We start from the raw sequence: 71,936 nt of genomic DNA on the forward strand, positions 1-71,936 counted from the left end.
ATTCAGTTCTTTTACGTGGTTAATTTCTAAATTAATAATTTATACATTATTAATAAATTCATCTTACTATCAATATAGCTTTTGATTAGAATTATTAAATTCGATTAATCCATAAACTATACTCTAGCTCCGCGTACTAATATGGAGATGACGTGTCATAACTAGACATGTGAAAATTTTACCTCCCAACTAATTGACAATTCACACGTAGTTTAGTTTTTTTAATATGACAAGAGATTAGTCTTGTTAGTAAAGTTCAGCGATCATATGGAACATTAACCCTAACATATTCAATATCTTAAAGATGGGGTCAGAAAAAAATAAAATAGGTACGTAAACTTTATTTGTACTACATGAAAATAGAGAAATTATTTTTGAAACACGTTGGATTAAAAATATGACACACTAAAAGTAGCTGCCTCTTGAAACAAGTAGTTAAGGCTTAAGACAAAATAATACATATAGTTTGGACAATAATATACTCCAACAACCTTTATTGTTTTAATGAATATGAGAGGACAAATTAACAATAAAGTTTGTAGCAAAATTTATAGCAGTGTGTATTTTGTTCTCTTCCTTTTGATTAGATTCTTTTTATTCAATTAATAATTTAGCATATAGTTAATATATCTCTAATAAAACAACAGGAATCAATTTTGATCAAATTTCACTGCAGTCTTTTCTTGAATCAACTTGTCAAGTTGGGCAGTAATAGTTTAATTAGACTATAGCTTATAATGAGCATTCATCAATCCGTGCTATTTACTTAAAGACAATATGATGGTCAAACTTGTGCAAAATTCAATGTCTTGTTACATCTATTTTTTTCAAGTTTAAAAGTCACGTAGAGTGGGTTTAAATTAGCTGATAAACGTCAAGTGTTAAAGTTATATTTAAAAGGAACGTATTTGGATGAGAATATGGAAATTGATAATAAATGTAATAGTTAGTATGTTTGGTTAACACGTATTTTTTTTAATAACTGAAATATCTTTAAAGCTATTTTTTAAAAAAAAACATAAACTTAAAAAGTAATTTTACAAATATGGATGAACGATGGATTAAAATAAAAAGGCAATTAAAAATTTTGTTTTAGAAAAGTATTTTGGAGATTATAAAAGATATTAAGGATAAATAATATAGTAGATTTGGGTAAAATTAAAAATACTCATATAAACTGTAAAGTTATAAGTTGATCATTCTCAATTTATAATTTTTAATTTATGAATACTTTTAATGTTTATCAAACACGTAAATAGGTGACAAATACTTATAAGCTTAATCAAATAAACATTTTCGTACAATTTTTAACTCCTATATGTTAATCACGTTCCTGAACTAGAAAAAAAAACGTAGTAAAATTTAATAAGAATATTTTGCCCCTCATTGAGATATAAAAACAAATACTCAAAACTAAGCACTAAGTGATGATAAAAGGTCCAAATTTAAGTAAAGGACAAAACGGCAAATATTAATTATGAATCTAATTTTTAAACACCAAATTAATGTGGTATTGCCAGGCAAACTCAAAGGTTCCTTTTGTTTGATAGCATTAAAACACTTGATTCATAATAAAATCCCGTATAATATAATATAATATAATATAATATAATATAATATAATATAATATAATATAATATGATATGATATGATATGATTATAAAAAATACCAAAATTTAGCTATATTAAATTACAAAAAAATAATATGTTATGTGAAATAAAAAGTGAAAACGTACAAAAGTATATATACGTGCATGAATTAAACTATTTAAAGACAAAATTACTTGAAAGGGAATAACTTAATAAAGTCCAAATTGTTACATAAATTAAGTGCTAAAGAAGAAAAAGACTTAAATCAACTTTTTCATACATGTTAGGACAATTTTGTTTGCATCCAACTATTCTCTTATTTACTAATTTTGGATTTGATTATGACTTTTTGTATGAATATATGACTCAAATCAAGTGGAATTTGGAACCATATTATAATTCTAACAAACAATGACTTGACAATAATATTCTCTATACAATCAATCATTTTAAATAGAATTTAATTTGAACATCTAACACGGTTTATTTCTAATGGCCGCTCAAAAAACATTCTTAAATACCTTGTAAAGTTTTAAATATCATAGTACTCGTATTAGAGTATAGTTAAATCACGATTTGAGCCGATTTTTTTTTTAATTTAATCCATATTGAGAGTAAAATGCTCTTTGGTAAAAGCGATTTCAAACCTAACGCTTTAACCCAAAATCTATATTAAGAATAAAGTTCTAACAATTATACGATCGATGATTAATTAATCCATTGTTTTCAATTAGTCCAATAGATGCACTTCTAAAGAAGACTAGTCATTTCTAGAAAATTAAAAGTATTTTACTATTTTACTCTTAATTAAATGTCTTCGACAAAATAAGTTACTCTTTAACGGTATAAAACTCCATATATTAAAATAAGGGTAATTTAGAAGAAAAGAATTAATTCTTAATTATGAAAAAAAAACTACTTAAAACAAAAATAAAACACCACTATTTTTGAAATTTATGTACTTATTTGGCTCTTGTTAAAATTGATGAAGCACTTAGCAAGTTATAAACATCATGCATTTATTATTTGTTGTTGTGCATATTAATATGAAAGGTGGACTTAGAATTTTAATTCGATTTTAACTTTTAAATTTTTAACATTGAGTTTCCTGAAGTTGAAAATATTGAGTTCGAATAAATTCATTATCCACCCCTCGTACAAGCTTGATCAATCTTATTAATATCGAATTACTTTAAACTATTCCATAACTTAAAATTAACTTATACATTCTGATAATTGACTGATAAATTAATTACTTATAGTTATTTGACAGTTAAAATTCGAAGTAGATATAATGTTAAAGACAACTCCAACAGTACAACAAGTTCAATTTTTACTACGAAAGTGGAAAAAAATCACTTAATTTTAATCTGTCCTTATGTGAATAATTATGAATGATTAGCCGCTCTTAATTAAGGAAAAAAATATCAATTCTATAATTTGATTTTTAAAAACAAAAATGATCAAATGAAACAAAGAGGAGACGGCTTTGTTTGTTTGATACGGTGTTAAGGAATGTTTGGAGTTTGTAGGTAATTAAGCAATAATCCAATAAGCTTAATCCGGCTAATTAAGTACACTAATTACTCTAATTCCTAGTAATCTCAGACAATTTTACTTCCCAAATTACTGCTACTTCACCCTCGTACTTACTTGATCATTTGTTCTTGTTCATGTTCCTGTTTCCTAGATTGTAACACTCATTTATGTAATATAATATGTGACACAGTTCGAATCGATACAAATAAATTAAAAAGAAATTAAAGATGTTGAATGTATTCTTATTTTGGTGTGCAAAACAAGTGTCATATGCATATATCATAACTCATGATCATATCATCTAAATTCTGACTAATATATATATTTCATCTTTATCTTTATGGGTTGAAATATTATTTTTAAATATACCTTCAACTTAAAAGGAATGTAATCGAACCAGAATTATAAGAAAAATATAACAATCAAATAACACAATATAAAGCACATGATAACGCAACAAGTAATACAACACATAAAATAATAGGAGAACCTTACTCTTTTATGTAACGTGAGACAACACTCGCTATCTACTACTAACCTTTTATATCATCGATTTGATTATCACTTGTCTACTCACTTTTTCTTTTTTGAAAAATTAGCCTATTTTACCTCTCCTAACTAACTACTATTAATTACAACCAACTTTTCACACTTCTGAACTGCGTTTATAAAGTTTAAAGGATACCAAGTTACTTATTTTTTTTATAATAACATATATGAATTAAATTAAACTTTTCTCCATTTGAAAAATAAAAAAAAGTACCACTAGTAAGTTTATTACACGTTGCACCATTGGCTGAAGCTAGATACTCTTAGGCCGTTTTGTTTGAATCTGTTTATTTGGATGATCAAGAATCCAATTGTACGAAATAGATAAGTTTCACAGTCCTTTTCTTTTATTCCTTTTGATCAAACTTATCATTTCATTTTATCTTTTACAAAAATAAAAAATAAAAAAATCTTGGAATGTTAAGAACGTTCATTGAAATATCTGACTGTCAAGAAAAAATATCTATATGTGAAAATATGATATTTTGTAATCTTGAAAATGAGATAGGATATCTGCTATAATATATACATGTCACAAAATTTTATGAATGATATATTATCATACTCAAACTAAATCGTTAATTATATTTCTTCTTGGTTATGAAAAAATATATTTTAAGCTAGACTTTTCACAATAAAAGATCAAAGATCTATAAATATCAACATATTCTACGTTATAAATATAATGTATTATAGATGTTTATTTAAGTACTCTTATGATTTCTCGAAAAAAAAAAAACTTGCAATCAGATAAGTAACTTAGGCAAATATCTTGTAACTAAGATTCTCAAAATGCTTGGAAGCAACATCCTTGGACTTATAATCTAACAAATAATTTACAAGTAACTCAATCATTGAGAGTCGCTCTTAAAAATCTTTGCATCAACTTTCTGAAATTATCGCATAACAAGTTAAATCAATTTATTTGTACATCGATTTAAAATAAAATCTTTACATATTCCAAAGTTAACTTTTTTACTGTAAGTTTTAAAATATTTTCATATTAAAAATTTAATTTTAGAAAGAAAAAGAAAAGCCACATGTACTGAAAAGATTGATTATAAGAGAAAGTTGGTGACGATTGGGGAAACAGAAACTACTAAAAATTTGTACAGATAAGTGGAAGGGAACAGAGTCACAGTAAATAAATAAATAAATAACATTAAAAAAACCAGAACTTTTATTTAAAATTTGTCCAAAAAACGAGGTTGCCTTCCCACGTTGTTCTGTTCCTAAGCTGTAATTAATGTGGTTAAAACTTTTAAAATTTATTGATTAAAATAAGTTTAAAACAAGTCAAGTGGGGTAAAAGATTAAACTTTTTTCTGTTTATAAAAGGCCTCGAGTCATTAAGCGCCAAATACAGAATAAAGGAAATTATTAACAAAGGAACTATATAGTTAAATTGTTTAAATCCTGTAATCGAAGTAAATATTTCAGAATACATATACATTTACATTTCAGTGTAATTAAATTGATATAATAAATTATTTGAAGTTTGCATTCAAATCGTCTTTATTAAAGCGTATTTTATTCCAACAGGAGACTTTCTTACCTATATCACCACCAAAAGGAAAATTTTAAAAAAATATAATGAGTTACTTGCCATTTTTCCTAGAGTAATAGTTCATATTTTATATATTCAATTATCTTTGTTTTGTTTTTATTAATAAGGTGGCAGTAAAAAATATCTTGTGTGATAAAAAGACATTTAGATAAAGCTTTTGTTTTTGAAAAGTCAAATAGAACTTTTCACAGTAATTTAAGAAAAATCATAACCTGAAAATGCTATAAATAATAATTCCTCTATTACTAATTATTTGTCCCCTTTTGAATTGACACATTTATTAAAAAATAATGATTGACATAGTGATTTATTATTTTAGCCCTATTAATGATGAAATGTATACACTAAAAAATTAAAATTTTCAGAAGTTATATCTTTTTCAAAGGAATTAATTGACGTTACAATAGGTAAAAAGTTTTAGTCTTTTTTTATTTGTCAAAATGGACAAAGAAAAAGAGATAACTAAAAATGAAAAAATAGACAAATAATTAAGAACAAAGGGAGTAGTACATAATATTAATTTTACGTAGAGTATTTACATATTTTTTACTTTTTATTCGATATTTGATATGTCCAATTTAGATTCACTCAGTATAAAACTTATCAAGCGCTCTCTAACAAGTATTTTTTCATATTCAAATCTCGTAAATAAGATTTCTAAAAATAAAAGAAAAACAACTTCATCAACAGCACCATCACGTCAATTGACGGTGAGCACCTAATACAAATAAATTAATGTTAATATGGGTGGTTAAATTTACTTTTTAGTCAAAGATAGATTGACGTGGTAGTACTTAAACCATTTGACTGACTAAATTAACGGAACCATCCGGTCCGGTATCACGTGACCTGAATCACGATTTTCAAGGCTCACAAGTTTCCGCCCATTGCTGACTCACCCTAACTTATCTACACCGTTAATTCACGCCGTTACTGGGTCATAATCCACGTGTCGCCATCATCTTCCACCAAAAATGCGGCGGCTCGTAAAATATCTAAACCTCACTCGCCGGTACCTTAAACCTCCGGTAGAAGAACCCCATCATTAATCACATTTTTACTGTTTAATTAATCTTGATTAATTATTTTTAATTATTTGGGTCTTTTTTTTTTTTTTTACTGTTTCGACTAGAAGATCCTATATAATACGATTTCCAGTTGTTTCGGTCTCCACTCTCCACTCTAACTCTTCATCCTATACACTCAGTTCAATATTGTACTCTGTTTTCATTTTTTTCTCTGAAAATTTCACAGAATACTAATTTCTTCAGAAATTTTACTTCTTATAGCAAAGTGAGTAATTCTCCAAAACTGATTCTTTTTTTTTTTTTGCTCCTTTTATACAGTTCTGTCTGTCTCTGTTTTCTTCTGAAACTTTTTTTCTGTGTATTTTCTGCTTCTGGTGTTGCAGAACTGACGTAACCCATATTTTTTTTTGATATTCTTATCTTTGAAAAAAGATTTTGAAGCTCTTAATCTTCTTTTTTTCTGCTACTTTTTTGGGTTTAAAAGGGGTGGTTTCCAACACAATCAGTTCTTGAAGATTTTTGTTTTTTCACTTTTTCATACTAAAAACTGTTACAAAAGCTTGTGCCTTAAAGACCCTCTTCTCTCTTTAGTCGTCTTTGTTCGAAGAATCTTTTTCCCCTTTCTTACTTCACACCCTCTCTCACACTTTCGCTTTCAATGCGAATCTGAGAAAATCACATAAAAATGGACCAACAAACCATGTTGTCTAGTGGTGTTAAGTATACTGAACACAGAAAGCAAATCACTATGGTTAGAGCATCAGCTCCGGCGAGTTTTACTGGTCGGAGGAGAGGCTCTGAGATGAATGCTGCCGGTCCTAGAGTTGTACGGATTACTGTCACTGATGCTGATGCTACTGACTCTTCAAGTGATGAAGGGGAACAGAGGTTTTATGGCCGTCAAAGAGTGAGAAAATTTGTGAATGAAGTTCGAATAGAGCAGAGCAGCAACTGTAATGGAAGTGTAAATGGGGTTTTGAGAAATGGGTCGTCGTCGGAAACTGCTCCCGTTGTCGCTGCACCACCAAAAAGGCGGAAGAAGAACGCCGGAGCAACGACGGCGGCGAGTAAGCTAAAAGTGAACAATGTTAAAAAGTTTCGCGGCGTACGGCAACGGCCTTGGGGCAAATGGGCGGCAGAAATCAGAGATCCACTGAGACGTGTACGGTTATGGTTAGGCACTTACGATACTGCTGAAGAAGCTGCCATGGTTTATGACCACGCGGCTATTCAGCTACGTGGACCTGACGCGCTCACAAACTTCGCCACTCCTCCGGCGACGAAAACCAGCTGCTCCGGCTACAACTCCGGTGAAGAATCCCACAACGATCAACGCTCGCCGAAGTCCGTTCTCCGGTGTGCTTCAACTTCATTTGATGAATCTCAGAATAACGAAGAAGCTGAAGCTGAGTCATTACCGATTTTACCCTCCGATATCAGGGACAAAAATGACATTTCCATGTCGGAAAACTTCTGCGATTTTCCACCGTTTGAGAGTTTCTTCCCCGACGATTTGTTTCAGTTCGAGAACCCGGTTACCATATCCGACTTGTTTGAACCGATTACTTTACCCGACTGCAATAACATGTTATTCGGGTCAAGTACTACTGATTTCGGTTTCGGATCTTCATCTTGGCCCGAAGAAGATTTCTTTCAGGATTTCGGAGATGTATTCGGGTCTGATCCGCTTGTAGCTCTTTGATTTCATCGGCAGTTTAATCGGCGATCAGTATAAATGGTTTAAGATTCGTATTTTAAAATTTAATCTTGTGTTTAGTTTATCAGTTTTGTTTAAATTTGTTGATTAATGTGAGTGATTAGCGAGTAATTAGTAGTATTAATATGTAACAGCTCCGTCACATTAACGGTGATGATGATGGATGAGATTTTGCGGTACAGTGTTGTTTTTGTGTTTTGTGCTTCTACTACTATTTCGTTAATAACAATAAACAACTTTAGCAATTGTTAATTATTCACCAATTACTCTTTTAATTGCAAATTAATTATTTTTGTTTTTATTTTTATTTTTATTTTTATTTTGGAGGGGGTGGGGGTTGGGGTCTGATAAAGGCACGTGTACGGACACGTGACTTTAGTAGCAATAAGAATTAGGTGAAAGAATGAAATGGCATGAATGCTTTTAGCCTCTGCATTCACTCATGCTTAACCTGAACACATTCTCAATGCTTCAAATTTTAGTATTGGTTTCATTCGGCATTTGATATTTGTATTGAACATTCGAAGTTTTGACTAATTTGAACATGTATTGAACTCGAAATTTCTAATGAAGAGTCACAAAGACTATATAATTAATCTTCACAACTCTAATGTATTTGATGATTACATATACTTATCTTAGAGTTTGACATAATAGTACAAACCTTTTTTTATATGTATATAATAAGTTCAACTCATCACTATGTATTTTACTCTAATTCAAATTCAAAATGCCTTTATGTAAAAATGCTCACACAAAGAATTAAATGTATGAACTTTTTACCTAACTAGTTGTGCTCCAAGATTAGTTGAAGGGGAAAAAGGTATATTTTTTTACCAATAAATGTAGGATGAAACTTTTGGTACCACAAACCATAGAATAGACGACAGTATAAGAGTTTTGGTTTTGGTTTTTCCACGTTGCATTTCAAGATTCACAAAGCATTTGTACTTATGACTTTCTATTCATTATTAACCAACTAATACACCTTTTTGTCCGTGATTAAGTTTGGGATAAATTTAAAAGATTGAGTTTATCGAGTTTAAGTATTCAGTTGGCAAAGCCGTGAGTAGAAGGGTCCAGTTGATATTCCGAGCCAAACGCAAGAACCTTCTAAGTCATTCTATCTAAAATTTACTCTTGTAATCAGTTTTAAGATATTTCGGAGTAAATTTATACCTTCAATCAAACATAATATAAATTTTTCTTCTAAATTTAATTTTTAAATATCTCAACTTATCTCACGTACCGAAATATTCTCGGGGAATTGTTAGCGGGATTATAACTCTACACTTGAGAATGCAAGATGGATTTGCAACTATACTACTATTGTAGTTTCTTAGTCTACATTCTTTATATTTGTTTATATTTTTATGGTTTTATTATATGATCTTTTTAGTTCAATTATACAATAATTTAGTATAGCGTTTAATCATGTAAAGCAAATATCAAGAAAGCGGGACAAATAGGTCACATGTGTACATTAGAATTATTAATTGTAATATAGCCTTTTAACATAATGTTTGTAGATATATAAATACTAGTCCACACAAATTAAAACGGCATGTATGAGTTGTAAAAGGACTTAACTAACTAAATGCCACACAACAGTACAATTATTTTATTATTGAGCCTTTAGTTGATCGCACGGATTAACTGATTAAAAACAATTGATAAACATTTGAAATTAAACACAATAAAATGTCAAAATTAATGCTTAGAAGTATTTTTTTACATAAAAAGGGACGATTAACAAATATTGAAAACAAAGACAATTAAATTGCAAAATGTTACGTTGTTAAACAAAAAAATCTTATAATAACTTGTAAATTACAAGTTGGGATTGACCAACTTATGACTTTTGTCTGAGTTTAGCTTATGATTTTTTTTAGTTTATCTAGTATGTTACTCGTTTGACTAGTTTGCCTTGTTGTTTTAGTTTAGTAAATACTCTTGCTAGTTTTGACCAACTTATAAATTAAAATCTTTATTTTTATTTAGTAAAGTATTCTTGCTAGTTTTGACCAACTTATAAGCTTACCTCGTTGTCCTAAGTTTAGTAGTTGATTTTCTTATATTGTCACTACATTAATTTCTCTTCTAATTTTACACCTATAAGTAACATCTTCTAATGAATGAAGGAATAATTTGTTGAAAAATGAATTGTGATTTTTGATATGAAATGTGGTCAGTAAGACAGAAATTCAGTTAGAGAAACACAAAATAATATTGTTGGAATTATAGGAAAATGAGGTAATAATTGTATAGGTTGACAACATGTTTGTTTGGGACAGAAGAGATTTCCATTTTATCCTCCAAAAATATGAATTTTGGTTTCATTTTTTTCTTCAGGTGATGATTCATTGGGACCCTTTTTCTCATGATTATGTCCTTTTCCTCAAATTAGCAAATTTTATACACACAAAAAAAAAAAAGTAAACCACTATAAAAAGTTTAATTTATTTTTGTATACAAATATAAGGAGTTTAACAAATTTTCTCCAAGTAATTATAAGGAGTTTCAATTTTCATATATGTTGTTTTAAGTATAATTGTAAACTTATTTTGATCTTGGATGCGATATATGATGTATCTGATATATATATGAATGTTATTAATGTGTTTAATGTAGAGTGATATAAGATATTAGGATTCAAACATAGAGGAGAGATGTAATATAATTATTTCGTCTTCTCCTTATTTCTCGTCCCCTTTTTATTCACAATAATAGAATCACACATGATAATTCATATGACTTTTATATAATTCTCATAAAGTAAGTTTAACAATTTTTTGTAGAAGTGAAAAAGGAGTTTTATATAAATGGTTTAAGTACTCTAGCAAGTTCATTTTGATCTTAAACACAATGTATTAATAGAAATCTGAAATACCACCACGAACGCTATCATATGCAATATACTAAGATATATTCTTTTTAGTGCCAACATGCCATTCATACATAGGAAAAAAGATATAAGATGATTATTCCATTTCTTCTCCTTTTTTGTCCTCTTCCCTTTCTATTCACAATAATAGAATCGCACACAAAAATCACTATTACACTTCAATAATATATAGACTATAGTCATACTCATACATTAAATAACAAATTTCCAAGAAGTCATGATCATAAAAAAGTTTCATATATATAAATGGTTTAAGATTACTAATTAAGTTCGTTTTGATCCTAAACACAATATATTAGACATATAAATGACCACGAATATATGTTATTATTATGTCTTCATGCAATATGGTAAGACATCTTTATTTTTTCGTGCCAACATGCAATTCGTACATAGAAAACGAAAATAAGATGATTATTCTATCCTCTCCTTTTTCTTCGATCTCCTTTGTATTCCTTTTCCCAAAAAATCAATGAAGAAAGGAGATATATATAAGATGATTATTCCTTCCTCTCCTTTTTCGCGATTCGCTTGTTATCTTTCTCGATAAAAAAAAGGAGTCTACAAGAATTTCAAAAAACAGTTAACTTGTTTTGTAAAATCAATATCAAACTCAACATGGTAATAAGTGGTCCTATGATGAGCTGTTATTGATTCAAAAAATGACAAATTTTTGGACAATCAACTAGGCCTCTCTGTGTTGTTACACTGCAACACCCAAACAGACCCTTCTGCATCACAAAAAAAAAATAAAAAAAATATATTTTTTTTACAGAATTAAAATGTATATATTGCCCACATATTATCAGACAAAATACAAGAATAACATTAATTACAATTTTTTTGGAATATTTGTTTTATTTTTCTCTTACTTGACCAACAAATTGACAGCAAATCCAACTTTCTATAAAGAACCTAACACAACAAAATGTCCCTCTCATTTTCTCCTGATTTCTGCCTGAAGAAAATCAGCCTTTTCTGATTATTATCTTTCTTAAATATTTTGTGAAATCTTACAAGATTTATTTTCAAAAAAATGGAACATGTGAATGAGGGGTCCAATTCAAGTTCTTAGTAAATAGAACAATTTCAGATTTTTTAAATAAATAAATAAAAATATATAAACCAAATGTTGTGTGACCAGCACGTAGGTGTTCAAAATTCTATGATCGAGTCTTTCTAGCACCTCTGAACATCTTTTTTCTTAATAAACTAAATAGAGCCTCTCTAATCGTTGAAAAGTGATGAATGTCTTCTAACAGCCATCCCTAGGTACGGGTCGTAGCTCATATCATTCTTAAGAAATATTAATCTACATGTATAGAAAGACGATCTCCTAGATATACAGATAAAATAGATGTTCAGATTGGGCTGATTGCAAACAGTACTCATCTGTATGCTTAAAGGCTTAATCCTATTCCGATTCTCCTTTCAACATTAATACGTTTCTCGTTTATTTATACAGATAGAATAGATGTTCCTATCTCTTCCTGCATTAGTACGCTTCTCATTTAATGTCATCACGTCAAATTAAAATAAAGTATAGACTCAAGCGATCAACACGATGAAGAATATCGTCCAAGAAAAAGAAAAAGAGAAAAGGGGAATTGTGATATTTTTATTGGAATAAAGGGGGATATATATTTTGGTTGGTCTAGAATGTTTATAATTTATATTTTGAAAAGAAGCAAAAAAAGGATAGGAAGGGACCTACAGTTAGTAGTATCTTCTGAGGTTTCTAGCCTTAGCACCCAATTTGCCTCTTAAAGACATCAATTTGCTGGCAAAAGTCATTTTCTTTAGAAATTCTATAGTATCTTTGTTTTGGGTCCCAGAAAATCTTGTAGAATAACAAAGTGAATTTTCCATCTTACTACTACTAGCATTGCTTCTATAATTATTATTATTACACAAATTTCCATGACCTTCATGACTACTTTATGTCTTTTGTGTCTTTCTCTTTTGATGATATTTCAATTTTGAATACTATTGTTAAAGTATTGTTTCCTTGCTAGGTCACTAAGATATATAGGCTCTCTTACCCTACATTGCTTAAAATGATTTGCTAATCATAAACTACTACAATAATATATACAGTGTAATCCCACAATAAGTGAAGTCTGTATGGAGAGAATAGTTGGATAGGCAGAGGCGGAACTAAGTGGGTTCATGAATTTGGATGAATCAGTAGTTTTTCCGTAGACCCTATATTTGTATTAGAAAATTAAATAAATATATATGTACCCTTAACAAGTTTGATTGATGGCTTAGTGGTAAAAAAAGGGTCGTGGAAATGCTCTCAACGCTAGTGTTGTGGTTTTGAACCTTCACTATGTCAACAAAAGTCTCCCTTTTTTTTTTTTATAAAAAAAAGCATGTTTTCCAATATTTTTTTTTGTTATCCTAAAATTTAGAACCTCTAAACTCCTAATCATGACTCTGCCTATGGATAGGTTGTATGCTGACCTTATCTCTAACTATCTTTATGAGATGGAGAGATTGTTTTTAATGATAGATTCTCGGCTCAAAAGTAGTCCTACATAAGTGTAGCGGGAGCTCCTAAATAGTAGTCAAATTGTTTTCTAATTTATGTGGCATACTTTATTTATAGTCCATCTCAAAAGAAATGATATTTTTCTATATTTTCTATCTTGTTTTAGATTACAAATTTCAAAAATCAATCTTTTTTCATAAACTTTCATGTCCAAGCAAACAATGCTATAAAAATTAAGACAGAGGAAATATATATTCTATACATATACACAACCCAAGGATGCTCCAAATATAGTATGATATTGTTCTCTTTATACTTCAAATTTTCTTACACAAGTTTTAATAATATAATCGTTTCTACCTCAAATCAATTATTACATGACTCAATCACCAGATTAATGAGCTTATATTAGATTTTTTATTCACGTTATTCGAGTATTTATAACGATAGAAAGCCCAAATACATAGGAGTACATATTTCTTTAAGTCATACGCATGCTTTCTAAACATTTCTCTCAAAGTCTCAAATGTCATCTAATATAAAAAAAAATATAACACTAATGTTTTTAATTAAAACAAAACTAACAAAAAAAAAAGTAGTTAAGCGTGAGTTACATTTACGCCAAATTAAATTAAAGGTGTGCTTTGGCTGTTTCCACGCTTCAAAATATGACTTCCTTTTTCTTACTTTTTGACAAGTATTGATATTTTCGAAACACAATTTTTTTTTTAATTTCACTAGAAACTTCTCCCTCATTCACACCAATTACTAAAAAGATATTGATATCCCAACATAACTCGTGATAGTTATCTTTGTTTCAAATTTATAACGATAATAATAACATATTCAGTACTTCATAATAATTCCAAAAGCAGAGTTAACGAGAGATAGGGTATACACTGACTTTATCCTTTAAGTATTTTTTAAGACACTCGATTCAAAAAAAAAAATGAATGTATGTGTATAGGGGCGGAGCTAGGCTTTTGTTAGGGGATTCATCCGAACCCCCTTCGACGGAAAATTTTACTATTTATACATAGTTAAAATTATTTTTTATGTATATATAATAGATGTCGAACCTCCTTCAATTAGTTTGTGTGTTTAGTTCTTCAGATATTGAACTCCCTTATTAAAAGTTCTAGATCCGCCACTGTTAATGTGTCTACTTATTTGTGTGAGATAAGAACTGGTTTGTGTTATGTCACATAGGATCAATGTGTGTACTTATTCAACTTTATACACGTTTAAGTGTTTTTTTTTATGTATATCCAAAGTTAAAGAACATAAATGTCAATTATGTCAAATTGAAAAGGCTTAATTAATTAAAAACAAAGGATACATAATCAAGGTTAAATTTTCCAAATCATGAGGGTCCAAGAGGAATCAGTTAAGAGTAGTGGTCAAAGAAAGATTCTAAAAACTTTACAAAGATTGGAATCAGAGAGAGTCAGCAATAAAAAAGATCTTCTTCGTTTTTGCTTAAAAGATACACCTTGTATACCTCAACGGACCATAGTGAGCCACTTCCCCCATCCGCTGGTGGAGCCAAGATTTACGGTAAGGGGTTTAAAATCTGTAGAAATTGACACATGAAGTAGCGAAGTGGGTTCGACATCTACTATATATACCTAAAAAATTATTTTAACCATGTATAAATAATATAATTTTCCGTCAAAGGAGTTCGGATGAACCCCCTTATACTAAGCTGGCTCCGTCCCTGCGGCCCCACCCCCACCTTAAGTGTTATATTTGAAATTTAATCTTTATGAGTTTAAATCTAAAAAAAAAAATGTTAACGTTGAATCGATTATTTATTTTAGAAATGAATCATATCTACTATATATTTTGTAACTTTTTTTTATATTTGTACATATATATTTAAATTTCAAATCAAAGTTATTGAATTCAGATAAACTCGATATTACGCAACTGCCTCAGCTCAAGTCAGCTGGTCCCGTAAAATCATGAGGCACCCCCACTTGGTATAATTCAGCCACTGTTGATGAAAACAATACTGCCAATTGCGGCGGCAGAGCTATTTTGCGCAGGGTGAGTACTCTGTACTATAACTATTTTTTAATTTTTTTAAAAAATTTTGTTGTTGGGAGTTTAAAAGAAAAAAAAACAACCTAATAATTTAGGAATTATTTTAATGATATGGGTGTTTTGGGCAATATTATGTGAGTTTGGCCCTAAGCAATTGATATGTTGGATTGAATTAGCTAATAACAATAATTATAGTCAATGATTCGGCGAGACGAATATGAAAATGACAGAATAATAGTGTGTAGGACTTGGATTACTATCTTTAATTAGTCGTAAGGTGGTTTACTATCTTTATCCATAGTTATACCTGCAAGATTTGATGACTCGATAGAAATATCACACGGTTAATAAAAAACACATACGTTTTACCCAAAGCGAGCGTGGAAAACAAAATTTTACCTTCTCACTATCAATATTTTTAACCCTGGTCACTAGATAGCTACAAAATCCGGTTAAACACATGAATACATATATTATACATTATATAAGAATATTTTTAATCATATATAAATAGTATAATTTTTACGTAGAAGAACCACTTGATTCTACCTGACTCCCGTCCCGTCAAGTTGGGCAGTACTTGGGCAGAAGTCACGAAATGGTAATGGGGAAAAATAGCAAATAGCAAGTGCCCATTTGCCCTTTCCGTCCTTTGTAAGGGCAACCCCTCTGCTCTGTCTGCATGCCCATGGTCCCTCACTGCCCAAAATGCTCTTTTTATAAATAAAATAAAATAAAAATAAATCTTTTTTGTTTTTCGAAAAATTATATTTAACAAAACTATATTGAATCTCGAAAGGAGATGGTTGATCGCGGCTTCCTTCTTTGAGGCTTTACGCTTGGACAGGAAAAATAGTCTCTCTATTCTTATAAGATAGGGATAAAGCTGATAAAATTGATATCCCACATCAATAAGGAATGAGATTCCTAGACTACTTATATGTATTTGAGTTAAGCCAAATATTCATTTAATAATGTACATGCTATTTGTGAAATCGTCCTCGATATGTTATTATTGTTGTATGTGAAAAAGAGTTAGAGATTCAATTTTTGTCGGTTATAGATTGGTCCGAAGAATAAAAATTGACTTTCTTAATTAATACATATTCCTCGATAGCTTAATGATAAAAATGGAACGATCGCTCTACAAAAATTCAAACCATTAACATAATGGCCCTTCGATTATTCTCTATGAACTATCACATCGAATGTTCCTTTAGAACTATGTATAATCATCAACTTGAAGTGGTGGTGCTAGTATATAAATAGGTGTTTGGACGTGAATTTATTGATATTTCGAAATAAAATATATTATCTATGTTTCAATTGACAAATTCGAACTTATAGAGATGTTAATAGTCATGGAATTATCAATGGTACAACCTAGATTTTTTAAACTTCACTAGTTAAAAAACACTAAAACAAACGTGTATTATTGTTGTATATTTTGTCCACTTGATGTCCCTTTTGAGGAAGAAAAAACAATTTAATTCACGAACCAAAAAAAAACATAAAAAGTGGTCCACTATGTAATATGCATGAACTTTAATTAAATTTTAGCAACAAAGGAAGAAGGCATTCATGTGAAATATGTATGGAGGTACTATTATGGAGTACTAAATATTGGTATAAATAAAATACTTTATTGGTGGAATTTTTTTATTTTTACATTCCTCTATTTCAATTTCTATATCTAAAAAATAATAACATTTCTATATTAGTAATGATTAACTTTAAATATCCATTAGTGACACCAATATTTAGAACTTATTTTAGAATACAAATTTCAAAATATTTTTCTTTTTTCTTATCGTGTTTTTTTTCTTTTACTTGGATTTGATGTGTTTGAGCTGAGAGTCTATCTACCTCCATGAGGTAATGATAAAGTTTGTGTACACTATACCCTCTCAAGACCCCACTTAATGAAATTTCATTGAATATGTTGTAGTTGTCGTTGGTTCTTTCTTTCTTAAATTCAGTATCAAGTCAAGCTTCATCATATAAATGAGATTGAGGAAATAAATTTTTTCGCGGAATAACAATCCACGTGTCAACCGAGGGTGAGTCCATTTGCGGCCACTGTATGGGTAAAATACTAAAGGCCATTGTTATGTGTCTCTTCATGCAATTTGGCTACTAAATAAAAGGCTGTTTTTTAAAACCCAATTTCTGTACAAGTAGGGCCCAATATGTCATTCTCACCCACCGACAAGAAAGTGATGGGTCGGAATGTAAGAAATCTTTGGGCTGATTTCTTAAAACAGGCCCAGATCCAAAATAAATGATAAGATCTGCGTACATTCTGTCCTCGTAAATCTCTATAGAACTACATAAGGTATGTTATACTATTATGAGTATATTCAAATGAATCTTTTAGATCGTAATTTAAAATATTTATAAATTACAACAAAAACAGTATTATCAATGTAGTATCATAAAGTGCGATCTGATATACACAGATCTTATCCTTACCTTATAAAGGTAGATAAATTATTTTCGAGAGACCTTAAGCTCAAAGATAAAATAAAATCTATAAATTACAATTTAAAAAATTCTATTATTTTTTATAGATTGTTTGTAAAATTGAGGACTGTAGACACATAAAGAGGCATGATATTTTTTATGATAATAAGTACAAAATGGGCTAAATTTAATATATTCACGCTTCACATGCCAAAACTTGGCCCACTTATTGTGGGCCTCTTTATATAAACACACTTTGTAGCAAAATTTTCAAATATCATGCTTTTGTATGGGTTCTCAATAAAATGCTTATCGGATATGTTTTTCTAATGAAAAAGTCAAAAGATATAGTCAACTCCAAAATCAATAGTTTTCATTGGAGCAACTCAAAGTTTTTTCCTGATTTTTCACTCGATATTTGATACTCGATTTGGGACTTACTAATTCAATTCGCACCGGACAATCCAAGTTGTAGTATGAATCCCACTTTTGAATTACTTGATTGCTTGGTCATGTATCCCATGAAACAATAATAATTAAGTTGTGGTCAATTATATGAGTTCTCATTGTTCATGTCACTCTAGATAAACCATCTAAGTCTTATTATTAAAATAAAATAAAATTATCTAGTTTACTCTAATTTATTTAGATTTTTATCAGCATATTATATTTGACATTCCTTGAAAGACTAAAACATAATCTCAACTAATTGGTAGAATGACATTAAATTGCAAGTTGGAGCAATTTGGGCCTAAAATACACAAATATAGGATGAAAGCCCAAGTCCACATTTATGGGCCTTATCTGAAACGCCTAATACAGGCCCACAAACAAAAATACAGAATATCCAACATCTTTGCTATCGGAAACAACCTCCCTATTGACGAGAATGAAAAAAAAATTAATTCTCATTAACTGATACCTATTACTAGAAAATCCGATTTTGTTTATTTGGATGCGTGGGGGACAAGGGAAGACTAAACTAGATTAACATTGTTTGGAACGAAAATTCAAATTCGTGACACTGTGATTCAAATTATAATCAAATGAATATGTAATTTTCTTTATCATGGAGTAAACGATATGGTCTAAAATCGTATTAATAAGCGCGATCTACTCCGTAGTTTTTAAAAATTAATACTACAAATTTTGCTTTGAAAGATAGCTTTTATTATAGTTCCCAATTCAAAGCATAAATATTACTACTTCGAATAATGATCTAATGACCATTGCCTATATTTGAGTTTCCTTTCTCCTATATTAGTTTTTTTTTTCTTTTCTCAAGTTTATAACTTCATGTATTACATAGCATCAACAAAAAAAGAGAACAAGGCAAAAGACTGTATTGAAATGTGTGCCAAGCTGATCCATACATCATAATAAAAATTTTACGATGGAATTGGCCATTGTAAAGATGATCAACATTGGCTAATAACTAAAAAAAAAGGTCCAAAAAAAATTGTGGAAATACATGGATTTTGTTGAAAAATCTCAAAACAAATTAATAGCATGTCAAAAGTTAGAATGAAGATGACAAAATTTACAAAGTCCTAGCAACACAATATGACAACAACCTTATATATATTTCATGTATATGTCAAAATAATAGGCACTGACAAAATTAATTAATCATCTTCACCAAAATACAATTAATAATTAATTAGACACTAAAGGGAACATCAACTTAGTGAATGAAGTATGTAACTGCCAATGCTAACAACATTAATACGTATGCAATCCCTTGGTCAATTGTTGTTCCTGAACACAACAATAAAATTAATTAGCTAAAAACATATTAGACTATTAAATAATATTAATTAGCTAAAAACATAATAGACTATTAAATAATCTATAATTATCTCATGAGTGACATGGTTATGTAAATAGGACAGCAAAAAAAGTATTATTTTTCCCAACAGAGTAAAAAAAATGGTAATAAGTGCTTCTCCCAAGCTATATTCAAATTAAACGAATATTGAATATCGTCTGAAAAACAAAAATATCTCATTCTAAAAGGCTTATGTTACCAAGAATATAAAACAAAAATATTAAGCTGCCTAATTTGGCACAAGAATTCTGGTGAACATCATGTTCACCAATATCATTTCTACCAAAACATAATTATATGCAAAGAACATCTAAGTCGAACAAAACAACATATTTTTTGTGGGATTCAGATTTGAAGTTTATGAGTTATTATCATTATGACACATTAACATATAGTAATTTCTTATTATACATTCAAGCTACAAACAAAATTTATCGAATTCTAGTATACTCAAAGACGATTCAGTTCAGAATTCTAAGTTTATGAATTTTTACAAGAACCTTAAGTCAAATGTGCCATAATAACGGGTTTAATCATATAAAAACTAAACATGTATAGAAAATTTGGATAAAAATTACTAAATTCACGTGAACTCATAATAAAGCTGTTATGACAAAAAAAACATACCATCACTTGTCGGAGCAGGGGCCGGAGCATAAGGCTGTTGGGCTTGAGCAGTAGGCAACAAGATGGAGAAAATTAAGGCAAATGCAACAAAGAAGTCAACCATCACCTTACTAGAAGAACCATTAATCGCCATTGTTAATTAATTAATTATTAATTAGTAGTAATTAATATATTTCTTCAACTCTCTCTGCGAACAGCTCTTTATCTTGTAAGATTTTAAAAAAAGAGCTTTATTCGCAGAGAGAGCGAAAGAAAAAATGTATCAAAACGAAAAAGAGATTTTTCACTTCAATTTCACAACAAATTTTCAGAAATTGTTTTGAAAAATTGTGATTGATGAAAAAGTTAGAGATATGAAAATGTAATTTTGTTTTATAATAATAAGTAGTATTTTTTAAAAAAAAATTAATTTGGATGAATGAACTAAAAAATCGGTAATTGGTAAGAATGTGGGGCTTGCCAAATGTATTGGGAGGGAAAAAGTCAGCTAACTTATTATTAGGTTGTTATCTATTCTCTACCCTTAGTTGGCGCCATATTCGTTGCCTTTGCATCTTTCCACATTTTATCATTGGATCTGATCTTAACTGGTTGTAGTATTGGGCCTGCCGCTTGGTCTGAGCCATATCTATTTTTTTTTAGGTCCAATTGTGGGCTCAATGTTTTGGGTCTTGTGGACTCTTAATATTTTGGGTCATCAACTCTTAAAATGATATAAAAGATAATTTTTTTTTTGGATAAACAGTATAAATTTTACTAGTTTAGGAGTAAATACTTTCTTTCATGAGTTTTTAATATTATGAAATTTGTTAGAATTTGGATTGTGGAGATGAGTTCAAAATTAGTGTAATTTATTTAGTTGGCCTAAAGCCAAAAATAAATTGGATGCTTAACTTTTAATAATTTTTTTTAATATTGGGATTCAAAGTTATTTCTTTCTTTTTAATTTGAAAAACTTTATTTTTTCTATGGTCTTAAACTATATATATCAAAATATTTTGTAATCTTGTGGTCTTAAACATATCATGTGGAAGTTAAATTTAAAAATTGACCCCCAAAAAAGAAACATTCTTTAATATTTCGAAAGAAACTAAAATATGACAAATAAATTAAAAAATATAGTATATTTTTTTTTGTTAAAAAAAACTTATAATAATTTTATTATTACTAAAAAATTGGCCTCATTTTTATAAGCATTGAGCCGCCCTTATATACAAGTGGATTCACATGTATTTGACTATCTCACTCTCCTCTTTTTCTATACATCTATATTTCAGAATGTATCTCATATTCCAAATACATGTCTAGAGTGATTTCATGTATGTGGGATACATAGACTATCTCACTCGCTTCCCTCCTCTCTTGCTTACCTCTCTCCCTATTTCAGTGTATCTGATAGCAAAAATACATGTTTGTTTTTATATCATTGGTGGTTCAAGTTATACATACAGAGACTTTGATTAATTGGCTGTTGATAGTAGCAAGTGCCGTGCTTGTTAGGCATATATATTGGTATATAATTGGTGCATATGCATGAACCATTTTAAACACCTAGGAAGAATATTTTATTATACTCACAGCTAAGAGAGTCAATGGACGAATTGAATTGAATTGAACTTGTATAGGTTAAAATAGACCGAGTTAATAAATGAACAAGTCATTAATCCATTCAAAAGTTACGTGAAATGAAATAAGTTTTAAAAGAATCGTAATTCAACCCGACCAATTTTTACTAAGTTGAATTGCCTCAAGTGGATATAAGTAGCTATGATGTAATTAATATTGCAAGTACATAGCCACTCATCAGTCGTGTTCACTCTCTGATCATATATGCAAAAAAGTCAAGCAATTTGCTTCTACAATAAATTGGCCATGGGAAACAATTTTGCAGTTAATTTACATTGCTAGGTTTGAAAATTGAAATATATAAAAAAAGAATATTTTAATTATATCTTAGGAATGGAAGACAACGTTCACCTACGTGAACCTCATAAGTAGAAACATGAGTTGTGATAGAATGATTGAGATTTCTTCACTTTTAATCAGAGATCTCGGCTTTGAGTCATTGAAATAATAATAAAAAAACTTATCGAGAATATCATCCCGACCCAAAAATAGGCCTTTTCTAATACTTTCGTTAGGATATGTCCAACTAGACAAATAATATATATTGGACTTTCATATTGATTGAGGTTATTAGTGATATTGATATGAATAACCTTACTTTATGAGCTAAGTTTTAGAATTGAGTTATTTATACGTTTTAAGGAAAGTTTGTTTTTTTTTTTATTATGAAAGACAGATTTATCCTTATATTTTGCTGCCCAAGTTGAACCTGCATATTATTTTATCAAACATAGATTGTAAATTATTTTATATGATATTGAACAATTCTCGTCCCGCAAACTTGCTTTGGTTTGGAGTTAGTTCGAAGTTATAGTTTTCTTTATGCATATGTTACATCGGCAACCAATCGATCCAATTAATTCAAGATTCAGCCGTAATTAAATTGATTGAATATCGAGCTAACACGATACTTATTTTTGATTACTCAATATTGCCTCATGGACACGACAAAGGTACAACATATAGTACTTGCAATAAATGAAAGAAAGAAAAAAGAACTATCCAATGGATTCAGATGAAGTAGTCAATATTGTACATTGTACGTGGTTGCAAAACCTTACCACAACTACATGCGATATTATTTTCATAGTTAAGAAATGGCAACTCGTTACGAAATTTATCGCTAAATAATTCATAGTTAATATGGATTATTTGTTTCCAATGGGGACCAAACACTAAATAAAAAAACGAAATAGAAGAAGTAAACCCCTTGCAAATGTATAGCTACACTGATAATTCTTTCAAAATTTATTCAAATTAAATTTAAACAGTTGACTGCTCACAAGATCATTACACCATAAAATATAGTAAGAGAGGAAATTAAAATAAAACACTACTAATGTTCCTATAGGATACATTATGACATATCACATTATTTCAATAATACTAAAACCATGACAATGATCATAGTTCAATATTACAATTTCTAGTCGAATTCACAATTTAAATTTAGTAACGTTCAGTTGAACCTGCAGAACTCATCCCAGAATATTCTGAATCATTCAAAGTGCTTAAGTTTGGCTAGGCCAAAGGAAAGCTCCCATAGCAAACTTCCTCTTGTGATTAACATCTCCGATCACCGGTAGTCCATATTGTCTGAGAAGGCAATCGAGTTTCCACATCGGCATCGTCTCGTAATCGGATTTTTTGTACCTTGGATAGTGCAATGGCATCTGAAAATTACTAGTACAAGTACTAGAAGTGTAACGTGATTTCGAATTTTCGATTTTGACTTGAAGTTGAGATTGATTATTTTTGTTTTGGTTCAAAGAAAACATGGTTGTTGTAGTATATGAAGGGTTATTATATTGGCAAGCACCACTTCCACTCATGATTCTTTTTCTTTGTGATTTCTCAACATACATAATGTAGTCCTTTTATAGCCAATATATCTTGGGATGAGGCTAATTATGACTCGAAGATCAAGTCTTAGACGTTTCATTGACGGATACAATTGGAAACCTTTATAGTATTAAATGAATGAATATTCTATGAGCTACTTTATTAATGACATATACTCCCTCCGTCCCTATGTAGTTGTCCACTTTAGAAATGACACACATATTAATGCAACAATGATTAGCATAGTGAAGTTACAATTTTACCCTTATAGTACAATTTACAATTCCAAAATAAATTCACTCAAGATAATTGATCAATGCTAGGAAGTTCATAAGCTTATTTACTTTATTTATGACAACTTTATTTAAATAAGGGTATAATAGGAAAAAATTTATTATCCTTTCTTGATTTGTCAAAATGAACAACTAAATAGGGACGGAGGAAGTAGCTTTTTATTCTTTTTCAAAACGTTTGTAATTTGTTTCATATCTTTCATTAACTTATCGACTTATGCATACTTCTAATGTTAATTTTTGTTTCAAATCCATCTCTATATAATTTTAAAAATCAAATATGCTCCTCACGAAGTAATATAGGGGAATGTTTGGACCTTTTAAATAAATTTCTAAGAGATATATTTTGACATTTATAATTATTAGTGATGTATTTAGACTTTTTTAATTAATTTATCAAGTGCATGCTTCCAACAAAGATATGCATATATTTACGAGTAAAGGAATAAAAATTGCACAACTCTACAAAATTGGACGTTCAATTTATTTAGTCAGAAATCATAGGGACTAAAATCAGAAATTATCAATAACTAAGCGACCAAAAATGAATTAACCCTATGTTGAATATTCCTTATGTAAACTAGTAGTACATCTAGAATCTAGTCGGATTTGAATCATGTGAATGAAATTGCTTTTGACAGAAAAATCGTTGAAAAAAAATGAGAAAAACAGCTAAAATTGCGGAAACATATTTAAATGAGCCCCAAAATAAACGGAATTGCGTTAACAACCATTTTCATCTCTGAAATCCAAAAGAAACAACTTTTCCATTTTCTTGATCAGGTTGGCAGAAAAAAATGAACAAAAAGAAACCAAAAATCTTATAAGAATAAACCTTAAAAATACATTGGTTCTTTTGTCATTTTTTAAAACAACCTATAATTTGTCACCCTTGGTAATTTTAAATTTTATGTTACCATAGTCACATAATTTGAATACTTTTTTTCTGAAGATTTTATTACCAGAAAGTTGGTTTCTTGATCAGATAAAAAAGGGTTGGTGCTGAATTTCTATTAGATTCATCACAATCTAATAGAATTCAGCATTTTTCCTTGTCCAAGTTGCAAAAATCCAGCTCAATTTTGCCAATTTTGTAGTCGGTACGCGCTTTTCATTAATTCCCTGATTTTTTTTGGCTTCATAATGTTTAGATAAGACGTATTTCGTTATATGAAACAATGATGATTCATATAGCTGACCGCCCCAACCTCAACTTGTTCAAGACTTAGACGTAGTTGTTGTTGTTAATTTGATTATATATGTGTGAAGCTTCACATGATGCAATTTTCTTGCTTGTTCTACTTGCAATAAATGCTAAATTAGTTTTTATGTCATGATGAATTACAATTAATGGTTCAACATACCTTATTTTTGGATGTTCATATGCTTTCTCATACAATGAAATTTCTACTAATGTTGCTCTACTTTCAAATATACCATCAAACCTCTTTATAACAGCGTTGTTTGTCCCAATATTTTAGGTTGCTATAGCAAAATGTTGTTAGTCCCATAGAAAACATGGTTGTTATAGTAAAATGTTAGTGTTGATTGTTATGGAGAAGTCTGACTGTATTTAACTTTCTTGAAGCTGAATGGATCAATTCAGGCAGATTGGTGAGGTAGTTGGGAGCTTAACTGCTCTAATGATATTGAAACATGACATTCAAATAAACCAGAAGCAATGTTGTCTTCTGTTTGACATGTATGTACAAGCTTTCGACACGATTTCTGAGGGGATCAAACATAATCTAACGTTGAATGAGAGGAACACAAAGTGGAAAGCACTTGAACATCCAATGAAAGAGCTTCATAGGATCTTTAAAGAAGGTGAAATGTACATAAAAAGTTGTTTGGATGTGAAAGATTTGTGGGGCAAAGCTATAAGTTTACATCTCAATAAGGACTGTGTTGAGTTTCATGTTCATAATTTGCTCTGTTGTTTCCCTGTTGTGATTGAGGCTATTGAGACAGTTGCAGAAATCTCGGGATTCGATGAGGAAGATATGCAGAAGAGGAGGACTGCACTCGCTAAAAAGTACGAGGGAGAGTCAATGTGTGATCTAAGATTCTTTCAATGGATGTTTGGGAAACAATACTTAATTACTAGAGAGATATGCAGTGAATTGGAGAGTTGTTGGAAAGAAGATAGATGGTATCTTGTTGAAATGATAAGTCAAAAGATGAATGTTGCAGAAAATTTGGCGATAAATGAGCATAGTCTAGCTGAGATATTGCTCAAGAAACTAGATGGATCAAAGCAACTCAGACAAATTATGCTCTTGCCTAGTTCAATATTGATTGGAGCAAGTGATTATCATGTGAAGAGACGTTTAGGTTCGCGAGGAGGACATGTTAAGGAGATTCAATGGTTAGGAGAAACGTTTGCGTTGAGGAACTTTTTTGGTGAGCTGATTGAACCAGTAGTTGCTGAGATTTCTCTAGTGTTTTCACTTTCACATCCCAACATTCTGCAATATCATTGTGGTTTTTACGACGAAGAAAAGAAAGAAGGATACCTTGTTATGGAGCTAATGAATAAAAGTTTAGCAACTTACATTAAAGAGCATTCGAGTCAAAGGAAGAAAGGACCGTTTTCTGTCCAAGTTGCTGTTGATATTATGCTTCAGATTGCTCGAGGGATGGAATATCTGCACTCGAAAAAGATGTATCACGGAGAGCTGAATCCATCTAACGTGCTCCTTAAACCAAGAAATCCCTCCGCGGAGAGTTATTTCCATGCAAAAGTTAAAGGATTTGGTTTAAAATCTATTAAGAGTAGTTATAAGGCTGCTGATGAAAATTCTGCTGAGTCTTTCATATGGTATGCACCAGAAATTCTCACTGAAAAGGAAAAACCAGAAAGCAAATGCACTTACAAGTATACAGAGAAGGCTGATGTTTATAGTTATGGAATGATATGCTTTCAACTTTTAACGGGGAAAGCTCCGTTTGATGAACATCTCCAAGGGGAGAAAATGGTGCAGAATATTAGAACAGGGGAGAGACCTCTCTTCCCGCATCCTTCACCTAAATATCTCGTAAACTTGACAAGAAAATGCTGGCAAACGAATCCAGACCTTCGCCCAAGTTTCTCTTCTTTGTGTAGGATTTTGCATTATATCAAGAAAGTACTTGTCATCAATCCAGGACATGGCCAACCTGAATGTCCTCCTCCACTCGTAGACTACTGTGAAATCGAGGCTGGCTACTCAAAGAAGTTCCCGGGAGAGGATAGCACTGGTTTGGCCCCGGTATCACAAATTCCTTTCCAGATGTTTGCTTATAGACTTGTTGAGAAAGAGAGGATATCTGGAAACTCTAAAGACAAGCACTGGGATTCATCACATTATGGTTATTCGAGCCACAGGACAGCATCAATGCAGAGCGACAATGAGCATATGGATGCAATGGATGATCTCTTTTTCGGTCCAAGTGATCGAAGGTCAGTTTGTTCAGAGATAATAGAGAGTAAAGATCCAAGATTCTGGGATCAGAGGTCAGTCATATCCGAGACACCACTTCGAAAAGTTTCCTCGTTCGAGCAAATGTCAGTTAGTTCTGAGAGTCCGAAAGAGAAATTCACTGCAGCAGCAGCAAATGAAAAGTCAATCTATGATGATATTCTGGGAAGGAAGGAAATACTAACACCATCAGGTGATCAGTCCTCACCGCGTGTTGATACAACACCACGGAAGGCCATTTCATCAATGAGAAAGAACAAAAAGCTGAATCTTTTGGAAATCCAGGAGAATGTTATGTCTACGAAAACAGATGACAGAAAACCTTCATCGAGTGAGCAGAAAACAGCGTCTCCTGTGATTTCAGAGAAGAAAAATTCATCAGGTGATGATCAGATATTAACTTATTCCGAGATTCAAGAAAAGAAACATGCACCAGATGATCAGAAACTAACAAGTTCTGCAACTCCAGTGGAGCAAAACTCATCTGACAACCAACAACCAAAAGATTCTCAAAGTCCAGAAAAGAAGCAGTCATCAACAGCTGCCAATGTCAAGACCATTCATGGTGATCCTACGCAAAGGAAAGCTTTGTCAAGAAGAACAAAATCCAAGAATCCAGAGAAGAAAGTTCTATCAAATCCGGAAGCCAATCAAAACTCAATGTCGTCTGAGAAAACAGCAGCGAAACCAAGCAATTCAAAGGTATCAGTAAAGAAAGCACCACTTCACAAAAAACTACAGGACAAAGAGACTAGCACTACACCAGGTTAGCTCTTCCAACTTTGTCAACTTGCATGTTTTTGTAATGAGAATATTTAGCTCAGACTCTTAACATAAATGGCTTTTTGTAGAAAAACTGACAGACCCATCACCAAGATCTTCACCAGCTAGAGTTAAGAGAATACAGTCATCAACTATGTCTTCTCCAACACGAAGCCTAAAAAGTTCATCTCCAAGATCACCCGCAATCACCACATATGGGAATGGATATCAATCACCATGTGCATCACCATTAAATCCGTGTTCTCGTTATGCCAGAGTAAGCCGAGAGCCCCACTTGTCCTCAGCTATGAGCCCAAGTAGACCAAGGAAACCTCAGAGCATTAGCAATAGCCAATCTGTGCACAACAGTTAACAAAGTTCATGCGGTTTTCAATTTTCAAATTTCTAGAACAACTTTGCAGCTCAAAGTTTTTGAAGCAAAGGATGGTTAAAATTTGTATATTATGCTTAACGTTAAGCTATTTTTACTTGTTGGAGGTCTGTACTCTCTGAATTTCACAGGTTTCGAATGCTATTCAGCCATTCACAACTGCGAAAGTTCAGCTGAAAATATCTGCAATTCACATTTATGAATCATATTTTGCAGACTTTGATTCACGTCACATTGGTTTCACTTGAAAGAACATAACAAACTTTTTTTCATCTAGACCCCAAAATGACACAAAAGAAATGGCAAAGCACTAAAATTCAATCAACAGGCCAATGTACAACTTTTTTATATATTGCTATGTAAGGGTAAGGGAATTATGACATGTACAATAACTCATATATTGCTTCCCAAGACATGGTTTTACAGTGCCCGTATCTATCTAGATGTACAAATGAACACCACACACCAACAAAATTTATCTCGACTGCAATTTCATATGGACTTCACTCAGCTACACCGTGAGCCTTCCAAACTATGGAGGTCATCACTATTGTGCTTGCATCTGTTTTGAGGGGATATCTCAAGATTCAGGCAATTATGTTGAAGAAATGGCTCTTCACAGCATATCAGGTCCAATAGACTTGCATTGCATCTTCAGGAATGTTGCATATGTGTGCCTTGAGCGAATAATTTCACCAACAATTCCCTTTCCAGTTTAAAAAAGAAGACTCCCTCCTGTTCAGCTTCCTAAGCTTTTTTAACCAAACGACCCACAATTGTCAAGACAAGTAGCAGACTCGGGTCCCTTCTCAAAGTTTAACCTTAAACTTTTAAGAGAAGATATCCCAGAAATTACCAAGGAAATCATACAGCTGCATTTCAATACGATCCATTAAAAGCTTCCCAGGAAACCTGACGAGAAAGGATCAAATGAAGACTGCAATTCTTCAGCTGGTCTACGTCTAAACCATCTCAAGTAGTTTTATGCAGCCACTGGAACTGGCAGCAAGAACAGTGTTTGACTTTTGTCTCCAGCAAACACTTGAAACAAATTGTCCATTGTCGTCATCAGTCTCTTTACCAGAGATTGGATCAATAGAGCCAAACTTGTGAGAAGTGATAGGCATAGGTAGAGATTTGTAATAAGCAAAGACCTGCAGGGAATAAGCCTATAAATAAGAAGTCCTCTCCTTTTTCAGTACGTTTTTCTATTTCACTTTGTTTGGACGTCAAAAAGTTGTCAGAGAGTTACAGCAAAGAAAAAGTAACTGGAAAAAATAATTTTCTGCATGCAATGCTTGACAGGAGGAGGGAACTGTAAAACAAGAACAAACCGTTTGCTTTCATGTTTCAAATTCCGAACACGATTGCAAGACATGATTCAGAGGAATTTTTTAAGTGTTCAGCTGCCTTTCACTTTCTTGTTAATTTCCAACACTTCCTTTTTCCTTTCTTAGCAGCCAAAGGCTTTGGGTCAAAGAAAGCTTTCCAGGAAATTGTCTACCAAGACAGCTTGTCATAATAAAAAAAGCTGGTGCAATAGATGCACAATATGATAAATACACACACTGTAGTACTATTTGCAAATTCTGTGTTCTCAGTATGAGGGTTCATTGCGTAAAACTTACATGTGAGAATATCTTTTACATATGGCTCCTTTAACTCAATGCAGAAAGTGAATGAAATAACTTTTCTTTTTTAAAGCATAAAATGGCTGCAAATGAGGAAATTCAACTCAACAACAGTGCAACACTGATTCATTTTTCTGGGGGAGTGAATGTCGCAAATGACTAGCAGGATGTGTTTCTTCTGCAAGACACAGAAGACAATTAAGACCTCAGTTTTACTATATTTTTGCAAAAAAACTAAAATGTAGGAGGCAGCCAATAACTTGATCAAACAAATCAACATTATCAATGTCCATGGTATGTGACAGTATATTGAATAGGTAAGGGTCAAACTTAACACCTCAACCCTCCTTTCCTATTAGTTCCCATCTTCAGTCATAGCAATAGAAGAGATTCATATGGTTGTATTCCTCCAGACCCCACTTTGTGGGATTTCACTGGGTATGTTGTTGTTGTTGTTGTTTTGTATTCCTCATTAAAACAGGGGAGCAAGGAACCTACCTCATTTGTTTCTGACCCGCAAGTTATGTATCCATTGTTCACAGATAATCCCACAAAATTCTAACAATAAAAGACAAGATGTCAGTTCATACAGCAATAATGGTACTGATAGCGAAGATAGCATGATTGAGTAGGCAATTCAAAATTTTGGATCTCATAGATATACAACCAAAAATGACTGACATTCTATTAATAGCCAACCTTCTCGTTGGTGTGCCCTTTAAGGGTTAAGACACAAGCATCGGTCGAATAGCCACTTGAGTTGGTTTTATTGAGATCCCATATCTTCAAACTGTTGTCAGTGGATGCAGAAATGAGCGTTTCAGCATCCAAAAATTTTGCGTAACTAACAGATTTCTCATGGCCAACCAATATACACCAAGGAGCTGAGGTATTACGAAGATCATAGCAATAAGTCTTGTAATCGGCAGAGCTATAAGCCAGAAAATGACTGGAGTCAGGTGAAAACTGAACACTGCAAACGTTTGCTTTGTTTCTGATTGTGCACACGCTGTTCCTCTGCACAGAAGGAAAATTTGATACAATGAACACTATGAAACAGAAGAAAATGAGATAATATCACATATATGAAGAAAAAATGGATATCTTCTTTTCTATACCTTCATGAATATTTTGTTGAATTAATTTTTTCACCAAATTAAATTAAGTGGACTATGTACAGGTGACTTTTCTTTTCTCTGTGTTCAACAGAGATAATTTTTTTATATATATATATTTGCTAATCTTTAGCGCCACTGCACCCAAAAGGGACAAGCAAGCCATATCTAATTTCTGATTTTATGGACAAGTAGAACATTCACATTCTCTGTCATATTCATTATTCTAATTTTGAGGGGAATGCACACGTTATAAATCCAAAATTGTCTTAAACCTCTATTTCCTTGCATTTCACTGTACACTGAACTTCAAACTACAACCCTTTTTTCCTTTTTTTTGTCCAACAAGGAGATTTGTGTTGGAGGGAGGGAAGGGGGGAGGGAACTTCTCAATCAAAACATGGAGGTACAATATAGAATAGCATCAAAAGAGGGAAGCATGCCTGATTGATGCTCCAAAGTTTCACCAAATGATCGTCACTTCCACTGGCTAACTTTATGGGATCCACACGAGAAAAATCTACAGACCATGCCCTTTCATTATGCTCAGTCAAATGCAAAAAAGCTTGACCAGTAGACACATCCCATAACTGAAACCATTGACAAAGTCACGAGATATTCAGATAAAAGTAGTGAAGTTAACACCAGCATTTACAGGTCAGAGTTATGAGCAATAAAACAATATTGTGAAAATTAAGCGGTATGTCAAAAACATTATACAAGGGTGAATAAACAGCACAGTTGTTAAAACAAAACAAAGACCGGGAAAATAATATTGGGTGAAAAAGAGAACAGACTGGAAGAGATGTAGAGTCTACAAGTTCACATTTTATTTAAGTTGTTTAAATAACTATATTGAAAGGCAAATTACGAGATATGCAAAAAGAAGATGAGGTAGTTATGTCATACAAGGATCATAGCCAACCCTCTCTCAGTTGAAAGTGCTACAAATCCAAAATTATTTCTAGTGGATGGATCAATTTATCCTCTGGAACAAGGGTACAACATTCACAGAGTCAACGTATCACATTCACCACAACTTGTCTACATGCTCTGTATTGCTAAAAAACGAACAAGAAGAAATATGTAAGTTGCCTAGAAATAAAGCGCAACAGATATATCCAAGCTCTCTCATGCTACAGTGCAACTCACTCCTTAAGTGAAAGATGTGATGAACATAAGACTCCATAAATTGAGTCGACGAAAATTGAGCATGGAGCACCACATTCGGAAGATAATTTCCTTTTGACTATAAATCACCTCAATAGTCATCATAAGCAATAACTATGAGCAAGGGACAGGTTCAACATACATATAAGGCAATACTCTACCAATGCCACTGACAGAAAACTAAAACCAAATACACACCTTAACCGCACCATCATAGTCAGTGGTAGCCAGATAGTTCCTGATATAGTTGTTCCAGCAAATGCAGCTGAGCTTAGATTTGTTTGACATCTCGATAATTGGGTAATGAATGTCAACAGAATCATTAAAGAGGGCATGATACTCAAATATTTTAATTTTCTTCGACACCCCACCAGCAGCTAAATATTCCTCGTCCCTGTCAAAGCTCAGAGAACAAATGACATTTGCAAAATTATTCAGATCTGCATTTCTTAATATTCCCCTTGCTCTGAACTTGCTATACCGACCATACTTGCATAAGCCATCAAAGAAACCTCCAAGCCGATCTGTGGGTCTACACTTCTCTTTATCATTTTCTGTCGAGACAAAGTTCTCCTGATTGTTAAAAAGTTCTTCAGTTCTACGGACCATGGCAACATCATCAGACGGCTGAATATTGGATCTCATGGAGGAGTAAGCACTCTCAAGCTGCTTGATATTCTTGATCAATCTAGTTCCATTCTCACATACAGGTGGAAGCTTCGGATACACATCTGAACTTGATGCTCCTTTCTGAATAAACCTGGTCTGCCACTGAACAAGAGACTGTAGGTGTGAAGACGGAAAAAGGCCTTTGCTGCTTCGACGCCTCTGAACCTCTTGGACATCTGCTTCTATACATTTGAGTTCTTCCACTAACTTTGTGGCATCCTTCTGCTTTTGATCTTTCAGTGACATGAGGAAGTACAATAATAACTCTGACTCAGATTCCTTTTCATGAATAGATGACAGTGAGACATCTCCAGGTAATTCTTTAATCTCAGCAATAACTCCAGACTGTAAGATTTCCCTGTACCATACCAGTAATGAGATAACTGAAATACTAATGAAAAGGGAAGACTGAAAAAGAAACTGGCAGGTTTCAAATTTCAATACACTCATAACTATACAATAACGAGTCACATTTAGAAAACCACAATCTTATAGCGAGCAAAAGTCAATACTTCTGCCCTGGAACTTGTAAATTCATCTTATTAAAAATAACCCTTGTAGTTCTGTATGCAAAGATCAGACCTAAAGTTCCAAGTTCCAATACTAATCTCTTCATAAAATGATTCTCTCTCTTTTTTTTCATTTAATAACATCTCCTGACGAATAATTTTAAAATCAAAAGACTGTTTGAGAAAGATACCACTTATTCCAAGGCTCAACAGTCAACTAGAAAATGATTTTGTGCACAAAATGATATTCTAGCTTCATCTGTTCTGTTTATGAAGAATATGTCTAACCAGCACTCTAGGGAAAGAAAAGAACATTGAATGGAAAAAAAGGCTTGACTACCACTGTTCTCAAAACTAAGTTCAGAGATGCTAGACAAGCTATACTCTATCGGTGAAACTGGGCTAGAGCAGTCTCTATACAAACAAAGCAGATATGTAGTCATGTGAGTTGAAACAGCTTGCTAGTTTCAGTACCTCAAGAGGTAAAGTAAAAGACTCAACACCTTATACAAAAGCCAAAAAAAGCTTGGAGCTCTTGTAAATGGCTGCACTTCACTTGAGTGTCATTTCTAATAAAAGTACATCAATTAGCACGGATAATACATTGGGCTATAATGTCCAAATTTTAAGTTATGAACAATATCATATTTCGGAAGCCCTAGCTCGATCATAATCTAATAACTTTTTTTGTCTGTTCTTATGGTCATTTCTGCCATCACAACTGATAATCTTAGAGGTATCAACTATCTGAAAGCTCTGTAAATCACCAAAAGTATCTCAAACACTAAACGAGTTCAGTAACTCAATTTTTTAGGTCAAGCTCTTTCCATAGGCATTCACAACATTTTCAGTCAAGGAGCCAAGAGAAAACAAATAGAACCAGAAATTTTGGCCACCTTGTTGTTGGACGTGCTGAAGGTTCTGGATGGAGCAACCAAAGACAAAATCCAGCTTCTTTGGGATGCTCTGATAGGAAACAAGAGGGAAGAATCCTATGGCGAAGATCTAGCATTGCAGCAGCATGAGAGCTTTCAGAGTCAAATGAGGCAAGCAACTGAAAGACAAAGAAAAACCTATATTAGCAATGAAAATACAGTATCAACTGAGTGCTCTAAGACGGACACTTAAAAGATGGAGAAAAGTAATTTGTTTGCTTACTGAACAAAACCTGAGGACATATATGTTTTGATAAGGTAAGTAATTTTATTAATGTGGGATAACTCAAGGATACAAGCGCTATACCAAAATGTAGAGAGTCTACACAGAATTAGGAGCATCTATGTATTGTAGATACATATTCTGCCATGTATACAAAGACTAAGGATGATTGTGAACGTATCTTAGAGGAAGTAATATAAACAATAAACCTTGTTAGAGAACTCATGACAAATTTCAGATTCTTACACACCCTAGCTAATGAAACTTATATATGGTTCACCTTATTCACTAATTAAGCTAGAAACAAACTATCTACCTCACTCAAGACTTAAACATCACATGACCCCCATCGTACTCCTGTCTGACTTTCAAAGTATTCACTGCACTAGTTGGGACCTCTAACAAATAACAAAAAACCACCAACTCTAGAAGAGGTGATAAGATCAAGAACGAATTTCATTGTGCTCAGAAAGCTAAATCTCATGCCAAAGTGATTGAACTTCCGGCATAAATGAGACAAGAAAAAGAAAAGATTTTGACTAGAAGTTTATGTTCAAACCTCAAAGAGAAGAACCCCCAGGCAGTAGATGTTTGATGAAAATGTGCAGCCACCCTCAGTAAACTGCTCAGGACTGGTGTACCACTTCTCCTCGAACTTAAAGCTCATGGAAGTCAGCGATGGTTTTGACATAATGGATAGCTGAGGCAATCTAAATTTGCTCAGGTTGTTAGGTTCTTTCTTGATGCAATCCTCTTCATTTGACTCATCTCCATAGCCTTGTGCAGCATTTAATTTAGTGTTTCTGGAAGCAGATTTATGGCCTGACTTGAAGGGGTATTGAGGCCACTTCATCTTCAGGTGCATGTCTTCACTAAGTTTTTGCTTCTTTACACAAGGATCGACCAGGGATGAAATATTTTTCCCAGCTAAACTTCTCTCTTTCTGGTTATTCTCTGACTGGGAAACACCTCGATCAACCACATATTCAGTCAACTGAGTGCGTACAGATGCTCCACTATATACAACTTGGTTTGCGCGCAATAATTTAAAGCAAGATGGACGCAAGTCTTGTACACTAACTCCTTGAGAGTGAGCAAAATCCACCAAACCCAGAACTTGTTTGAAGATGTACAAGCCTTCATCTTTGTTTAACTTATTCCCCCCAGCTTTCAGCCGTTCTCTTAAACTGATCCCATCATGATAGACATTGGGATTAATAAATGCATCCATGCTTGCAACAGTGGAAGAAGCATTAGTACACTGTGAATGAATCTGGCCTCGAGACTCACTAGCAGATACTCGGGGTAACGGTGTTTTGCAAATGATTCCTTTGCCTTTCAATGTGCTTTTCACAAAATACTCAGAAAACCCCGACTTGGAGATAATCTTAGTACGGATACCCTCAGAAGAGGGTAATACATTGTTCAAAACAGCTTTATCACCATTATTCTGCAAATTTTCTCCGCCTAGATTTTGGCTTTCATTTAATGTGTTCTGGTTCTGATTCAGAAATCCGGTAAATAATGTGTCTCCATCTTCTTCCTCCCAGAGACCCGATGATGTCCTACACCTGTCTCTATAGGCAGCTTCCCCATGTGAGCTTGCGCATGCAGATCCTCCTGCTAGCTGATAAAACCACTGGTTTGGTCTAATATGCTCTTTATTGCCCAAGGTACCAACTACAGCCAAGTTTTTCCCATTGTAGTTTCGCAGTGTCAATTCTTCAACCATGACCCCAGCATCATTCATACAACGAGGACTAGCACTTGCATGTTCTGAAGATCCTATCCTGTCCAGATTCTTTCTGTCAAGAATATCTGTATACAAAATAGGAGTAGTTTGGTAATGATCACCCTCACCGAATGTGACTACTTCATGTGATTGCAGCATAATGGAGTTCCCAGACCTCAAAGTATAGTCCATCTCCTTACTTCGAAGTTGTCTACCATCAATGGCATCCAGTCCGTTCACCTCATCGCCAATAGCTTCGTCAACAGCTTCATCCATAATGTCAATATGTTCTAGTTTAATAAAATGTTTTAAAAGCACTGCAAATCAAACCTTGTCAAGGAATGGAAAAAACTTTAGATCACATATCAAACTAGTGAATTAAAGATAACTTAAGCCAAAAGGTAAAACTAATGCATTGTGATAGAATAATAAACAATATTTTCCATTTTCTTTTGTTTGTCAAAAGGTGTTATAGTTGGTTCAAAATGGCACAGATCTATCAGTAAAGCACCTTCAAAGGGAAAAGATAGGAGGAAACCACTAGCAGAAAACCTACACCCCTGCCAGAACTCATCTCATGGCTTCACCACTAAACTGCAGAGCATTAAAACAATCACCTAACAGAGGCACTACACCAGATCAATTGTTTGGTCAAATTATTGACCATGAGATTATATGTGCATCACCAGATAGCTTCCACCAAGAAACATTCATCTAATCCACCAAATAGAACACCTTGAAATGATGCATAATTGCCATTTTATCATAAATTGAAGCATGAGCAGATAGTCATACAATCAAATGACCACATACATGACAGATATTCAACAGGGGGCTATCAAAGTGGGAACCCAAGGAAAAACCTTCTTTTGGCATATTTCTTCGAGAATCTGAAACAAATCTTAGTCTTGGCAAAGGTTGTTAGCCATACACAAAAGGAGGGATCTCATAGCGTAGCTGAGGCAAAATAAAACTATTAATGAGGATGCACATTGATTATAGGCAGTTTAACAAAGTGACCATCAAGAATAAGTATCTTATATTGTGTATTGATGACTTGTTTGATCAGCTTTAGGGTGATTTAGTGAACCAAAGGAAAAACCTTCTCTTGGCATATTTCTACGAGAATCTGAAACAAATCTTAGTGCTTGGCAAGATTGTTAGTCATACGCAAAAAGGAGGGATCTCATTAGCATAGCTGAGGAAAATAGAACTATTAACGAGAACCAGATATTCCATATCAGAGAAAATGCTTTGCTTCTACAAGTCACAGAGCAGCGATCCTTATCAAAAAAATAGAGCAGTGCTATGTTTATTTTTGAGAAAGGTAACTTGTATCATTAACAAAGAATACTCCAGGAGTAGTCGAGTAAGAGCAGTGGTATGTTTGTAGGTTGTTGCTAGTGGAGCTGAGATGAAATTGGAGGATGTTTTAAATAAGGGAATTTGCTTTAGTATTATATGCTTAATTAGATTTCCTTAGTTTCTGATAGGGCATTTTTCCCACATTGACAACAAAGCCCTGCTACCTATATAAACTTTGTTTCTAACCAATTTTTCTAAAAACTAGTTCAGACTTTCCTATAACTAGTTGCATTTCCAAGAGAGGAGGAATTAAAACAATATCATTACCCTGTACAAGAATAACAAGCAACGAGCACATCTAAGCAGATCTAAACAGTGATAATACCCTGAACCTCCAAATTTTGAGTTTCCCTATTAATCATGTACTCTACAAATGTTGGTAAAAATCGAACACACATTTTAAAGCACCAAACTTATTTTCAAATCAGCAAGCTTACCGTAGTAGCTTATTGTTGGAGTAGACAATATAAACCCTCTATATGTGTTCCACTATACACCAAAACTAAATTCATTCCACGACTAAAAATACTTTATCTTTAAGGCAAATAAGGCTAGCTAATTAACAACCAAGAGAAAAATTCAGTTATTTTCTTCTCTAATTCTTTTCTTCCATTAAACAGGGATAATACCCTGAACATCCTAATTTCTAGCTTCTCTATTAACCACGTACATCAACATCAGAGAAAATCAAACACACATTTTAAAGCAGCAAAATTAATTACATATTAGCAAGCTTATCCAATACCTCAACATCCAGAATAGCTGAGTAACTAATTAACAGTGCATCGATCAACTAAGTCATATCCAAAACCAGTAGGAGTTGACAATATAAACCTCTATATCCGTTCCACTACACACAACATTTCATTCATACAGACACTGGGAAAAAATATCCTTTTTAGGCAAATTAGATTAGGTAATTAACAACAAGGAACAAAATTCAGCTATTTTCTTCTCTAATTCGCATCTTCTATTAAGATGGGGAACATCCTAATTTCTAGTTTCCCTACTAATCATGTACTCTACATCACCATCCGAGCAAATCAAACACACATTTAAAAGCAGCAAAATTATTTTCATATTAGCAAGCTTATCCAATACCTCAATAGCTTATCAACAGTGCATCAATCAACTAAGCCATATCCCAAATCAGTAGAAGTATATAATATAAAACCTTCTACACCCGATTCCACTAAACACAAACATTTCATTCATACCGACACTAAAAACAAAATAACTTTCCTTTTAAAGCAAATTAGGTTAGCTAATCAACAACAAATAACAAAACTCAGTTATTCTCTTCACTAATTCTTCTCTTACACCGTCACAAAACAATAAAGTACGAACAGTTCAATTCACAACACAGTGATGAAAAAAATTGACACGATAACGCGAAATATGAGCATACTGATGTCATTTTGCAGCAAAACTTACCAATTTTCGCCTGAGAAACGGAGAATCGACGGGAAGATGAGGGAGCAGAGAGAAGGAAAAGGCGATACGGAAGAGAAGTGGTGAATTTTGTGAGCCATGGAAAAAAGGATTAAAAGAGGTTTTTGTGTGAAAGAGAAAGAGAGGAGAAAGAAGGGAAAATCTTATCGGACTTACCTGAAATGGAAATAATATCTAAAACGCCTAAATTGAATATTTTACTATCATTAATTACTAACCACTTATTAAATGTGAGTAAATACTCTATTTTTTTTAGGATTAAATAACATTTTTAGTCATTCCATTATTGATAAATTTTAGTTTTAGTCCATTGAACATTATAATATTTAGGTACACATTTATGATTTAATTTTTAATTACTTGAAAGCAATTTTGGACGAGACGTTTGATCGTAAATTGTGAAAATACAAAGAAAAAAATATTTTTTGTTTTTAAAGTGAAAATGACATTTGAAAATTTGAGTTGTTTTTTTAATATTTGTGAGTAATTTGGAGTGAAACATATATTATGGTGTTTTTTAAACTCCTAAGTTGAATTCTGAATTTTTTAAAAATTTTATGGTCAAAAATATTTTTCCAAATTCAACTCCGAAAAAAAGTAACAAATTCATAGTGAAATGCCCCCTTGATAAGCTTAACTGTCTCGCCATTTATTACCTTTTGTGTTAGTATATTAAATTTGTATTATTACTCCATATTAAGATAATATACTTATAAAAATAAGTTTAAGTACAATATATTTCCTACTCAGCCACATACATTAATTAATTAGTTAAATGTATTAAGTCATACACTACAAAGATCAAAACCAAAAAAAATCCATAATTGATAGATCAAAAAAAAAATATTATCACTTCTTTTAGTTGAAAAAGGAGTGTGATAATATATATATATATATATATATATATATATATATACGATGACTCGATGAGTATGTATATACACGATATATATATATACGTAGTAGAAATTTTGATTTTATCTATTCGTTTATTTTCTGTGGTTTATTTTTTGGTCTTATCTATTCGTAAGTAATGCACTTATGTTAGGTAAAATTTATCCCACGTAAGCGTACATATTAAGCATGTATTTTAAGTATTTTTTAACAAGTAAAAATTGTTAAAATAAGGTTACAACATGTCAAAATCAGTTAGATTATACTTAGTGGTTTCATATTTTTCTTTATTTGTTATTGGATAATTAGTGGATTTCAACCAACAAACAAAAAAAGTAATAATCTAAATAAGAAAATTTTAAATCGATACACATATATATGCTTAAAACTTTTTTTTTATAGGTTATGGAGTAAGTTATAACATTTTAGCTTTTTTTTTTGTTTGTTGGCAAGCGAATTGCTATTGATGCTTTATAAATGTACACGTAACAAAATTTTACTTTAATATAATAGCACGTAAATCATACGAGATGTAAATTGCACTAGATCAGTTTCATGCAACGAATTTGATCAGAAAGAGAGATTGGATATTTCAAACCTTGAGACCCTCATTTAAGAATCACCTGCTCAACAAATTTGACCAAACATTGTATTAACTTATTTTCTTTGTCAAAGTTGCTAATTCAAGCATATTTCCTTTTAAAATGGTGCTTATTATATTTTTTAAATTAATACTTTTGAACATAAAGTAGTGGTCGTTAAATTTTCAGAAGCCACACAATACTTTAGTATTGATTCGACCTTTTTTATATAATTTAGTATTGTTTTGTTGTGCTTACCCACTTGTTTGATCTTTTTTCAAAGATAAGTTTGTGAATATAAAATGAAAGCATAAGAGAAAAGAAAATCTTTGATGAGATTTTAATGCATGTACAATAGATTTTTATTTAGTTATATATACAATTATACATCAATAATATAAAAATAATTTTCTATCATGATAGAATGTGGTCACTATTTCTATATTAAAAAAAAAATTAGGTGAATTCAAACTATTCTATTATTACCATATCAATTTAATTTGATATGATTTCAATATTTTGCGGTATAGTAAATTGATAGTCATAGTTTGTTCAACTTCGACTAATATATATTTGTATAATAAAGTATTATGACTTTAACAATTAAAAAAGGTTTCAATTGTATTATACAAACAACTCCTTTTGTTAATCAATTACATTTCAGTTAAAATAGAGTAGTCAAAGGTTTAACTTCTAAACATTTAGTTTATACTAACACTAGGTTGCGTATTTGTTAATATTTTAATAATATATATATATGTTATTTATGTAACTATATACTTCGATATGGTATTCGGTATTTCGATATGTTATTTCTAAATATCATACTGAATACCAAAAAAAAGCATATCATATACCATACCAAATACCATAATACCAAAACCATGGTATCAAAATTTTTGATATGATATTGATAATTTGGTATATATACTATACCATGCCGACTCCTAATATCGAAAGGCAACAAAAAAAAGTATTCACTTCATTTCGCAACTTTTTACATCAGGATTGGGAGTACGTGACACAAATTCAAATTAATCAGGGTTCAATATGAATATTGAACATCAGGAGACAACAACAAAAGTAAAAGAATATTTTTCTTTATTTGACAACTTTTTAATTTCAGCATCGCAGGGAGTACGTATGAAGTGGCAATAAATCATCCACGTCGGTGAGCATGGCGTTGAAGAGAAGAAGCCAATAGTGTTGAAGCAACGGTTGTGAAGCCGCCAGCAGTTTGCAACAGTACAATGGGCTAATTTGTGTGTGTTTATTTATCCACATGGGACCAAACTTTTCCTCCTCCACATATTGGTTCGTCATTTCCAGCTCATTGGGTTACCTATGCTTCAGCCTTCAAGTTAGTTTTTCTTGTTTTCGACGAAGAGGATACTACTGTTGATACAGGAGCTTGTCACTTACCTTGCTCGTTTTATTGAGAAATAAGTTATTTTGATATTAATTATTTTAAAATTGATATTTTATTTTTAATGTAAAATAAAGTAATATTATAATTTCGAGATAAATTAAGCAGATCTATTTCTAATATCATGTAAATTTAGGTTTTAGACCTAACTCATTTCTCAAAAATTAGCTCATGATTATGTAAATTCATATAAACAGACCATCAATCTATTTTCCAACCAAACCAAGGTGGGACTTAAACTACTCCAATATAGGGGTGTGCATTCGATTTTTTTGTTTGGTTTTTCACTATTCGGTTGGATTTTTTGGTTTTTGGTTTGTAAAAGTGTAACCTAATCCGATCCAAAATAAATTTGATTTGATTTGGTTTTCCTTTATTTGGTTCGACTTTTTCGATTTGATTATTCGGATATGTCAATAATTAATAACATAACCAAAGTAATAATATTGATTCTCTTAAATATACTTTATAATATAAATCATAAGTAAAACTTAAAACTCAATACTTATAATTATAACTATTATAGATGTTCAACTATAAAATATAAATGTAATCATGATGAAATGCAATAACCAAAAAGGGACAAAAGTGGTTAACTCCAACTTAATTTTAAACCTAAATATATATATATATATATAATTCGGGTTTTTTTGGTTTTTTTATTTTTATTTTTAAAATCCAAAACCAAACCAAAAATCCAAATAAAGTAATTTATTAATCCAAAACCAATCCGAAAAACCAAAAAACCAATCCAAATAAAAATTCGATTTGATTTGGTTTGATTATTCGATTTAATCCGAATAGTGCACGCCCCTACTCCAACATACACTAGGCTATACTACTTCAATCCCCCCTTAACAAGTAAATTCTCCTTGAAAATAGTTTCTAACTTTGTCCAAGCACCCAAATATACTCTTATCACCTATTTTCAAAGTTCAAATTCAAAATCTCTAATTACTCTATCACCTATTCTTAAAGTTCAAATTCAAAATCTGTTTTAAAGCTAAAACAAAGCAGAAAAGGGGGACAAGTTAAGGAATCAAGAGGTGACTAAGCCAAAAGAGCCCAATATAAGAACCTTACATAAAAAAAAGGGAACAAGTCTTCAACATGATTCATGGGGGTACAAAATATATTCCTAATTTTTTACATATTATCATCTATGACCATCAAAACCTATATATATATCAGTTGTTAACTATCCATAATCAACTATCCACACCAAAGTAACAAAAGGTGAATCATAAAGGTGTTTTGGTTACTAGCTGCTACAGCAAAAGCTTCCATCTTGTGCGGTAATAACTGGGGAGTAAAGAGCAATCAAAATATGTTCATATTAGTAATAGTTTTTTTCGCTTGGAAGGAGCATATGTATAGCATAAAGGCAGATCGCCTTTCTGCTAAACTAGAACTTAGAGATTGGGAGGAACAGACGATCCTCCTTGTTAAGGTATATCTGATATAGTTGGTCGCAGTATTTAGTAGCCAATCTTTTACATTCTGCATGATCCTTTGGACGTACTTCTTCCACGGCTTTTCTGAGTTTATTTTCTGGATCCCCATCCATCAGATATTCACCCAAAGCAGCTATGCTGCACAAGTAAAAACATAAAAGATGTTAATGAATATAGTGTCAGTTTAAATACACTTAGATTCAAAGCCATAAGATAAACAATCACATTGATTATCAAAACAAATGGGATATTGCATGTTCCATTTGCCATTTGGAATAAACAAATGAAACAAGATCGGATTGAGTAGTTGGACTCAGATCCAATCACAGATCACTTACCCCACAATAGGAATGTCACAAATATCTGTCTTGGGTATATATTCAAACACAATACCTCAGCAGACAATCCCCTTTTAAATTGTTTCTATTAATTTTGAACGTTGTCCTTGTGTTTTGGTGTTATAAGTGTCTTCTCCCTATGTTTTCACTACCCCCACTTCTAACCTTCAACTCCACAACTTTTGGCACTAACCACCTTGAACAGAAATGACGTTCTTCTGGAATTTTTGGATACCAACCTCTACAGTACCAATCAAGCCATTATAATTGATCATTTTCTGAATAACTTGAGCATTGATGCCAAGAAAAGAGGAAAGTTTAAGTTCACAGAAGCTACATGCAAGTTATTCCATCAAATGAAGGCATCTTTAAATGTTCCTCCCAAGTTTAGCTTTGTTAGCACCAAAAACAAAAAAACTGAAGCTTACAAGCAGTGTGTGCAAAGAATACAAGGAAAAGTTTTACTAATACCTAAAGCCCAGAGACATGAAATGTGCCCCAAGGATAATAAGTATTAGTGAATCCAATATATATACCATGTTGTAAAATCAAAAGTAGGTATTACCTCATATGATCCAAAAGACATCAAGTACGATATCGAGAGTGTTATTAGACATTCTTTTATGTTAGTAATGCAATTAGTGACTTTTAGAGACATTTCGAAATATGGTGCATTTAGCACGAAATACTACAAAGAATTTTGGGACTACGGACAGTCCCAAATTTTACACTACAAAATTATTTGGGAGGAAATATGTAGCACCAGTAAATAAAGATTGACAAGAGTAATGAGATTAGAAGAAACATAGCAATGGTGCTTTTTCTAGATAAGTACAAAAATGGAATTCTTGATCTTCTTTGCTATTAAACACTGATAGTAACACTTGCTTAGTGGTTACGCTGCTAAGGTAAAATAACAGTTCAATAATCAAACTTACAATACTAACACAATAAAGATAAACTTGTCAAAGGATCAGGTAGTAAGTACACACCTGATTTTATCAGATTGATTCAACCCCTGTCTCGTGGTAGCAAGAAAGCCCTTGGAAGAGATGTTTGGAGAAATTTGGTGCCTATAAAGTGCACAAATCGCATTCATACAAAGTTCAGGGTCCTTCTCAAAGGATGACCTCAAATCATCTTCCGACGAGAAAATTTTGCGTTTTGTAATACTTTGGATTAACATATTCATACTTTTGTCACTCAAGGGATCATTCTCCGAATCTGAAGAACTATCATCACCAGTCCCATCAAGCTTGTATAAATCAGATCTTCTGGAAGATAGTTGAGAATAAGACTTCCCTCCATCTTTGTCATCGCATCGTCTTACGAACACCGGTTTATGGGAATTGTCATAAGAAAAGGCCAGCTTTCCATCACGATTTAATTCTTGAATAGATCTAGTCTTTAGTTTGCTAAATGAAGAACCACCACCATTGTCACTATCACATAAGCTTCTTTTCCTCTTGGACACTGAAGTTTCCTTTACATCCTCTTCTTTTATCTGGTGTGGAAATGTTAAATTCCTACCTACATCATTACTTTTAGAAACACAAGCCTTTGCATTCTCATCATCGCTGTCGCTAATGTGAACAACAGTTGAAGACCCAGCCCTGCCAGATGCTGTATTCAAACAGCCTTTTGCTTCGCATGCTGATAGATCTATAGTAGGTGCTCTATTCTCACAAGCCAAATTGATAAGGAGAGGGTCTGAAAGAAAGCACCAAGAATTTATTCAGTTTACACAAGCACACAGTATCAGAAACATTTGCCTTTAATAAAATATGAGAGCTACCAAGACGAATCCACAAGCTGGGAAACGTCTGTGTGTACGCACTTGCCGATAAGATGAATAAAGATTCTTAGAATCAATCATCATGTGCAGAACCTCAAATCAGATTTATGGTTAGACTACACCAAGAGTTGAAAGGACCAAAAGGCAAGGCACCTAATGATCTTTGTGTTACACTGAAAGTGTAAAAGTGACTACAAATAAGCTCAACTTCTAAATTGTATACTTTCTGTCTCTTGAAAAGGATTTTATTTTTTAAAAAAAAGTGAAATGTGTACTATGCATAGAAGAGTTAATATAATATTCTATTTAAGAGCGGATAGCATCTGAATCAACCCGAGCAAGAAACTTGGCTTTAAAAATGAAATATAGGAAATACAGTTTCTCTAAAGAGATGTACGAGAAAATAACACTTCCATCAAAATGAAGATAAAGAATATTAACCTTAAAAAAGTGGAGCAAGTGCTCTTTTTTAAGTAATCATTAAAAAGCTCCAGATGTGTCTCTCTGTGAGAGTGTCTGAAAAACAGAGGTCAGATAGATAGATCCACAAGCTAGGATATTAAAAGATTCACAAAGTTGACTAAAATTGTCTCTCAGTAGCTGCTTTAACACTAGAGGAGACTAAGTGATATTATCATGCATTTTTTATGACTAGAAGTCACTGATATTCAGCAAGTAATGCTCAAATTTAGGACCATTAGAAACTAACAATAGGTTCCCAGATCTAATGTGATAACAGGGCACTGGCCTGCAACTTCTTCAACACTGCTGGAAGTAGGCTCCTAGTCAAAAGGCTACATGCGCTATTTATTTAATGATTGATGCTATCCAACAGTCACTAAACCACATGGAGCTAAAATGAACCTTCTACTCCTCTCTCTAGCTGAGTTCATTTGCTGCCTTTTGACCACTAAGAAATTGACAATTCTAATCCCCAAATATCTCAAGTTGCTACAATAATTTTAACAGGCTGAGAGAGCAATTCAAAAGGCTGGTTTGCATTTACTTTTCAATTAATGTTATGTGATACAAGGTAAAGACTCTACGCTCTTCGACTAAGCTCAAGCTGCAATGAAGTATGCTTGATAATGTTTGTTAAATGAACAATAATAAATTCCATAGAGAATGAAGACCTTTCGACTCTTCTCTCGATACACCATGCAACATATAGAAGCAAATATCTTGGTCAATTTACATACAAAAAGGATTGATATTCTCACTTCTCAAACAAAAACAAGTTGAGATATGGGTTGAATGCCACAAATAACAACAGAAATGTAAGAATAAGCATGACAAATCATCTGTACCTGCTTCCTCTGAACGACAACTTTTCTTTTCTATGTTGGAAACATTGCTATTGACTTGAGCAGAACCACCAGCAAAAGGCATGGGATGCAATGTCTGGACATCAGGACAATTAACCAGATTCATTTTTGTTGAAATCAAGTCCGTGTTACCACTGCCTGCAGCTACACCCATGTGACCATGTTAATCCTAGACTTTGAAATTAAAAACAAAGAAATACAAACCACATCCACTGCACGCAATTACCATATCATTGTCTACCACATTCCCAGTTCCACATAAATACTTAGGAGTTAGGTTTAGGTCCAAAGCCAAGCAAAAATTACAACATGCATGCATAGATAAGTAAAGCTTAAGCATAGCACAAAAACCATCACTCAATAACTGTAAGTCCCTAACCGGAATCAAAAACCATACACAAATTGAGTACATAACTGTAAAAAAAAGGTCAACAAGACAGATATAAGCATAATAATACCTTCATCTCTTGATTTACCACTTCCATTTCCATTTGCAGTTGAATCAACCGATGGAGCCCTAGGTGGTGACAACTGCTTTTCCTGAAGATCTCCATCAGCACCAGAAGCTTTACTATCCACTTCTACAACATCATCATCCTCCGCTTCCAAATCTTCTACCATTTTTTGGATCACTGAGACATCCACAGCACGATTTTTAGCAGCTTCTTCCTCCTGAAGTGATACTCTACTTTCCAACTCTTTGAACTTTTCCAAATACATCTTCAGTTTTGCCTCAACTTCAGCTTTCTCATTTTTTAGCTCCTCATTTTTCCTCTGCATATCCTTCAATCGATTCTCCATATTTAACTTTTCCAGATCAACTATAGCCTGATCCTTCTCTGCTAAATCTCGCCCAGTCTTTACAGAATCAAAATCTCTCTTAAGATTTTGAATTTCTGTCCGCAGCTGTTTTTCACGGTCCATTAGAATTCCTTCAACCAGAGAGAACTCCTTATCACGAAAAGCCGATTTTAGATACGAAATCAGTTCCGGTATAGAGGAAGCTTGCGAAATAGAGGAGGAAGCCATTGGTTTCAAATCGTACGCCTTTCCTGAGTTCCATATGCTTCGAGTAAGCGAGTTAATCACCGGTTTCGTCTCAGCACTCATCGCAAAACCTATTGAAAGTTAAAAACCTAAAATTTTGTGAAGAGACAAGAGTTGTTACCGTTTCGCGAGATGAACTGTGAGAGTGAAGTTCCGGTGCCGGTGAAGAAGACGGCCGGCGAGTGGTTAGTGAGGAGAATTTTACCGTTTCTGTTGGTGGAAAGTCTCGTAGCACAAGGAATATCAGTGTACGGGGGATCACCCAAGGGAGATGAAGCGGGAATAAGCTGTCCTCGGGATAATAAAACGAAATTTTTATTTTTTATTTTTTCACTCGGTGTCCGGAGTCATATTGAAATCATGAATAAATTCGAATCACACACTGTATTCCTATTACTCTTTTTTAAATAAAACTGACCGTGAGCAAAATCAAAATGAGAAGAAAGTTACATTGTGAAAAATCGAACCCTTATCATACTCCTATTACTCTACTTAAAGGGAGTAAAAAATAATTACTCCCCAAATAACTTAGATGTTTTTTTATCCTTCACAAAAAAAAATGTTTTGCTAACCAATTATACTTTAGTTACTTGGCCACCAAGGATTAGTAGTGTTTGTAAGGAAGAAAATGGTTGACAAATGGAAGTTATTGAGAGATTGGTTTAGTTTGTGAGATATTTTTTAATCTTCACTTTTAACAAGTGGGTAATTTTATTAAATTCTAGCTAAGATATAAATACTAGGTATTCTCAAATGTGAGAGTTATAATAGAAGAATTTGCATAACAATTCATTTTTATTTTTTTTGTGTTTCAATCGATGTCTGATATCTATATTAAAGCTCGACTAAATTCAATTTCATATGGGAGGATAAAACGCTTTCTAACAAAAGTGACTATATGGCGAAGGCTCGAATCTAAATCATTTGATAAAAATGAAAGAGTAACTACACTCAAACCTAATTAGTCATAATGATTGATCTCAACTCTCAAGAGATGCTGAAATAATGCATCAAAAGATCAGAACATAAATCAATTGTATACACTTTGACAAAGATATACAAATATGCATTAATTTATGTCAAATTAATGTAGAATAACATTAATAACTTAAACATTGTCATCATCATCCTGGGTCTGGTCATCTCAAAAGTCATTTGGGGCAAAAGATTTTACATGATAACATGTCAATCTTAGACTTGACAATACTAACCACTCTGCTCAACTATGGTTCACTTGATTATTCTGTTGTAGCTTTAGCACAAAGGTGATACTCGCGCTCAACCTACTGATGTTGAGCGCGGGTATGCCCTTGTGGCAAAATAGATAACAAATTACAATAAACAGGCAAAACGATTATTTAGGGTGTGTTTGGTATGAAGGAAAATGTTTTCCTAGAAAATGTTTTCCTGGAAAACAAGTTGATTTTTGACTTNGCTCAACCTACTGATGTTGAGCGCGGGTATGTCCTTGTGGCAAAATAGATAACAAATTACAATAAACAGGCAAAACGATTGTTTAAACATACTTAGGTTATAAACAAATCACTAGAAATTTCAGCAAAGTTTTTTCTATAACTGGGAATAACTCCATCTTATAATTAATGTTATACATCTTTGATGACTAGAAGTTATATAACAAGTCATGCTCTAATCCAGGATCATTACAAATATAATCATAGGTATGCCACTACTAATTAACAATGTGCTAAGAAAGGACCAAACATATTTAGAGTGGAAGAGTATAAAATTAGCATATTGTTTATTAGTTTTCAGGGTTTTGATAATGAAAGATGGTTACTCAAAGTATATCAAATTATTAGTGAGGGGACTTAAAAGCCAATATAGTTTCTTCCACGGTACTAAAAATTATTTTTAGTGGCAATTAATTAACACATTAATAGTCTAATTGTCGCTAAATATGTATTTTTTGTGACAATTAGCACTCTTTGAATGTTTCAAAAGCTTATAGCGACATTGGATCGATCCAATGACAATTAACTAATGCTGATAAATGTTTTAGCACTCTTTGTTATTGTTGATATGCATATTTAGTGCTGCTAAAAGTTATTTTTGTTATAGTGTTTCTAGCCATGAGGCAGAGGATACTATTAACTTTCATCTTCTGAATCTTATACTCGCTCTAGTCCATATTAAGTGAATCGTTAGAATCTTTTTCATAGTCCAAAATAAGTAAATTGTTCAATGTTCAAGAGAACTGTTGGAACTTTTTTTCCATATTTACCCATCACTTAATGAGTTTCTTAACTACTTTACATTTTTTAGGAGAATAGTTTGAAAATAATCATAAAGTTAATAGTGGAAAATAACATTTTATTTATGTCCTAAAATATATTTCTTAAGGGGTGTGCTATAACTCAATTATTCACTTAATATGGACTAGAGACAACTTGTATTTTACATTTCTAACATAATATGTATATTTGTGTTTTAAATTTTTACTAACAAATAATGTAGAGACTAGCTTAATTCAAAGACAAATTAATGAATATTGAAGTGACAAATTTAANATTTTTTTCCTTTTGAAGAGGGTGGGATAGGGGGCTGGGGGGGCGAGGGTAGGAGGTGGGGTGTAAAAAAATAAAAAATTGAAATTAGAAATATCTTTTAAAAACAACTTTTAATATTTTTTTGGGAGGGGTGGTGGTAGGGGGTGGGGGTAGGGGTGAGGGTGGGTAAAAATAATGTAGAGACTAGCTTAATTCAAAGACAAATTAATGAATATTGAAGTGACAAATTTAATATTTCTGAATAAATACCCAAAAAAAATCATTTATGTATAGTTGATCTTAACTAGTTTAGGAACTAGGCCGTTGTGACTTATGTGAATAATATAATTTCTGCGTCTATTTTGTTCAAACAAACAACAATACGATGACATTTTCACTAAACAGTAATTAGGCATTTTGTCGAAGATTATAGTTAGACAATTGAAAAAAACCCTAAACTAGACGTGAATTATTAGTTTCATCCCTAAACTATTGACAACCTTAATTAAAAACATATTTTTACTTGACTAATTGAACTTAAATACACTCTTAAACTTGCAACATGAGTGAAATACACCCTAAATTTTCGTCAACTTTAGGGGTGTTTTCAACAGTTCTCTCACGTTTTTACTAAGAATCTCATGCTCCTACGAGAGTTTGAGACTACTTGTTGTGTCATGTGGAGATCGGAGATAATGATGTATCTAAGTTTAGTTAGTTAAGTTAAGGGGTGTCTTTTTAAGATGGTCAATAGTTAACAATAAAACTAATAATTCATGTCAAGTTTAAAAATGTTTTAATACTTCTCTAAAAAAAATTATTCTCAAACCTCTGATTAACGATAGAGAAATTATCAGAATCCAGGTTAATAGTATAGAGACAACTTGGTTATTCCCGTTGGCCACCTAAACTTTTTGTATCTTACAATAATTTTTTTTCAGATGTCATAATTGTCTCTTATGCATGTGCAGGTGTACTGAAAGTCTGAAACTAATTTATTTTTGGCCAATAAGATTCTATTAAGTGTTCTACGTAAACGTTTTGGGGGTTATTATTTCTTAGTTTTACGTTTCGTAAAAGAAAAAAAAAATAAAAAATTGTAGTAGGATAGTCAGTTTTTTAGTTTTAATTAATTACATTTATTTCTCAATCTTTCTGAAGTTTTTAATTACTGTACATAATTGAAACTTGATTAAAAGTACTGCAAATTATAACTTTTTATATAATTTAAAATACTTAAAAGTTATTTGAGACCAGAGAAAAATTATTTTACTACCCAAATAGTTACAATATAATTTTGTATAGGCTATAACAAAGAAAAAAGAACTTTTTTTAAGGATTTATAGATTGAGGGTGTATTTTGTACAATGGAATTATGTTTCTCTTTAAAAAAATTAAATGATTTGCTTGTTTATTTTTTATTTGATAAATGAACGATAAATAATAATTCAAAATATTTATATAAAATCTAAAACCCAATATATTAGCCGGAAGCTAGTAAGATTACTTAATTAACAAACATGGTACATGCATTAGATTCTGCCATATATTAATAAAAATATTTTTATTGAATTGTGTATTTATTTATTTTATTTCTTTTTTAGTGGGGAGAAGGGACCGGCCCGGATTTAGGGACAATTAAAGCTTTCAAACATAAAATATAATGGAGGGTTTTACTTTGATCTAATTTATTTGTCTGTTATATTAGATGTTTATTTTTATTTTTTAAATTTTTATAAATTATTAAATAATTTATCATCTTATAACTTTTTACATTTATTATTAAGTAATATTATTCATTTCCTAATGCATTTTCGCAACTTATCATTTTATTAATATTTTTTAAAAAATGTGCATGTCAAGTCAATCATGAGCAAATAAAAATAGACAGGAGGGTGCCATTAAAACAACCAATACATCATCTTTCATAATTTTACTCCTTTCGTTCATTTTTATTTGTTTAATTTGGACTTTATACGCTTTATAAAAAATAATGATTGACGTGAATATTTTATCACTATATTCATATTGATTTGCCTAAAGATTTTAGGCCTAGGTTGATTAAAATAAGTTAATAAGATATTATGGTAAGATTTTTAACAAATTATATAAAGTCTTTTTGGTTTTTCTATCTGATGTTCAATATATATGCGTATTAGAGTTTGATTCATATGGATTCACACTACATAGGGCTTATTCAAAAAAATACACTCTCAATTAAGGACATTTTCATATCCAGAACTCGAAATCAAGAATATCATATGATTAAATAATTCACAATTTTATTCACTGCACCATAGAGGAGGATTTACCTTAGACAAAGGCGTGTCACGTGACACGGCTTGGTAGGGAAATTTTATTAAATAAATATAAATAACTGAAAAGCAAAATATAAATCAAGACCAAATATAGTAAAGTGACACCCCTTATAACAAAGAGTAGCGTAGCTCATTTGGTTCAGGGTCATATCTTCAGGTCAAGTATTGGGAGTTTGAACCTCAATATAGCACCTTTTTCGATTTTAGTTAATTTTTTAATTAAATTTATTTCGTTCACACATAAAAATGCTAAAAAAAATCTTAATTTTTAATATATTATTATAATTTTTTGTTTATTTATTTTTATTTTGAAATGTGACATCACGTATGAAAATACATATTATGATTAAATATATAAAGCTTATATTTAAGGGCTAAGGCTGATTAAAATCATATTGGAGAGTCCAACTATGAACATGATCCATGTCGTCAAAGTATTTGAGGAATTACGTTAATCAAATCTTGAAAATGACTTCTTTCTTTTTCTTTTTTTTTTATAATTAGTATGTTCAACATTTTTCTTTTAATAAACAAGGACTAGAGTTGGATTTTGAATTTTGAGGAAGCTACATTCTTGCATTAACGTGGAAACCATTTATAATAGGTGTAGGTTTTGCACTATTTAAAAGACAATTTCAAATAACAATTTATATCACATTTGAATTAAGCAATAAAAATTATGAAGGATAAATAACACATTACAATGGATTATTAGAGTTAATTAATTGTAAATAGTAACTCTTTACACGTGAAGAGTACAAAAGTATTGTGCACTAATCAAAAGCAAGTTGTAACAATTATATAAGTTATCATTAATCATGTCGTAAATTAATCACACTTATATTGATAAATGCAATCAGTACTAGACAAAAATACACGCAATTATGCACCAATCTAAAGCAAGTTGTAACGACTATATGAATCATCATTAATCACACTTATATTGATAGATGTAATCAATACTAGACATAAATACACACAATTATGCACCAATCTAAAGCAAGTTATAACGGTTATATGAGTCATCACTAATCACGACGTAAGTTAACTATAAGCTTACATTGATTATCAACAGATAAGCTCAGTATAAAAAATTACACAATAGCTATGCACCAATTCAAAGATACACACGCACGCCCGCACGCCACACCATATATAATGAAAATCCATCATAAATTAATTAATCTTAAATTACTTGCTAGCTGATACTATCACTATACAAAATAACATAACAACTATGCACCAATTAAAATCTAGCTATAATAGACTATATGAGTCAGCACTGACCACGTCATTCAGTTCATATATATCATGAAAAATTGATATAGATTGATTAATAGCTAATACTATCGTTGTACAAAAACACATAACAACAATGCACCAATCCACAACAGGTTCTAACGGCTATATTTGTATATTGATAGTATTTGTTGATAATTAATATAAGGTTTAATTAATTAACAACAGATACTATCAATAGACAGAAGGAATAACATAACAGCTATGCACCAATTCAGATCCAACTGTAATAGACTAAATGAGTTGGCATTGATCACGCCCTTCAATTTGTATCTATATTATAAAAAATTATACTGATTGCCGATCAATCAAAACCTTTTTTTTTATGCTCACTTAGAATCGATAATATAAAAAAGCTCACACAAATAAAGTTTATACTATCAACATATGTAAGGTAGATCTAAAAATGACCATTGATTATATATTACACTTATATATAACTTAATTAATTAACTATGTACTATAATAAAACCAAGGCAAACACTGTAATTAGACAGAGTGACACACAATATCAGAATATGATTGTGGAATTATACCACAAACAATGACCTGTTTTAAGCCAAACCACAAGGCTACCACTTAAAATAATTTAATTAAAATAGCAATAAAAACAAAAATAAAATAATGGTGTTCTTGTAATATAACAAAAATCAAAAGGCAATTTAGATTCAATAAAACTCCAAAGATTCCATCTTCTTTTCCTTCAAAAATAATTTGAAGTTAGAAATGCTGTGCCAGTCGCTTTTAACCTTATAAGGGCTCCATATAACAGACAAATATACTTTCCCCCCCTCAACTTTTTCTCTATTTCAAAAGTGACCTGCTTTGTATTACAGTACTATAAAGCCTCTCTTCTCTTTTTTTTTTTTTCTTCTCTCTCATTCCTCAAATTTGAAAAATTGCTTTTCGATTTCATCATTCTCTCTCTAAATTTGTTTTTCCAGTTTTGCTTTGCTTCAAGCTGTGCTTTGAGCTATAGTTTTCAGGTACGTCTTTGAACTTCCTGAACTTGTATTTTTGAGATTACTGTTAATTGTTATTGTTTTTGCTTGTGTTTTGATGTTAATCTACTTAATTTTGTGATTTTGCTTGTGTTTTGATCGTGAATCTACTTAGTTTTGATTGTTCTTAGTTGTAGAGATTGCGAGAGGTTCAACTTTTGATGTTGATGTTCATTTTTGGTAATTTTTTCAATGTTTAGCTACTTGATTGTTAATCTATTGAATTTCGATTGCTCTTCGTGTTGAGATTGTGATCGTGCTTATCGTTTTCGGATTAATTTGATTAGTTCGTGAAGTTTTGTTGTTTGCGACTTGTTCAGTGAGTCTCTGATTCATGATTTGGATGGAATGGTTGAGAATTTGAGAGTTCATAGCTGATTAAGCTTTGACTCAATGAAGTTGTTGCTAGAATCTTCGGTTTCGATGATTTTTTTCGAATCGATGAGTTTTTCTGAGTTTCTTCGAGGTTTCCTCTGCTTTGCGATTGAATTTCAATCGTCTTTCTCCTGCTATGTGAAGAATTTTCTCACTGTTTCACTGCTCATTTGATGAGCTTTCTCTCCGCCTTCTATTAATTTTGTGATGAATTTTTGTTTCTGTGTTCTGTTTGATTTATCTGATAAGTATGAATCCGCAGATCGCAAGTTTTTCCGTATGATTTGTTTCTTCATTCATATGAACTTAATTCAGATTAATTAGATGCAGATATGTGATAGGCACATCGGTTCCGAATTCATTAATAAATTTAGAAAAAGTAATTGTTCAATTTTGGCTTTTGGAATCAATAAGGACTAAGGTTCTTATTTTTTTGTATTCAGTGGAGAATTGAACAGAGAAATCACTACACTTTGCTTTACTCTTTTTACTTTTTTTTTTTTGGAATGTTATTAATCGTTAATAGAGACATTTAGCTGACTATTTCGTAGTAATAGAAAATAAAAAGAAACGAAAAACGAAAAATAATTGGAACGTAAAGAAGAACATGTCACGTCTGTTAATCTAGCTGGCATTTTTATTTTTCAAAGTAGGCTGACCTTTGTTTTACCTGCACGCCGGTCATAAACGGCCAAAATATAAATCTGTAGTTGCCCAAACCAAAAATTGGATCTGTCAGTGCCAAATTTGCTCTAGAGATAGTCATGTGTGAATTTAAATTAATCGGACTATAATATCGATAAGTATAAAAAAACTTTTTTCTTTTAATTATTTTTAAAAAAAATATAAGATGTAGAGTACATTTTTAGCATTTTAGGTAAAATTATTTTTAAAAAATAAAGAATTCAAAAAGTGTAAATGCTTTTGACCTCATTTTTTAAATACTTTTGATTTGAAGGAAGGAGAATATGCCGTTTCCCTCCATTTTTACCTAAAATGATTGATAAAAAGTTTGGGTTAGTTGATGATAGGCTATTTCCTTTCTGTAGGCCAATTTACGTAGGGCCTATCGCCAGAAAACACATGTTTGGCAGCTGGACTTAATTGTTCTTCTCCTTTTTTGCCTTAGGAATTCCAATTTCTTTCGTTGGACAGAATATAATTGCAAAATGATTTAAGAAAACGCATGCGCATTTTGGTAAAGGATTTTAGAAAAATTGCGTAATTATTTAAGTACATACAATATGAATATTTGTAAGTCTTCCCTAATATTTTATTTTAGTCCGAATACTTTATAATAAGGGTCATTTAATTGGGAAATGAATTATTTCCGTATTAACTAGTAAATATACTTTTATTGGAAAATGTTTGGTTAGTTCGACTAAAATGAGATATATGTGATATAGTATAAGACGTATGCTTGATTTCAACAGGATAAATTGGGATACATTTTTATTTCAGTTCTTGATATAAACGTATCCTTGTCTTTCTAAAATCTTTGATGATTTTTCGTTTTTATCTTGGAAATAGTAATTCTGAAATTATTATTTGACCCAGAGTATTGTATAAAAATAGTATCACAATTATAGTACAAACAATCCCAAAAGAAAAGGTTGTAGCAAGTATTAAAGAAAAAATAACTCACAATTTATTTCGAAATAATGATCCCCTTATCCAACAACCAAATGTGACCCCTTTATTAGATTCTCGGCAGTTTCTTTCTTTTCCTGATGAGAATGTAGTTGAAGACTTGATGAGTGTGTTCCCCACTTTCCGGGGAGTATTACAGTATATCATGTCTAGCTGTTGGCAAACAGTATCTTAAAAGTTCATACAGCTCAGTCTGTCTCAGTCAATACATTTTTCTTTTGACTTATGAGATTGCCATTTATGAGAATGGAAAAGGCCTTTTGGTTAATGGCTAGCACAAGGATATTGAGCTGATGATCACAATTCTCATCCATGTATTATGAAATGCTTCATATTTGTTGTGATATAATTCCTAGTTATTGCTCTTGGGTAGTGCAGAGACTACTTAAAAAAATGATCCATGTCCGATGCTCCAAATAGACTACTTTGAAGGATTTGACACGTCAATATTTTCGAAGGTGTTCGAACAAGATAGCTTAGAAGTGGAATTGCGTGCATTCCAGATCGTTGAATTAATGTTCTTTATTACAGGAAAAAGGAACTAACAAGAATTAGGTAGAAGAACAGAAATTGGACATGATGGAAAAGATATTGAGTGTCCAGAACTTGGACACGTGGCCATGCTTAAAATAACTAGACTGTTGCGGAATAAACGAAATGAACGTATGAACAATGGTGTTGTATTTTATTCGTTTAACTTCCAGATTCATAAGGCTAAATATCTTAACCCTTTTATCTCTTTTGTGTTTGATTTGCTCTTTTTCCCCCTCTATTCGGCATGTTGTGTAACGTGATTGGTACTTGACATCGACAATTCTTTTCTCAACTACCTTTTGTAAAGAGATCTCCAAATATTATTGGTTTCATAGAGCAATTACTTATTTGGTTCCTGTAAATTTACTGTCTCAAATCTTGACACGCCAATTTTCTTTTTCAGTACTGGAACTTACATTATCCGGGATGGTCACAGCCCTCTATTGTTGAAAAGACAGAAAAACAATCGACAAGTACATAAACACTTGAAGAGATGACAAAGCATCGGTTCAGGGAAAGAGTTAAGTCCTTTTTTGGAAGTCATGCTGATCCTGAGAAAGATGAAGAGCTGAAAGGAACCAAAGCAGGTATATACTTATCTTGCTCAAGAGCTACTGAATCCATCTGTAAAATTGTTGGTTTTGTATGGTAACTCAGTATCTATTGTACCACGCCCACCCTTGCTATAAATAAATGGTCTAGAAAATTCTTTGGGCCCTAGTGGAATCTTCAGGCAAAGTTAACACTTGGTCCTTACATCTTGCAGAAATTGAAGACAAAATTCAGAAGATCTTAGCCTATCTTAAAGGAGAAGATGGTAGAGATGAAAAAGAACCACTGGTGGAGGCAGTTGAAGATTTTCACAATCATTACCAATCTCTGTATGCTCGTTATGATCATCTCACTGGAAAACTGAGGGAAAATGTACACGAGAAAGATAGTTCTTCCTCCAGCTCAGACTCGGACTCAGATTCAGATGGCAGTACGAGAAAAAAGGGGAAGAAAAATGGTAAACTGAAATTCACAGAAGTAACAGATGGCATCAAGGAAGAATTGACAAGTGCAAATCTAGAAATAGTTGAGTTGAAGGCTCAGCTGATGGCTGCGAACGAAGAAAAGGAGGCCTTGCAATCCGAGCACCAGAGCACTTTGAGCAAATTGCAAGAAGCAGAAACAACAATCTGCAGTTTGACTAGTGAAGCTGAAAAGTTGAAGGAGGAAAATTCAAAGCTTCTAGGTGAGACAGTGGACCTCAACGAGAATTTGGAGAAATCTGCAAAATTAGAAGCTGAATTAATGCAGAAGCTGGACGAAATAACTAAAGAAAGAGAAAGCTTACTCTTGGAGAAAGAAGCCATGGGAAACAGCATTTTAGAAGGCAATAGTACTATTGAGGAATTAAGAACCACTATGGGGCAGTTGAAGGAAGAGAAAGAAACCCAACAGATAGAATTGGAAGGCCTAAAAAGCGAACTTCCCTCAGTGAAGGAACAACTAGATTCTGCTGAAAAAGATATAGCTCAGCTAAGTCAAACGCAAAAGGCCACAGAGGAAGACAATTCTTCGCTATCATCGAAAGTTTTACAGCTCTCGGAGGAGATAGGGCAAGCTCAACAAAAGATCCAAGACCTTGTGACTGAAGCTGACCAGCTAAAGGGGATGCTAGATGAGAAAGAAAAGGAGTTCTCTTCTCACAAGGAGATACATGATGCTCACAAAACTGAAGCATCGACTCGTTTAAGAGGTATGGAACTGGAGATTGGTTCACTGCAGTCTCAGAGATCAGAAATAGAGAAACAGAAGGAAGATGAGCTCTCTGCATTGCTGAAGAAACTTGAGGAAAAGGAAGGGGAATTCTCATCCCAGATGGAAGCTTTGACCACAAAGGTAAACAATATGCAGCTTGAAATTGAATCCTTAAATGAACTGAAAGGCAAGTTGGAGGAGGAAATGGAGCAACAAAGAAACAAGATGTCAGCTGAAGTTGAGGACTTAACAAACGAGGTGAATAAGAAGGACCAAGAATTGGAGTCTCTTCGCGGCCAGAAACTTGAATTGGAAGCAGAACTGGAGAAGAAAACACAAGAAATTTCAGGATTCTCAAGTGAGATAGAGAGTCTCAAGCAGGATATAGCAAACAAATCTGCAGAGTCACTGAAAATTCTGGAAGAGAAAGAAAGTTCTCTTTCACAAGTGAAGGACCTAGAAGTGGAGCTAAAATCACTTCAGAATCTGAAATATGAGTTGGAAGAGAAGCTGACAAGCAAAGATGAGACAATTGTTCAGTTGAAAAACGACAAGGAGATGATGCAAGATAAAATTTCTGAAATTGAGAGGGCATTAACTGAGAGAGGAAGTGAACTAGCCATTTTAAGGAAGAAATCTGAAGATGGAGAAACTGAATCATCTGCTCAGATTGCTGCCTTAACTTTGCAGGTGAGCAATCTGCAAGAGCATTCGGAGAATTTGCAAGTTCAGAAGTCTCAAATAGAATCTCAACACGAGGCAAAAGCTGGAGAAGCATCAGAATACCTCACCCAGTTGGAAATTTTGAAGGAGGAATTAGCAAGGAATACATCAGATGGCCAGAGAATGCTGGAAGAGAAGGAAGGCCTAGTGGTACAGGTCAGGGAGGAAAAGGGAAGTCTCCTAAGTAAAATATCTGAACTGGAGAGTGCATTAGCGGAGAAACTGGAAGAGCATGGAACCATGCAAAAGAAGCTAGAGGAAGTGCAAAATGAAGCTTCTACTCAGATTGCTGCCTTGACAGAAGAAGTTAATAAGTTAATGCAGCAAACAGAATTGCTGCAAACTGAGAAAAGCCAGCTGGAGTTGGTAATTGAGACAGGTAAACAAGAATCCACAGAAAGTTTGGCACAAGCAGAAAATCAGAACACCGAATTATCACAAAAGCTTGTGGATCAGGAAATAAAGCTGAAAGAGAGGGAGGAAGCATTCGGGAAGTTGGTGGAAGAGAAGGACAGTTTAGTGATACAGGTCAATGATCTCCAGGCTGAAGTGAAGTCACTTTGTGAAAAGATTAGCACATTGGAAGAAAACACAAGCAATACAAATAATGAGATCAGTCTGCTGAAGGAGGAAAAGGAAAGTTTCCTCCTGAAAATATCTGAACTGGAGAACTCATTAGTCGAGAAAGTTGAGGAGCATCAAGCCTTGCAAAAGAGACTAGAAGATGTGCAAAATGATACTTCTGCTCAAATTGTTGTCTTGACAGAAGAAGCTAATACATCCCAGCAGCAGATAGAGTTACTGCAGACGGAGAAAGACCAGCTGACATTGGCAATTGAAAGAGGTAAACAAGAGTCCACAGAAAGTTTGGCACAAGCAGAGAGTCAGAACACTGAATTATCACAAAAGGTTGTGGATCAGGAATTAAAGCTGAAAGAACAGGAGGAAGCGCTCGGGAAGTTAGTGGAAGAGAAGGAAGGTCTAGTGGTACAGATCAATGATCTCCAGGCTGAAGTGAAATCCCTTTGTGAACAGAAGAGTACCTTGGAAGAAAACGTAAGCAGTGCAAACAATGAGAACAATCTACTGAAGGAGGAAAAGGGAAGTCTTTTAAGCAAACTATCTGATCTGGAGAATGCATTAACCGAGAAAGTTGATGAGCATGGTCAGACTTTGGCACACGCAGAGAATCAGCACACTGAATTATCACAGAAGATTGTGGATCGGGAAATGAAACTTAAAGAACATGAGGAAGCATTTGGAAAGTTGGGCGAGGAGCACAAACAGCTTGATGGTATGCTGCAGGAGTACAAGGAAAGTCTCAAACTTGCAGAAATGAAGATTGAAGAGATGACAGAAGAATACCAGAAGAATCTTGAAAATAAAGATCAGAAAATAGATGAACTGGATGACAAGATTGAGGATCTGAAGAGGGATCTAGAAATGAAAGGAGATGAAATCAGCACACTGGTGGAGAATGTTCGGAACACTGAGGTTAAGCTTCGATTAACCAATCAGAAACTTCGAGTGACTGAACAGTTGCTGACAGAGAAAGAAGGGGACCACCAGAAGAAAGAAGAGAAGTTACTGCAACATCAAAAGTTGCTGGAAGAGAGGATTGCAACATTGTCAGGAGTTATCACTGTATACAAGGAAACTCAAGCAAAAATAAAAGCAGACCTTTCAAATAAAGTAAACGACACTTTGACTCAAATGGATACGTTCAATATGAAGTTCGAGGAAGACACTGGTCACCTGGAGTCCCGCATTTACGAAATATTGAATGATCTTAAGGTTGCTTTGAACTTGATCAAAGTAACAGGTGAAGAAAAGAAGCAGCTGAAGAAGGAAGTTGACACTCTAGTGCAACAACTGAAAGATGAGAAAGAATGTGCATTGGTGCTAAAAGAGAAGGTTGAGGAATTAGAATTCACAGGGAAAAACGAGGTGACTCAGAGGGGTAGTTTGACAGAAACGATTCACCAACTTGAACAGAAGATAGCTACATTGCATAAAACGTTGGTGGAGAAGGATGAAAAGATGGGAGAGTATGAGAGGAAGTTGAATGACAAAGATAAGGGAATGTTAGACTTGAGTGAGGAAAAACGAGAGGCGATAAGGCAGCTGTGTATCTGGATTGATTACCACCAGAGTCGCTATGATGATCTTATAGAAAGGATCTCAACAAAGACCAAGGGAAAAAGGCAAGTAACAGCTTGAAATTCCTGTGTACATCATTTTTGCTTTGCTTTCCTGCTTACCTTAGTTTTGGTACTTCTATTTTGGAGTGATTGGTTGTTTTTTACTTCAGAAGATAAGTGATATTGTTGCTGGGCCTTAGTTTCTTTGAAATACCCTTTCTTTTAGTCTGTATAGGCAAGTAATGCTACCATTTTTTCAGTACTGGAACTTCATTCATTGGACATATCGATTAGTGGAATCGTAATATTGTTAGTACATGCATTTTATAAGATTGTTTTTGGGATATAGATATCTTTGTTTTAGACTTCTTTCTACAGAGTTTTTCGTTTTTCGTTTTTATACTCTTATTTGATTCTTGATTCCTTGCCATGAATAGTTAATAGATACTTTGGCTTATCGAAGGTGGAATCTAACATTTTTTTTGATAATCGAGAAATCTTTGAAAGAAGATTGACTCTCGAACCAATACTCTATGGATACTGTGTTTTTGTTATTAGACTAAAGCTTTGGAAGCAACGTGGAATCGAGTAACTTTTCAAGGAGTTTGACCTGCAATCTTATTTCGCCAAGCTTGACTATTACGTATAGTCGAATGTTTTAAAAACAAATCGTGCATTTGATCTGCCATAGGTTTCATGTTACTAGAAAATATACAAGGGGATTTGGATAATGTTCGATACTAACAGATTTGGGTTCATAACCTGGGTTTCAAAGTACAAGATCTTATAGCATACAAGCACCGCTACTACAAAGAGTATTTCACTCTTGATCGTGAAATGTTGATTGCTTGTTGAACCCTGTGAATTGCATGAAACTTCTCTCACAAGACGAGCAAATCAGAATAATTTTTTACATCAGGTAGAAAACTGCGAAATGTAATAATTTGAATGCAGTATTTTTAGGCACAAAATATTTAGTTCAGCACGTAGCAAGAGCCAATATGCCACAAAATATGGCAGAAAGAAACAGTGATGAAGTGTACCAAAAAAAACAAATGGAACATCAACAGACCCAAATTTCTATTCAATAAATACTGGCCAAATGAGTAATTTTGATTCCTATAATGTGAAGTGCACCTACTGCTACTTCTGAACCACTCTTTATTGTTAATATATATCTCCAATAAAATACATAACGCTGCTCAGGATCTCTCCCTTTCCAAGTCAACAAGATAACACTTGCCAATAAATAACTTCCTCACTGCTCCGAGTAAATTAACATCTAAGTACAGAAAATAACCTGAGTTTCCTCAAACAATTCAATCAGATATCCTCATTTCCACACCAAGAATGTCTTTTATCACCTCATATGTCACAAATGCAATTGCTATAGAAGGGACCACCTGAAAATAGAAGAATAATGTCATATAAACTCGAACCAAATCACTCTCATACTAAATACGACAGAAAACAACATTTTCCGAGGCTAGCCTTATTGGAAAACCATGGCAATGTCTAGATACGGAGAGTAGGGAAAGAGAATCATTTCTAAAGAACATGTGATGGGTTACACTAACCTTGACTGAATTTGGGACCAAACCCTTATATAAAGCTCCAACTCCCTCATGACGAACTGTTTTCCTGAACGCATCTATCATACCACTATACTCTATAGGTGCGTTGCTCTTCCCATCACCAATAACAACTGAAGCAGCATTTTTCCAGCCGCCCATCTGCATTCTTCGACGAATGACATCAAGAGGGTAAGCAACAGTTTGCCCAATGGTTCCAGCAACAGCACCACAACCAAGCTTTGTCATAACACTCAATTCAGCGTCTTGAGCTAGTCCGAATGGTCGAGTTTTGACCAACCAATCTTTTAAAGATTCATACACAGCAAAGTTTAAACCTACATAAGGAATCTGCATTTTGAACTTGCATCAGCAATGGTGTCATTTGGTTAAACCTACATACGACATGTGCTTAATACATTGTTCTTTTAGATAAGTAGATGGGAATATCTTTACACTTGATTGTTTTTTCTCTTTCTACCTTTCTTGATAAACCATTACACTCTTGTTAACATCTTAACACAATCTTCAGAGAAAATTAGGCAAATAGTGTAGAAGCTTAAGCTGCTTGATGTTTGGATCTGAAGATCAAGTAAACCATGCTGACAGTTAACCGTGAGGAAAAAAGGTGGAATATGTGTATAGAGTCAGACAGTTCTTTAAATAAGAAACTTGATGAGAGTTTGAAAACAACAGGATGTCCAATTTTTAGCACTATTCGACAAGAGGGCTCAACCCTAAGGACTTTCAAGCTAGCATCTAAAACACAGTCTCTTATTGAGTTGCTAAATGGATACCTATAGGCTACAGGCAAGCACTGTGTAGCTTAATGTACAAACAATCTCTCCTAACGCTCAGAGTATTCAATACTAGTCCCACTTTTGAATAAACTGGAATATCCTCATCACTTACATCAAAACTCTTTTGTTAAAACTTAATGACACAAAAATGCAACTAGTAAATGACTGATTAAACAATCAAAATTATTATTACTGAAATATGAGGTCTTATATACCCAAAATCATTGAAAGAACTATAGTGTTCCATATCCATAGAAAGGGAGTATCCTGTTTAGTTTAGTGAATGACGGGGAAAGACTATTTTCATGACCTAAATTTTGTAGGAAATAATCCATGAGTAAGCACTCAAAGTGAGATGGACACATGAGCAACAAAATGATCAAAAGGAGTATAATTTTAGGTTGAAACAGAAACCATGTGCCTCTGAATTTGAAACTATAGCAAGTCAAATCAAAACCATCACTTACCACACCTATCACAGAAGGGAGCCATCCTTTGTACAGGGCACGTGGGCCTTCTTCAACAAAAACTGTTCTAAGTGCATGAAATATCCCTCTGTACTGGCTAGGAGATTTATCTGTCTGCAGAGAGAAGCAGAAACATAACCAATTAACAAAAACCTGGGAAAAGTAAGTCCATTTCCATACACAATCTGTGTGGGGTAAAATTGCTAATTCCACAGATGCATTACCTGGACAGTAATTCGACCTCGTACCAAGTCCATTGGGTAGGTTGCTGACATGGCAATGATGCCTGCACATGCTCCAGCACCAAGGCGTAGAAGAGGAGTAAGTTCAGCATCCTCTGCAGGAGATTAGAGAAAATACAGTTAATATGGCAAAATAAGTATATGAACAAGCTTAGACTCATAAATCACTAAAAAACTAGGTAGAGCCACAACATAAAATACTGCAAATTTTGTACTTCTTCAATGCAGAAGATGGATGAAACAAATATCTTGGCAGACATGGAAGTAGTATATTTCTCAACAAAGATTTTGCAGCATAAAATCTACGAACGATGAAATAGCTTAAGTCTTAATAGCATATGTAGACAGAGAAAGAGATAGAATGAAGACAAATTTGGGTAGTCAGTTGATTGTACCGTTTCCAGTTTGCTGCCGGTAAAACCATAAGATTCCCCTGCAACATTTTAAAATAATAAACAGAGAAGATATTAGAGTTCTGAAGCCATAAAAAAGCTACATTAGATATAAGAGAATTTATATGTTATTTTAGATGATCAGTAATCTGAAGAATTCAAATTTTCTCAGTCAGGGTATCACATTAAACTCTTGTGCTAACTAAAATATTTGGAATTTCGTATCCCTTGCACAATCATTTTCATTCTCAAACATGATAACTGTCAGATAATCAAACTACTTCCCCACCTATAGATGTTTCCTCCTAACTTTCCCCCACATTAAAGAAAGAAGAATTTTTTTTTTCCTGAGAATTGGTAATTGTATTGAACAACAAAGAAGGAAAACTCCCCCACCACAATCCTCCAAATAATTTTTTAAAAAAATTACATCTCTGAAGGGATTAACAAGAAAAGGGGTATCAGCATCCAAATCAACTTATCCTCTTGCATTTTACGTTTGATAGAGGAACTAACAGCTAGCCAATCAAATTATTTTCTGCTTCTGGAATCAGACTAGCTGACAGCAAAACTGAAGTAGTATGTTTAAGTCCCCTGATCGTAAATTTACAAAGGAATTAATATAAACACTTTACAGGCTTGCAATGATGAAGAATTTGACCTTCGTATCAAGTGCACTGATCATTTAATACAGGATTAGCCAAAACAAATCTGGAATTTTTTATTTTTTTTTGGATAAGGTAAATATTCCAAAACAAATCCCGAATAAAAAATATATTTTCTTCGTGAGTGGTAACTTGCATCTTTCAGTATTAATACTGACCTCTTCTCAACCATAAAATTTGAATGAACAACTTCTAATTGATCTATTCATCTCACCAAGTCACTGAAAGTACTCTTCAATTAGTCAGACTTCTGTGCAGAGCCCACTACTCTTCCTAGTTATTTGACCTTTCATTCTTTTTTGGGTCAATTCCAATTTCCAAAATCACTCCCCACATTAATAAAAATATATGTTAAGAACACATTCAGAGACCAACGAAAGCAAAATATGTCCCGCTAGTCCAAATAGTAATGTGGTAGAGTATCTCAGAATTCAGTAAGTTAAAGTAATGCTCTTTAAAATAATTTCTACAAATCAACAAACTAGAATGGAGAAGTACAATGGCAATTTGAAAGAGATTTTTCTTCGAATGTGATGTATAAGGAGTGGGATTTAACATTCTGAGAGAAAGAAGTTGCATGGCTTACTTGGATGCTTCCTCATAGCTGAAGAACTTGACGGCAGAGTTTGGAACAATGCGGGCACAATTAGTTCCATTTCCTTTGAACATTCCCCGGAGACCCTCAGTTCTCCATATATATTTCAACCCCTGAACTGTGCCATTGTATTTTATACTGTGAGAATTCTGAACCTGCACTTCAGCGAACAAAGGTCAATTTAACATCCTTGTAATTTATGGTGTGTGTTTAGAACTATTTACATGGTAATGCATCTACATAAATTCTACTTTATATGATCACACTCACTCATGTAAAAAAGTAAGTACACAAATAAGTTTAATACTCTGACTTCTTAATACAAAATTATAGTTAACTGAAAATTCATGCTTGATATCTAATGGCATCACTTGTCAAATAAATATATAATAATTGAATTGATATCCACCACTTTTACCCAAGTTTGTTCAATGCTTCAGATGCAACTAAAATCTGATTGGTACATTTTGTTCTAAATACTCAATTGGGTTCTCAATCACTATCTTAAGATGATAAAAGATGCATATTTTTGGGTATACATCTCGATATAGATCAGTCATATACTTTGCAGGCACAATTTTCATGTAGATGAGTAAATCTGCAACGATATAGAAGAAAAATCTCACGTAGTAAAGCTGAAACGAATCACTTGGAATATTTACCTGGAGCAGAATTTTAAGCCTTTCCAATGGAGCAACTGCAGTGCGTGACCTGTAACACAAGAATACAATTTAACTTGTAAAATTATTGAAATAGGGAAAAGAGGAAAGAAATGCATTTAACCTGTTGTGATAAAGTATGTCATCATCCTCAAAATCAAGAAGTAATTATATAAGCAATGAAACTGCGGCATGCAACGGATCCTTTTTAAAAATGATGGTGTGAAAGGAACACCTCTAGGAGTTACTTTTAAGTAGATTTTGGGATGTTAATGAGGTCATCAGAAATGCAACAAGTGAGAGATCCCATTTTTCTTCTACTTTTCTCCTTTCAGGAAACAAAAAGAGGAGAAGATTAAAAAAATCACATCATTGTCCATAAAAGCATATGAAGACATGCAAAACCACGTACCCCACAGTCCTCTATTCATTTCATTTCTTTCCTAGAATCCAATATCTAAACAAAACTCAAATTGGGTCTGTTTAATGCAGTTCTCCCTGTTTCTGTGATGACAGTTTCTTTCTCTTTCCTTTTCTCCTGTCCCCTTTCCTCCATCTATATGGGAGGTTCCTTCGATAGAATCTACTAGATAATGGAATAAAGGATACCTCATTAGTTGATTCTTTTGTAACATGCCAGGCAGTCGACAATGGTTATCTGCGTAGGTATAAACATGTGGTCCTAACTATCAGTGCATGCTTGCTTATGACACACTGGCACCGGACAGGCACTCTATCTAACCATCACAAATGCTCTCTAGATATGTCATGTACTTGAAAAACACAATCTAGATATCAAAACAGCATGTTTCCTACTAAGTATTGCTAGAGGAAACCTCTATTATGTACTATGGACGTGCAGTAACCTCTAGTTACCCTTTGCGTAATTAGCATTTACTTGATTCTATATCACTCAACTAAGACGCATCGCATCTTTGCTAAAAGAAAAAACCTGGATTTACTTTTAATTATTATTTTTAAGATTGTTAGTTAATGCTTTTGATATTTCAAGTTTCATATACTTATCCAGCTATCTAGATAAGCCCTATTAACTGTTCTTCCCAACGCCTCTTGTTTCCCTTGCTTCTCCTTCTATTTTTTTTCAAGTACGTTCTCTTGGTTGTATTCCAGAAAACAAGAATCCATGAGTCATCCACGTTTCACCTGTTTCTACTTATATGCCAGAGGCCAACCTTTACGAGAAAAAAGTGGTTTCATAATAACATTATGTCACCTATACAAATGCATTTTTTGTTTATGTAACTACACAATTATCTCTTTATATCACCCTAGACCACTATATTATGAAATTTTAGCATATTCAAAATTCTTTGTTACTCCAAACCATACTTCATTTCGCAAAAGATCCAAAAAAAAACTCTTATTATCTTATCATGTATTAAAAAGCTCAATATTATCATTTACAAATATGCGCTAAACACAACTGTTCAAACTTATTTTCCAACTTCCAAAATGATCAAGCCTGCGTAACAGCAAATGAGCTTCTCATTACTGTCTACCACCTTGCAACCATATCAGACAAAAAAAAAGAAGGAATTAGAATAAGTTTTTATTGATTGGTTTAAGTCAAGCACAGGTAAACAGCAAATGAAATTTGTGCTACTGTCTATCCTCCTTCAGAATCATATCAGAACAAAAAAACAGGAAAAATGAAAGAAATAACTGATAATAAACGAGTATAAACTATAAATCGCAAACCTAGATCACTTTTTCATTTGGAACTATTTGTAAAAACTAAATTCAATCTAGGTAACATCAATATGAAATTTTCACTAATGTCAACAGTCTTCCTAAACAAATCAGATAAAAATACCAGACGAAAAAACAATACACACAGGAATCAGCGAATGCAAATTATTATTATATTTTTAGTTATTGTAGTAAAAATTAAGATCAAGCCTAAGTAATCAATACTGTTTATCAGCTAAAAACTGTTAACCAAACGAGTATAAACTAGAAACAGCACATGATTTTTTTTAGTTTTAAACTATTCGTAATATTCAAAATCAAGTATAACTTCAAATGAAATTTTCGTTTCTGTTTATCGAATTCATACCTTAACAGAGAAAAAAAAAAGGACTAATAATAAAGGAATATGCAGTAGAAAATAGCATAAGGAAAATACGAAGGATAGAGAACTGACACTCCACCGGCGATTCCACCAGCAGCGAGAGACTTGCATACACTGAAAATAGCAGCATGACTCGGAGCTTTAACACCTTCGCTCGCCATTTTAGCTTCTTCAGCCAGATTAACGATTGTAGTAACAGCACTTTCGCTTCTCTTACCTACCACATCCTCCGACGCCATTCAAAAAACCTACAACTCGCCGGAACCCTAGAGAAAAACTAGTCTCAGTGCTCGTCAGTGTTCGCCGGCGATCGAAAGAGGAGGGAAGGGGAGCACTGGATTTTATTGGTGCTTTCCTTGAGAAATGGGCAAATACGAAAAAATAAATAGAATTTGTATTATTATGTGGTGAATTATATAATGGATAAAGATTCACTTAATATATACTACTTATTTATTATACTCCCCTCCGATCCATTTTACCTGTCATATTTATCTTTTTATGCATAAAATTTGAAATTAAATTAAATTTATATTTGAAAAAAAGGATAAATATATTTTGAACTATCGTAAATGGTATGGAGATAATCTTCGTCACACTTTTGGAATATTGGTTTCCCTGTCATCCAAAAACTAAAACATATATACCCTTCACTCCAATGGAAGCCTAATAGGGACACGTGGCACAATCTCATCCATCGATATGATATTTAATCAAGTCGATGAATAAAATTATGACATATATATGTCCATGCATACCTTACTATGGATATTATTAATTTCAAAATAATCTATTAAAATGAAGAAATATCTCATATGTTAAGTAGAAATAATTTCATAAGATATCCGATGTTATATTAAAGGACTCACAAAAAAATAGTTTAATCTCTTTTTGTACTTTTTTAAAAAATATTTTATCTTAATTTATAATATGAAAAATATTTATGACCTATTCTTTTGGTAATTTTGATAAGTAAAGGTACCGAAAGGAAAAACTTATTAATTAAAAAAAATACATAAAGAATGTTTTATATCGTTTATTACTTTGTAGACACTATTATTAAAATGAAAATGAAAAAGAATGGAATTGGATCTATACTATTTTCTCTGTTTACTTATTATGTTCGAGATTTTTTGATTAATTTTAAAGTTAAAATGAATTAAACTAATTTAATATTTTAAAATTTAAATTTACGTGATTGAAAACTATATGGAAAAATACTATAAATTGCAAGTCTTTTCATATCAATAAAATAAATTGATTTTTACAAGCAAAACATGACAAGTAAAACTAAACAAAGAAAATAAAATTGAGTAGTTTTTTTATTTTGTTAAACTTTAGATTTAATATTGCCCAAAATATTACGAAAAAGTTATTTTTCTTATTAGCCAAATTTAAAATAATTTTAAATTATAATCAAAAGTTTATCATTCCTCTCAAAGAATTTAAGCACGTGAAATCCATCTATTTCATTTTTAAAAGTTTGTTAATCAAAGAAAAATTGGAGATGATTTACTAATCACAAATTAAGTAATTTTGGTTAATATTAATTGAACAAATTTAGGTGTTTTCCGTTAATGATAACAACTTATATGTTCCAATTTCGTTTTGGTCAAAACTCAAAAGTATGATACATCTCCTTTAATTTAGATTAATAAATTTGTATGCACAAATAATTAATACACAAACTCTTTTCATGTTAGATAAATTAATAATACATGAATTTGCACGATATATAAATTAATAATACCTTATTTTTCAAGTAAGTTT

General features: G+C 32.5%; 7 protein-coding genes across 10 annotated transcripts; 3 read left to right on the plus strand and 4 right to left on the minus strand.

Moving 5' to 3' along the window:
* Positions 1-6,430: 6,430 nt before the first annotated feature.
* On the plus strand, positions 6,431-8,196 carry LOC125842628 (ethylene-responsive transcription factor CRF2-like). Its single transcript, XM_049521948.1, has one exon. It carries the CDS (start codon positions 6,959-6,961, stop codon positions 7,973-7,975), a length of 1,017 nt encoding a protein of 338 aa, XP_049377905.1. The 5' UTR covers positions 6,431-6,958; the 3' UTR covers positions 7,976-8,196.
* Positions 8,197-23,279: 15,083 nt separating this feature from the next.
* On the minus strand, positions 23,280-23,850 carry LOC125842060 (uncharacterized). Its single transcript, XM_049521258.1, has one exon. It carries the CDS (start codon positions 23,842-23,844, stop codon positions 23,491-23,493), a length of 354 nt encoding a protein of 117 aa, XP_049377215.1. The 5' UTR covers positions 23,845-23,850; the 3' UTR covers positions 23,280-23,490.
* Positions 23,851-25,698: 1,848 nt separating this feature from the next.
* On the plus strand, positions 25,699-28,911 carry LOC125878242 (uncharacterized). The gene is made up of 2 exons (XM_049559450.1): positions 25,699-28,341; positions 28,427-28,911. The coding sequence occupies exons 1-2, from the start codon at positions 25,707-25,709 to the stop codon at positions 28,708-28,710; spliced, it is 2,919 nt and encodes a 972-aa protein (XP_049415407.1). The 5' UTR covers positions 25,699-25,706; the 3' UTR covers positions 28,711-28,911.
* Positions 28,912-29,042: 131 nt separating this feature from the next.
* Positions 29,043-39,692, minus strand: LOC125878241 (protein SPA1-RELATED 2). 3 transcript variants are annotated; one of them, XM_049559449.1, is made up of 8 exons: positions 39,512-39,683; positions 35,540-37,042; positions 34,719-34,876; positions 32,843-33,671; positions 31,918-32,064; positions 31,059-31,376; positions 30,858-30,917; positions 29,043-29,882 (listed from the first exon to the last, which is right to left on the minus strand). In XM_049559449.1, exons 2-8 carry the CDS (start codon positions 36,986-36,988, stop codon positions 29,691-29,693), a joined length of 3,153 nt encoding a protein of 1,050 aa, XP_049415406.1. In that variant the 5' UTR covers positions 36,989-37,042; positions 39,512-39,683; the 3' UTR covers positions 29,043-29,690. The 3 variants fall into 3 exon arrangements, with proteins under 3 accessions (XP_049415406.1, XP_049415405.1, XP_049415404.1); XM_049559448.1 differs by lacking the exon at positions 31,918-32,064 and having other exon boundaries at positions 35,540-37,029; positions 39,512-39,692; XM_049559447.1 differs by lacking the exon at positions 31,918-32,064.
* A 3,771-nt stretch (positions 39,693-43,463) lies between these two features.
* Positions 43,464-48,617, minus strand: LOC125842490 (uncharacterized). 2 transcript variants are annotated; one of them, XM_049521791.1, is made up of 4 exons: positions 47,801-48,617; positions 47,325-47,480; positions 45,215-45,932; positions 43,464-44,022 (listed from the first exon to the last, which is right to left on the minus strand). In XM_049521791.1, exons 1-4 carry the CDS (start codon positions 48,450-48,452, stop codon positions 43,836-43,838), a joined length of 1,713 nt encoding a protein of 570 aa, XP_049377748.1. In that variant the 5' UTR covers positions 48,453-48,617; the 3' UTR covers positions 43,464-43,835. The 2 variants fall into 2 exon arrangements, with proteins under 2 accessions (XP_049377748.1, XP_049377747.1); XM_049521790.1 differs by having other exon boundaries at positions 47,325-47,486.
* Positions 48,618-55,383: 6,766 nt separating this feature from the next.
* LOC125878345 (COP1-interactive protein 1) lies at positions 55,384-63,029 on the plus strand. The gene is made up of 3 exons (XM_049559579.1): positions 55,384-55,499; positions 58,477-58,660; positions 58,840-63,029. The coding sequence occupies exons 2-3, from the start codon at positions 58,567-58,569 to the stop codon at positions 62,760-62,762; spliced, it is 4,017 nt and encodes a 1,338-aa protein (XP_049415536.1). The 5' UTR covers positions 55,384-55,499; positions 58,477-58,566; the 3' UTR covers positions 62,763-63,029.
* Positions 63,030-63,772: 743 nt separating this feature from the next.
* LOC125841937 (mitochondrial adenine nucleotide transporter ADNT1-like) lies at positions 63,773-70,556 on the minus strand. The gene is made up of 8 exons (XM_049521126.1): positions 70,239-70,556; positions 68,078-68,126; positions 67,407-67,570; positions 66,159-66,196; positions 65,746-65,858; positions 65,522-65,635; positions 64,261-64,605; positions 63,773-64,086 (listed from the first exon to the last, which is right to left on the minus strand). Exons 1-8 carry the CDS (start codon positions 70,403-70,405, stop codon positions 64,003-64,005), a joined length of 1,074 nt encoding a protein of 357 aa, XP_049377083.1. The 5' UTR covers positions 70,406-70,556; the 3' UTR covers positions 63,773-64,002.
* Between the last annotated feature and the right edge of the window lie 1,380 nt (positions 70,557-71,936).

Source organism: Solanum stenotomum, chromosome 10 (genome assembly GCF_019186545.1).
Source record: "Solanum stenotomum isolate F172 chromosome 10, ASM1918654v1, whole genome shotgun sequence".
Lineage (NCBI taxonomy): Eukaryota > Viridiplantae > Streptophyta > Magnoliopsida > Solanales > Solanaceae > Solanum > Solanum stenotomum.

What these genes read in the sequence shown, in the direction of transcription:
- LOC125842628 (XM_049521948.1), top strand. Translation starts at nt 6,959, where the DNA reads ATGGACCAACAAACCATGTTGTCTAGTGGTGTTAAGTATACTGAACAC.
- LOC125842060 (XM_049521258.1), bottom strand. Translation starts at nt 23,844, where the DNA reads ATGTATGTTGAGAAATCACAAAGAAAAAGAATCATGAGTGGAAGTGGT.
- LOC125878242 (XM_049559450.1), top strand. Translation starts at nt 25,707, where the DNA reads ATGGATCAATTCAGGCAGATTGGTGAGGTAGTTGGGAGCTTAACTGCT. An exon ending in AGAGACTAGCACTACACCAG is followed by an intron (nt 28,342 to 28,426) that starts GTTAGCTCTTCC and finishes GGCTTTTTGTAG; the next exon opens with AAAAACTGACAGACCCATCA.
- LOC125878241 (XM_049559449.1), bottom strand. Translation starts at nt 36,988, where the DNA reads ATGGATGAAGCTGTTGACGAAGCTATTGGCGATGAGGTGAACGGACTG. An exon ending in AACTTTGGAGCATCAATCAG is followed by an intron (nt 31,377 to 31,917) that starts GCATGCTTCCCT and finishes CCTTCTGTGCAG; the next exon opens with AGGAACAGCGTGTGCACAAT. An exon ending in GCGGGTCAGAAACAAATGAG is followed by an intron (nt 29,883 to 30,857) that starts GTAGGTTCCTTG and finishes TATTCCCTGCAG; the next exon opens with GTCTTTGCTTATTACAAATC.
- LOC125842490 (XM_049521790.1), bottom strand. Translation starts at nt 48,452, where the DNA reads ATGAGTGCTGAGACGAAACCGGTGATTAACTCGCTTACTCGAAGCATA. An exon ending in TTGTCGTTCAGAGGAAGCAG is followed by an intron (nt 45,933 to 47,324) that starts GTACAGATGATT and finishes GCTTTCTTTCAG; the next exon opens with ACCCTCTCCTTATCAATTTG. An exon ending in AATCAATCTGATAAAATCAG is followed by an intron (nt 44,023 to 45,214) that starts GTGTGTACTTAC and finishes TTACTTGTGCAG; the next exon opens with CATAGCTGCTTTGGGTGAAT.
- LOC125878345 (XM_049559579.1), top strand. Translation starts at nt 58,567, where the DNA reads ATGACAAAGCATCGGTTCAGGGAAAGAGTTAAGTCCTTTTTTGGAAGT. An exon ending in GCTGAAAGGAACCAAAGCAG is followed by an intron (nt 58,661 to 58,839) that starts GTATATACTTAT and finishes TACATCTTGCAG; the next exon opens with AAATTGAAGACAAAATTCAG.
- LOC125841937 (XM_049521126.1), bottom strand. Translation starts at nt 70,405, where the DNA reads ATGGCGTCGGAGGATGTGGTAGGTAAGAGAAGCGAAAGTGCTGTTACT. An exon ending in GGTGGAATCGCCGGTGGAGT is followed by an intron (nt 68,127 to 70,238) that starts GTCAGTTCTCTA and finishes CTTGTGTTACAG; the next exon opens with GTCACGCACTGCAGTTGCTC. An exon ending in GAGGTCGAATTACTGTCCAG is followed by an intron (nt 65,636 to 65,745) that starts GTAATGCATCTG and finishes TTCTCTCTGCAG; the next exon opens with ACAGATAAATCTCCTAGCCA.